The sequence below is a fragment of the Canis aureus genome, chromosome 26 (assembly GCF_053574225.1).
Source record: "Canis aureus isolate CA01 chromosome 26, VMU_Caureus_v.1.0, whole genome shotgun sequence".
NCBI classification, from domain to species: Eukaryota; Metazoa; Chordata; class Mammalia; order Carnivora; family Canidae; genus Canis; species Canis aureus.
The window spans coordinates 49221811-49290140 of NC_135636.1; the positions used below are offsets into that span (position 1 = coordinate 49221811).

At 50.3% G+C, this 68330-nt stretch overlaps 5 protein-coding genes across 10 annotated transcripts in view; 2 read left to right on the forward strand and 3 right to left on the reverse strand.

The window, feature by feature from the left end:
• Nucleotides 1–17124: 17124 nt before the first annotated feature.
• On the forward strand, nt 17125–29731 carry NELFCD (negative elongation factor complex member C/D). Of its 4 annotated transcripts, none has more exons than XR_013365561.1 (15): nt 17125–17267; nt 20762–20877; nt 21121–21230; nt 22290–22399; nt 23477–23584; nt 24529–24681; nt 24906–25036; nt 25715–25880; nt 26179–26313; nt 26728–26867; nt 27980–28094; nt 28421–28516; nt 28595–28646; nt 29068–29197; nt 29296–29731. XR_013365561.1 is itself a non-coding variant. In XM_077873755.1 (15 exons), the coding sequence occupies exons 1-15, from the start codon at nt 17148–17150 to the stop codon at nt 29328–29330; spliced, it is 1806 nt and encodes a 601-aa protein (XP_077729881.1). In that variant the 5' UTR covers nt 17125–17147; the 3' UTR covers nt 29331–29731. The 4 variants fall into 4 exon arrangements, 3 of the variants coding, with proteins under 3 accessions (XP_077729881.1, XP_077729883.1, XP_077729882.1); XM_077873755.1 differs by having other exon boundaries at nt 28595–28735; XM_077873757.1 differs by having other exon boundaries at nt 24909–25036; nt 28595–28735.
• A 63-nt stretch (nt 29732–29794) lies between these two features.
• CTSZ (cathepsin Z) lies at nt 29795–37317 on the reverse strand. Its single transcript, XM_077873758.1, has 6 exons — nt 37171–37317; nt 36500–36663; nt 33468–33647; nt 31702–31852; nt 31222–31384; nt 29795–30400 (listed from the first exon to the last, which is right to left on the reverse strand). Exons 1-6 carry the CDS (start codon nt 37305–37307, stop codon nt 30290–30292), a joined length of 906 nt encoding a protein of 301 aa, XP_077729884.1. The 5' UTR covers nt 37308–37317; the 3' UTR covers nt 29795–30289.
• An 8331-nt stretch (nt 37318–45648) lies between these two features.
• Nucleotides 45649–55030, forward strand: TUBB1 (tubulin beta 1 class VI). Of its 3 annotated transcripts, none has more exons than XM_077873759.1 (5): nt 45649–46443; nt 47759–47880; nt 51389–51497; nt 51997–52107; nt 52203–55030. In XM_077873759.1, exons 1-5 carry the CDS (start codon nt 46080–46082, stop codon nt 53300–53302), a joined length of 1806 nt encoding a protein of 601 aa, XP_077729885.1. In that variant the 5' UTR covers nt 45649–46079; the 3' UTR covers nt 53303–55030. The 3 variants fall into 3 exon arrangements, with proteins under 3 accessions (XP_077729885.1, XP_077729886.1, XP_077729888.1); XM_077873760.1 differs by having other exon boundaries at nt 45650–46443; nt 47185–47880; XM_077873762.1 differs by lacking the exon at nt 45649–46443 and having other exon boundaries at nt 46898–47880.
• Nucleotides 55031–56929: 1899 nt separating this feature from the next.
• On the reverse strand, nt 56930–60406 carry ATP5F1E (ATP synthase F1 subunit epsilon). Its single transcript, XM_077873763.1, has 3 exons — nt 60247–60406; nt 58569–58695; nt 56930–57087 (listed from the first exon to the last, which is right to left on the reverse strand). The coding sequence occupies exons 1-2, from the start codon at nt 60276–60278 to the stop codon at nt 58572–58574; spliced, it is 156 nt and encodes a 51-aa protein (XP_077729889.1). The 5' UTR covers nt 60279–60406; the 3' UTR covers nt 56930–57087; nt 58569–58571.
• Nucleotides 60407–61068: 662 nt separating this feature from the next.
• The window catches only part of PRELID3B (PRELI domain containing 3B), a 9944-nt gene continuing 2682 nt past the window's right edge, over nt 61069–68330 (reverse strand). Inside the window, exons 2-6 of the mRNA XM_077873764.1 lie at nt 66502–66670; nt 65202–65291; nt 64683–64753; nt 64465–64567; nt 61069–62846 (exon numbers count right to left, since the gene is read on the reverse strand). Of these exons, the coding sequence (XP_077729890.1) occupies nt 62727–62846; nt 64465–64567; nt 64683–64753; nt 65202–65291; nt 66502–66670 (553 nt within the window). The 3' untranslated portion in view covers nt 61069–62726. The remainder of the gene's footprint in view (nt 62847–64464; nt 64568–64682; nt 64754–65201; nt 65292–66501; nt 66671–68330) is intronic.

Below are 68330 nucleotides of genomic sequence, written 5' to 3' on the forward strand. Positions count from 1 at the left end.
GAGTGGGATGAAATAGTGTTTAAAGAAAATGCCCCACCAATCCAGAATTCTGTATTCTGAGCAATTATCCTTTAAAAGTGAAAAAGAAATGAAGGCTTTCTCAAAAAAAAAGAAAAGGGAATTTGTTGCCAGTGGACCTGCCTTACAAGAAATGTTAAAAGAAGTTCTTTAGAGAGGGTGCACCTGGCTGGCTCAGTTGATGGAGCATGTGACCCTTAATCTCAGGGTTGTGATTTTGAGCCCCATGCTGGGTGTAGAGATTACTTAAAAATTTTAAAATCGTTCTTCAGAGAGAAGGAAAATAATACAGGTCAGAAACTCAAATCTGCATATAGAAAGGAAGAGCACTGGAGAATACATAAAGTGAAGGTAAAATCTCAAACTTATTTTCCTTATTCTTTTTTTTAATTTATTTTTTAATTTTTTTAATTTTCCTTATTCTTAACTGATCTAACAGATATGAGTTTGTTCAAAATAGAATCAACAATGGATTCAATTATGTATTGATACATGTATGTATCTTATGTGTGCTTATATATAGTAAAATGACAGCAATGACACAAGAGACAGGAGGGAGGGATGAGTTATAGCTTCTTATTGTAAAAACCAAAACTATACTCATAAACCAGTATAGTGTTATTTGAAAGTGGATTTGGATTAGTGGTAAATGTATGGCAAACTCTAGGGTAACTCCCAAAAAAAAGTACAAAAAAAAAATATATATAACCTACATGCTAAGACAGGAGAGAAGATGGATTCATATAAAAAGTTCAATTCAATTGACAAAGGCCAGAAAGAATGGAAGATGAAAAATAGGAACAAAGAATAAAGGCATCAAATAGAAAACAAAAACAAATATGATAGATATTAATCCAGTAATATCAAAGATCACTTTAAATAGAACTGGTCTAAGTGCACCAATTAAAAGACAGAAATTGTCACTGTGGATAAAAAAAAAGACTCATCCATATGTTGTCTACAAGAAACCCATTTTAAACTTAAAGACACATATAGATTAAAAGTAAATGGATAGAGGAAGATAAACAATACTAACACTAGATTTTAAAAATGAGAATAGCCCTATCGATTTCAGATAGAGCAGACTTGAGAGCAAAGAAAATTATCAGGGATAAAACTCACATAATGAGAGAGGGGTCAGTTCTCCACGAAGCCCTAACAATCCTTAATGGGTAAGCACCTAACAACAGGGTAAGTGCTTGAGACGAACACGGGTGGAACAGTGAGAAGAAACCGATGAACGCTGGGGGCCTCACAACCCCTTTCTCACTAATGGGTAGATTCAGCAGACAGAAAATCAGTAAGGACACAGTCAAATTAACAATACCAAAAAACAAAACAAAACAAAACAAAACCAATACCATCGATCAACTGGACATAACTGACACCCATAGAATACTTCATTCAACAAGCGCAGACTCTTCTCAAGCTCACATGGAACATTTTCCAAATTAGACCACATTCTGGGCCATAAAGCAGAATATAAAAGATAAAATCTTACAATGTCTTCTGTCAAACCACAATGGAATAAAAGCAGAAATCAGGGGCAGCCTGGGTGGCTCAGCGGTTTAGTGCCACCTTCGGCCCAGGGCGTGAGCCTGGAGACCTGGGATCGAGTCCCACGTCGGGCTCCCTGCGTGGAGCCTGCTTCTCCCTCTGCCTCCCTCTCTCTCTGTGTGTGTGTCTCTCATGAATAAATAAATAAAAATCTTAAAAAAAAAATAAAGCAGAAATCATTAACAGAAAGACAGCCGGAAAACTCGAGGTACGTGGAGATTAAATAACACACTTATAAATAACATGTGGGTCAAAGAAGAAATCACAAGAGAAATTTTAAAATAATTTGAACTGCATGAAAATACAACTTTTGGGGCACCTGGGTGGCTCAGCAATTAAGTTTCTAACTTCAGCTCAGGTCATGATCTCGGGGTCCAGCAGGGAGTCTGCTTCTCGCTCTCCCTCTGCTCCTCGCCCCTGCTTGTGCTCTCTCTCTCTCTCTCACAAATTAGTAAATAAAATATTTTTTTAAATAAAATACAACTTTTCAAAATTTGTGCGATGCAATGAAAGCAGAGCTTACAGGGAAATTTATAGCCCTGGATACATATATTTGAAGAGAAGAAAAACCTAAACTCAATCATCCAAGCTTCCACTTTAGGAACTAGGAAAAAAAAAAAGAGCAAGTTAAATTCAAAGTAAGAAGAAGAAATAGAATAAAAATTGGCACAAAAATCAATGGAATCAAAATCAGGGAATCAATGGAGAACATCAACAAAACCAAAAGTTGATTCTTTGCAAAGACAGTAAAATCAAGAAGCCTCTAGCTTATAGGCTAGCTAAGAAAAAAAGGGAAGACACAACTTACTACTAATATCAGAAAACAAAGAGAGGACATCACTACAAATCCCATGGATATTGAAATTATAATCAGGGGGCACCTGGCTGGCTCAGAGCATGAGACTCTTGATCTCGGGGTCATGGGTTCAAGCCCCACATTGGATGTAAGGATCACTTAAAAATAAAATCTTTAGGGGATCCCTGGATGGCTCAGCGGTTTAAGCATCTGCCTTTGGCCCAGGGCGTGACTCTGGAAACCCAGGATCAAGTCCCTTGTTGGGCTCTCTGCATGGAGCCTGCTTCTCCCTCTGCCTCTCTTTCTCTCTTTCTCTCTCTCTCTCTCTCCCCCTGTGTGTTTTGCATGAATAAATAAATAAAAAATAAAAAATAAAAATAAAAAATCTAAAAAAAAGATAAAATAAAATCTTTACATAAATAAATAAAAAATAAAATATAATCAGGGAATCTTATCAACAGCCTGCCCACAAATTTGGGAACCTAGAAGAAATGGATGGATCACTTCCTTGAAAGACAAAATCAGGGACCCCTGTGTGGCTCAGCGGTTTAGTGCCACCTTCAGCCTAGGGCGTCATCCTGGAGTCCTGGGATCAAGTCCCATGTCGGGCTCCTTGCTTGGAGCCTGCTTCTCCCTCTGCTTGTGTCTCTGCCCCCACCCCCACCCCTGTGTCTCTTATGAATAAATAAATAAAATCTTTGGGGAAAAAAAAAGACAAAATCAGTCAAAACTCACCATGAAGAAACAGACAACTAAATGGGCCTAAATCTATTAAAGAAATTGAATCGATAATTAATAAACTTCCAAAACAGAAAGCAACAGGCTCAGGTTGGTTAACTGATGAATTCTACTAAACTTTTAAGGAAGATGTTATACCAGTTCTTTATTATCTCTTTCAGAGAAGAGAAGCAGAGGGCATGCTTCTGCACTCATGCTTATGAGGCCAGGATTATTACCCTAATACCAAAACTAGGCAAAGACATTACAAGAAAAGAAGTGTACAGACCTACATCTCCCATGAACATAAATGCAAATACATATGCAACATATATTATTATATTAATATTATATATATTAGCACATTAAATTTAATAGTATGAAGAGAATTATATATCATGACTAAGTGAGATTTATCCCAGGTATGCAAAGCTGGTTCAACATTCAGAAATCAATTAAATGAATGAGGGGCACCTGGGTGGCTCAGTGGTTGAGCGTCTGCCTTTGGCTCAGGGCGTGATCCCAGGGTCCTGGGATCCAGTTGCCATCGGGCTCCCCTGCTTCTCCCTCTGCCTGTGTCTCTGCCTCTCTCTCTGGGTCTCTCATGAGTAAAAAGGGCTCGAAGGGAGCCCAACATGGGACTCGATCTGGGGTCTCCAGGATCACGCCCTGGGCTGAAGGCAGGTGCTAAACCACTGAGCCACCTGTGCTGCCCAAATAGTCTTTAAAAGAAAAATCAATTAATGTGATCCATTGTATCAATAGGCTAAGAAAGAAAGAAAGAAAGAAAGACCACATGCATATTACTAAGTATAAGAAGCTATATATTGTGTGATTCCAAATATATGACATTGTGGGAAAAGCAAAACTATGACACAGTAAAAAGAGCAGTGGTTGCCAAGAGTTAGGTTGATAAACGGAGAAGCAGAGCAGGGATGATCTTCTGGGCAGTAACACCATTCTGGATGATACTTGGATGATACTGTAAAGATGGATATGTAATTTTAAATTTGTTCAGAGGTATAAAATATATAACACCAAGAGTCAACCCTAAGGTAAACTATGGACTTTGGGTGATGTGTCAGTGTAGGATCATGAATTTTAATAAATGTACCACTTTACTGGGGGCTGTTGTATTCGGGGGCTCTGTGCATGAATAGAGGCAGGAGGTATATGAAGAATCTCTGTACCTCCCATTCAATTTTTCTGGGAACCAAAATAATTAATTTATTTAAAAACAAGAGAAAATGGTTAAAAGAAAGAAAGAGGGCACGTCGGGCTCCCTGCATGGAGCCTCCTTCTCCCTCTGCCTGTGTCTCTACTTCTCTGTCTGTTTCTCATGAATAAATAAATAAAATCTTAAAAATAAAAAAAAAGGAAAGAAAAAGCTAGTGACCGGGCCATGAAAAGCCTTGTAAACAGTTAAGGAGACTGGATCTTATCCCAAGAGCATTAGGGATGGGATGGCTGTTTTATTAGTTTCCTATGGCTTCGTAACAAATGATCACAAATTGGGGATTTAAAACAAGAGGAATTTATCCTCTTATGGTTCTGGAGGCCAAAAGTTCAAAATAATGGTGCTGGAGGTTGCATGCTTCTCTTGAAGACTTTTTATTTTATTTTATTTTATTTTATTTTATTTTATTTTATTTTACACATGGAGAGAAAGAGCACAAGCAGAAGGAGCAGTAGGCAGAGGGAGAAAGAGAAGCAGGCTTCCCTCTGAGCACAGACCCCGATGCAGGGCTTAATCCCAGGACCCTGGGATCATGACCTGGGCTGAAGGCAGATGCTTCATTGAGTCACCCAGGCACGCCTCTCTTGAAGACTTTAAAGGAATCCTCCTTTCTTCTTGTTTTTAGGGGTTTTTTTTTGTTTTTTGCCTCTTCCGTGTTCACCTGGCTCCGATATTCCTTGGCTGTGTCCACCAAAGAATCAGCCTAATATCTGCCTCTATCCCCACAGGGCCTTCTCCTCTGTGTCTCTTATAAAGACACTTATCATTGGATTTAGGGCTCACCCAGATAATCCAGGATGATCTCATTTTGAGATCCTTAACTTAGTTATAATTGCAAAGACCCCTTCTCCAAATAAGGTCACATTCACAGATTCTGGGGATTAGGACATGGACATATCTCTTGGGGGACCACCCTTCAACCTGCTCTGATGTTAAGCTACTTACCACACATCTACTGGGTTGCTGCATTGGTTAAGCCTCTTTAGGTGACATTCGAAACCTACTCTGGCTAACCCAAGACAAAAAGGTGGGGGTGGGGGTAAATGGTGGTTACTGGTTATTACTGGAAAGGTGACGAAATTGAAGGAAAAGTGAACCAGCTGGCCTTACAAAGGTCCAGGGCAGCCTCAGCAGCGAGAAGTCATGAATTATTGCTTTAGATCAAGGTTTGGCAAATATTTTCTGTAAACGACCAGACTGTAAATATTTTCAGCTTTGCAGGACATACAGTCTCTGTTGCAACCACTCTGCTGTTGTACATCAAAGCGGCCACAGACAGATGTAAAGGAATGAGCATGGCTCACTTCCAATATTTATTCCCTGTTTCTTCATGAAATTTTCCATCTTTGCTCTCAAAAACAGGAGGGGGTCTAGTTAGTGTCCTGTGGTCATCTGCCCACCTCATGGGGGTTAGGGTAGAGGTGAGGCACCGCAATAGATGGGCCCACCAAAAACAAGTGAAATGCTGAAGAATTTGTTGCCCACAGGAAAATCAAGATGCTCTTACAAAAAAAAGGACAGGAATAGATACTGCCAGTAACCTCAGATCTAGACCGTGAATGAATGCAGGGAAGTGCCAGGCTTGGAGGACCCTGTATGAACAAGCACCATCACAACTGCGGCTCTCATGAAGCTCACAGCCAAGCTGAGACAGACACCAAAGAAGCACCCATGAATGTGCAGTAACAGACGGAGACACGCACTCCAGGGGAGAGGAACATAGGGCAACCACAGGGTGTTTCAGTCTCAGCACTGTGGGTACGAGGATGGATAATTTTCTCTCATTGCAGGGTCTGTCCTGTGCATTGGAGGATGTCCAGTAGCACACTCGGCCCTGATCCACTAGATGCCAGTATCAAACCCCACCCTACCCTTCTGTTGTGACAACTAAAATGGTCTCCAGACACTGCCCCAAATGTCCCCTGGGGGGCGAAAGTACCGGCTCCCCCCCACCGGGTAGTGAACCAACTGGTCTATAGCAAAATATAGTGGGGGACCCTGCCCTCTTCTGGGGAGTCAGGAAGGCTGCCTTGGGGAAACGATGGATGAGTTGAGGTCTGAAGGATGAGGAAAAGTCACCTAGACCAAGGAAAAGATGGAATCTCAAGCCAAATTGAGAGAACACAGGTGAATGCAAAGCCTGTGAAGCCTGTGAAGCCACTGAGAAATCTTAGCAGACCAGGGACAGTAAGAGAACTAAGACAGAGAAAGTAGCCTCAAGAACAAAATTCCCAGGGGTACCTGGGTCAGTGGTTGAGCATCTGCCTTTGGCTCAGATCGGATCCCAGGGCATATGTAATATTAGGCCTATGTCTCTGCCTCTCTCTGTGTCTCTCATGAATAAATAAATAAAACCTTAGAAGAAAAAAAAAAAAGAGAAGAGTAAAAGGATTCAAGGTCAGAGGTATTAGGTGATGTGTTGAAAATGGGGTAAAAGGGACAAGTTGCAGGCAGGACTTTTAGGTTTTGTACTTGGCCAGAAGTGGTGGGACCATTCACCAGGATAGATGAATTAATTCATCTTTAGACATTAAAGCAACCCTGCATCCCTGGAATAAATCCCACTCGCTCGTAGTCTACAGTCCTTTTCACATGCTGCTGGATTTGGTTTAGTTTGTTCTTTTTCTAATTTCTTGAAGAGGGAGAGACTAGGTTAGTGATTTGAGACCTTCCCTCTTTTCCAAGATGGGCATTCACAGCTATAAATTTCACCATCAATACTGCTTCAGTTCCAGCCCGTGCCCTTTCTTATGTTGTGTGTGTTTTGTTTTTTTTTTTTATGTTGTGTTTTTCTTTTCATTCTCCTCAGAGTTCATTTTCTTTTTTTACTTCTCCTGTGATTTCTTCTTTGATCCATAAGTTATTTAGAAATGTTGCTTAGGGACACCCGGGTGGCTCAGTGGTTGAGCATCTGCCTTTGGCTCAGGTCGTGATCCCAGGGTCCTGGGATGGAGTCTTACATCAAGGTCCCTGCAGGGAGCCTGCTTCTCCCTCTGCCTATGTCTCTGCCTCTCTGTGTGTCTCTCATGAATAAATAAATAAATAAAATCTTTTTAAAAAAAAGTTTAACTTTGAAAAATTTTATGTTTTCCTAGGTATCTTTCAGTTGTGGGTCTCCAGTGACCAGAGAAGTCACTTCATAAGATTTTAATTTTTAAAAATTTGAGTCTTGTTTTGTGGTCCAGCTGATGGTCTATCCTGGAGAACATTCCATGTGCTCTTGAAAAGAATATTTTTTTTAAAGATATATTTATTTACTTGAGAAAGAGAGAGAGAGACTGTGTGTGCTGGAGGAAGGGCAGAGGGAGAGAGAGAGAGAGAGAGAGAGAGAGAGAGAGAGACTCCTCATGAGTGCAGAGGCTCACTTGGGGCTTGATCCCGTGACCCATGAGACCACCAGCTGAGCTGTTAAAACCAAGAGCCAGACACTCAATCGACTGAGCCACCCAGGCACCCCAAGAATGCATTCTTAAGCCTTTGGATGTTTTCTATAAATGTCACGTCAAGTTGGTTGATAGTGTTTTTCAAGTCGTCCATATCTCTGTTGACTTCTTAAAATTGTGATAACAGCACATAACATAAAATTTGCCATCTTAACCATTTTTGAGTGTGCAGTTTAATAATGTTACATATATTCATTCGGTCTGTATTGTTGAGATACAGATCTCCAGAACTTTATCAACTTTGCGAAACTGAAACCATACTCACTAAAAACAACTCCTCTTAGCCCCTCGTAACCACCATTTTACTTCTTGTTTCTATGAATTTGGTTATTCCAGATACCTCATATAAGTGGACTCATACAGTATCTACCTGTTTGCGACTGGCTCATTTCATTTAACATAATGTCCACAGGTTCATGGTCGTAGCATGTGATGGCATTTCCTTCCCGTTAAAGACTGAATACTATTCCGGTGTATGTGTATACCACATTTTGTTTATTCGGTCATCCTCCAGTGGACATTTGGGTTACTTCCATCTCTTGGATTGTGAATAATGCTGCTGTGAGCATGAGCATGCAAATATCTCTTTGAGACCCTGCTTTCAGTTCTTTTGGAAATATACTCAGAAACAGAGTTTCTTGGACAGCCCGGCTGGCTCAGCGGTTTAGCGCCGCCTTCAGCCCAGGGCATGATCCTGGGGTGCCGGGATCGAGTCCCATGTCGGGCTCCCTGCATGGAGCCTGCTTCTCCCTCTGCCTGTGTCTCTGCCTCTTTCTCTCTCTCTCTCATGAATAAATAAATGAAATCTTTTAAAAAATTTAAAAAGAGAAATAGAATTTCTGGGGGGTACCTGGGTGGCTCAGTGGGTTAAGCGTCTGCCTTTGGCTCAGATCATGATCCCAGAGTCCTCGGATCAAGTCCCATGTCAGGCTCCCTACTAGTGGGGAGACTGCTTCTCCTGCTCCCCCTGCTTGTGTGCTCTCTTGCTCTCTCTCCCTCTCTCTCAAATAAATAAATAATATCTTTAAAAAAAAGAAATGGAATTGTTGGGTCACGTGGTAATACTGTTTTTAATTTTTCAAGGGACTGCCATATTGTTTTCCATAGCTGTTGTACCATTTTACAATCTTACCCTAGCTGATTTTTTTGTTCCATTGTTTATTAATGATCAAGAGTGAGGTATTGAAGTCTTCAACTATTAGTATTGGATTGTCTATTTTTCCTTTCGGTTAAGTCAACCTTTCATTCTCTTCTTTGGGTTAATCAAGAGAGGTTGATAATGTCCACATACATTTATAACTGTGACATTTAACTCATATATTGACTATCATTATGATCGTCTTAAAGTCTATTTGTCTGATAATCTTTAAAGATTTTGTTTAGAGAGTGAGCGAGCACAAGCAGGGGAGAGGGGCAGGGAGGGAGGGAGGGAGAAGAAGAAGAGGGAGAGGGAGAAGCAGGATCCCCACTGAGCAGGGAGCCAGGGTGGGGCTGGATCCCAGGACCTGAATCAAAGACAGACACTTAAGCGACTGAGCTACCCAAGTGCCCCTATTTGTTCGATATTAATATAGAAACTCCAGCTTTCTTATGGTTACTGTTTGCTTGGTATATCTTTTTTTCTTCTATCTCTCTGCTTTCAATTCATTTGTGTCTTTGAATCTATGGTGTATAGATCGCTTACAGCTAGGTCTTGCTTTTTCACCCATTCTATTTTTTTTTAAAGTTTTTTTTTTTTTAATTTATTCATTCATGAGAGACACACAGAGAGAGAGGCAGAGACAAAGGCAGAGGGAGAGAGGTAGGCTCCATGCAGGGAGCCCGATGTGGGACTCGATCCCAGGACTCCAGGATGACGCCTTGGGCGGAAGGCAGGAGCTAAACCGCTGAGCCACCCGGGCATCCCCACCATTCCGACAATCTCTGTCTTTTGAACTATTTAGTCTATTCACATTTAAGGACATTGCTGATATGATTAGATTTATGCCTGTCGTTTTACTCTTTGTTTTCTTTTTTTTTTTTTTAATTTTTATTTATTTATGATAGTCACACAGAGAGAGAGAGAGAGGCAGAGACATAGGCAGAGGGAGAAGCAGGCTCCATGCACCGGGAGCCCGACGTGGGATTCGATCCCGGGTCTCCAGGATCACGCCCCGGGCCAAAAGCAGGTGCTAAACCGCTGCGCCACCCAGGGATCCCTACTCTTTGTTTTCTATTTGTCATATGTCTCTCTTTTGTTCTCCTTTGCTGTCTTATTTATGTTAAAGATATTTTCATGAATCACTTTGATATGTCGGTTAATTTTTTCTACTATTTTTTTGAGTTATTCTATTAGTGGTTCCTCTAAGGATTACAACATGCATTTTAATTTAGCACAATCTGCTTCAGAATACTAAATTTCAGTAACATACAGGAACTTTCTCCAAGCATGCCTCATTTTCCTTCTCATCCTTTGTGCCATTATAAACCCAACGACACAGTGTTAGAATGATTGCTTTGCCCAATCTTATATTTTTTAAAAGGCAAGAGAAGAGATGAAATCTATTTATAGAATATTTTATGTTTACCATTTCTGCTATTCTTCATATCTTCTCATGAGTTCAAGTTATTGTCTAGTGTTAATTTCGACTTGAAGAACTCCCTTTAGTATTTCTTGGAAGGCAGGTCCACTAGCAACAAATTCTCTCAGTTTTTGTTTACCAGCAAATGTACTTATTTCACATTTATTTATTTATTTATTTATTTATTTATATTTGCTACTATAGAATTATTGCTTGACTGTTTTATTTCAACATTTGGGGTATGTCATTCTACTGCTTTTGGTCTCCATTATTTCTGATGAGACGTCAGTCGTCAGTTGTATTTCTCTCATTGCTTTCTTCTGATGTCCATTCCATGGTAAATGCTTCTCCATCCCCTTGCTTTCCATCTGCAGGTGTCTTTAGGTTTAAAATGAGTCTCTTGGGCAGCCCGGGTGGCTCAGGGGTTTAGCGCCGCCTTCAGCTCAGGGTGTGATGCTGGAAACCCAGGATCAAATCCCGCATTGGGTTCCCTGCATGGAGCCTGATTCTCCCTCTGCCTCTCTCTCTGTCTCTCATGAATAAATAAGTAAAATCTTAAAAAATAATAAAATAAAATTAGTCTCTTGTAGGCAGCACATAGATTTGTCTTTTTTTAAAGATTTTATTTATTTATTCATGAGAGACACAGACGGGCAAAGACATAGGCAGAGGGAGAAGCAGGCTTTCTGTGGGGAGCCCGATGTGGGACTTGATCCCAGGACCCCAGGACCACACCCTGAGCCAAAGACAGATGCTCAAACAGTGAGCCACCCAGGCATCCCTTGTCTTTTTTTTTTTTTTAATCCATTCTGACACCCTAAGTCTTTTGATGGGAACATTTAGTCCATTTACATTCAGAGTAATTATTGATAGATTGTATTTAGTATTCTTTTATCACTTCTTTTGTCATCGTTTCTGGAGATTTTCTCTGTTCCTTTCTTGTCGTTGTCACTTTTGGTCTTTCCCTTGTTGCTTTCCAGAGTAAGAGCATCCTGGGGCACCTGGCTGGCTCAGCCGGTGGAGCATGCGACTCTTGATCTCAGGCTTGTGAATTCGAGCCTCACATTGGATGTAGAGATTACTTAAAAATAAAAATCTTAAAAAAAAAAAAAGAAGGGCATCCACAGGCAAAAATGTCACTGATTTCACACTGTTCTTAACTGAAGCTTAGTAATTTTCATTAATAAGCCTTCTCAGTTTGTTGTATGCCTAAACCAATTTCTAATTATGATGGCATTTTTGACAGTTTTGTTTAGCTTTTTAAGGGTAGAATTGGTTGACCTCACTCTGTCATCACACCAGGTATGAGAGAATGTTTTTGTTGTTATTGCTGTTGTTTTTTCAAGTGAAACAGGAAGCCACTGAGAGGTATCACACAGAGGAGGGATATAATGTAGTTTATATTTTAAAAAACACTCTGGGTACTTATATTAGTTAAGTATTGCTCATAAGAAACTACACCAAATTTATTGGCTTAACACTTATTTATTTATTTATTAAAGATTGTATTTATTTATTCATGAGGCACAGAGAGAGAGGCAGAGACTCAGGCAGAGGGAAAAGTAGGCTTCCTGTGGGGAGCCCGATGCAGGACTCGATCCCAGGACCCCGGGATCACGACCTGAACCAAAGGCAGATGCTCAACCACTGAGCCACCCAGGTGCCCCCAGCACATATTTATTATCTCATAGTTTCTGTAGGGCAGAAATTTAGAAGCGATATAGCTTCGTGCTTCTGATTCAAGTTCTCTTGTGAGGTTGCAGTCAAGTTGTCACCTGGGACTGCGGGTCAAGATTCACTTCCAAGTTCACATCCTTGACTGTTGTAGGAGGTCTACATTCCTCACCATCTGGATCTCTCTGGAGGATTGCCCCTGAGCTGGCATCTGTCTTCCTCCAAAGCAAATAATGCAAGAGACAGTGTGACCAAGATGGAAGTCACAGTGTCTATGACCTGGCCCTCCAAGCCTCCCAGTGCCCCTGCTCCACTGAATTCATTAGAAGGGAACAGCTAAGTTCAGCCCACACTCAGGGGGATGCAAAAGCACCACTTCTTGAAGAAAGGAGTACTAGAAAACTTTGTGATGGCAAATGAGTCACTTGGGAGAAGCAGAAGGAAATTAAGGAGTGGAAACTGTACCGTCTAAGTCATTACAAGCACAGCTGCCAGATTAGTCTCATCATATGAAGGTTTGTCCATGGGATTTTCCTGCTCAAAAACCTTTATAGTTTTCCACTGCCTGTACCCTCTAGGTGGAGGGCTAGAATCTTCCAGGATCTCACGCTACTTTCCAGCTGTGCCACCCAAATGCCCCTTTTGCTTTCCCATGGATCAACCAGGAGCCATTCTTCTTCCCCATGCCTTTCCTTCTCATTCCTTCTCCCTAAAATGCTCTTGCCTCCGATCTCAGCATATCCAAATCCTTCAAGTATCATGGGACCATGAAACAGTCCCATCCCAGCCAGAGATAATAAGAGCTTCCTCTTCTGAATTCTGAGAGCTCATCAACACTTGTCTCCCAGCACGCCACCTTCACCCTCACATTAAAGCATCTTTATGGCATACTCCCCTGGGCCACCTTTGTCCTCCACCTTGGCACTTAACCTGGCATCCAGAAGTTTGGTGAGTATATGTCTGTTTTATTAGCATCATAAGGACACAAACTATAGCAAAAAAAATAGAGCGAGCTTTGCAGTCTTTGGATTTTTTTTCTTTATCATAAAGTGATTTAGCAAAACTTAAAAAGAAAAAGCTTTATGGGTGTTTGGAGAATGAACTGTAATGGAGTAAGGACAGGTGCAGTCAGGTTTGTTCAAGGCTATTGCAGATGTCTGAGTGAGGGCTGGCGTAGACGGAAGTGGATAGATTTGATGTATGCTTTTAGGGTGGACCTGACAGAATTTGACTTAGCATTGTGGTGGGCGGGGAGGGGGCACCACAGAATTAAGGACGACTTCCAGGTGTTTGCTACTGCTAACTGTGGGGCTGATGGTCCCACTTCCAGCGAGAAGAAGACTATAGAAACAGCACATTTGGGGGGTCATGCAGATGTGGAGATGCCCATAGGGAAACCTAGTGGTAAGGTCAAGGAACAGTAAGGTCAGTTCGGTCACAGAAGACACAGGGGCTGGAGATGCAAATTTGAGAGTCCTCAGCATATAGATGGTTCAAAGATGCGTGATGAGTGAGATTCCCCCAGGACGAGGGTGGAAGCAGAGGAGGATGCAAGCCCAGGCCCTGAGGACCTGCAGGATCTAGCGAGCAAGCAGAGGAACAAGAGGGGGGAGAAGTCTGAGAAGGAAGAGCTGAGGAGGCAGGGGGACAACTGGGTGTGCTGCCTTGGATGCAGGGAAAGGCTAGTATTTCTAGAAGGTTGGAGCTATTTACCAGTTACTCTTGCACCAACAACCACCGGCCAGCCGCCAGCTCTGGCACATGTGTCACTTCGTCCGCAAGCCTGCCTCCCGGGTCCTCAGCCACCGTCCCGTCCTGCCCCTGCCGCCAGCATCCCAGCTCCAGTCCAGACCTCTCCTTTGCTCCTTCCCTTCCTTCCTCCCCGGCAGCCAGAATGACCCCCGGGAAACCCTCCATCGGATCCCATCACTCGTGTTTCAAAGCTCTCCCTGGTCACCCGTCACGTGGGGATACAGTCCACACCGCTTGTGAGTTTCCAGGCCAGCTGGCCCCTGCCTCCCTGACCCCCACTTTGCATGTCTGACCTCCGGTCCTGTTTCCTGCTGTCCCCCTCTGTCTCTGTCCTCGGGTTCCAGCCTGAAGTATTGGCCTAAACATAACCTCCCCAGAAAGGCCTTCCTTGACCTCTCCTTGAACCCCCTCCCCTCCACACGATCATCCCAAGAGGCTTTTCTTTTCTTTTCTTTTCTTTTTTCTTTTTCTTTTTCTTTTCCTGCCATTAGCACTGGAGAGGCTGTGTCTGTGGTTTATAACCACGTGGCAGCACAGAACACCAAGTAGGCCCTCACTAAATACTTCTTGAATGCATTAAGCAAAACCAACTTCTCCTTTCCAAGGAAATTCTCCACCAGAATTTCTCTTAAATCAGAAAATATCTTTTTTTTTTTTTTTTTTAAGATTTTACTGATTTATTCATGAGAGACACGGACTGAGAGGCAAAGTCATAGGCAAAGGGAGAAGCAGGCTCCTCGAAGGAACACGATGTGGGATTCGATCCCCGGACTCTGGGATCACACCCTGAGCCAAAGGCAGACACTCAACCGCTGAGCCACCCAGGCGTCCCTACACGGGAAAATATCTTCAATGACTTTATTTACTTTAAGTAATGCAAGCTAATTTGGACGTTTTAGATAAGGCTTTTCAAAAAACAACAGGCCAACAATATCTCGGGAGGCAAGACCTACAGACTCAATTATTCTAAATCATTGCGACTTATAGACTGAACGTGATGCTTTCATTAACGGTTGTTTGTTAATCCACTTAATAATGAGTAACCTATTGAGGTTGAACGAGAGGTGAGTTAAATAATCCCTGATTCTGTAGGAGTAATTAGTTATACATATATTAATTTGCCTGCTTTCAAGTCAGGCACTATTTAAAAAAAAAAAAATCCAAGAGGGGAGGTAGCAGGAGTGTAACAGCCATCCATTCTTTGCAACATTTTCAGAAAGCAAATGAAAATGAACCTGAAACAAGCCAACAGCAGGGGCACTCATTAACTTAATACACTTTAATCTTGTGAATAGAAGCTACAGCTTGATTCATGGAATCCAGAGCTGCACACTTCCACCTCCAGCCACCTGACAGACACCTCCTCATGGGTGTTCTGGTCGCACCTCCAGTTCCGCACATCCCAATTTGAACTTATTGTGCAATGAGTATGGTCCTCGTCCTGGGCTCCCTGTCTCCATGGTGTGCCACCCCATATGCACAGGCTAGTAGCCTCAGCACCATCACCCCGGGCCCGCTCCTCGGCCCCCCAAAAGTGTCAAGCTGCCACATCCTGGGGACAGTTTCATAGCAGCCACCCTGATCCCTTCTCAGTCTCTGGGATAACTCCCACTGAGGTCTCTTAACTTGCTTTGCCACCTCCATGCTCCTCTCCATGAAGCCTCCAGTCCTAGGTATGGGACTCAGCTTCGAAAACCGAGATACAGTCATCCAGCCTCAAAGCAAGCAAACCAAAAGACCCCCAAACATTTCATCCTCATCATAGTAACTAATACTGAGGACTAATTGTGTGTGAGCTCCATACTCCGTGCTCTGCACACGTTACTGCACAAAATCCTCCCACTCAGCCCTCAGTCCAAAACCAAACAGCCCACCAACATCTGGCCCTCCCTGCCTTGCCCACTTCATCCAGGCTTCTCCCTGGCTTTGCCAGGTGCCGTGTCAACGGTCTTTGTGTTCCCAGGACACATGGCAAGCACTGGCTGTTAAAATGCTTTCTCCTTGGCCCAAGTTTGCTTGACTCCTTTTGGTCATATGATTCTCAGCTCAAATATAAGTTTCACAAAGAAGCCTTGTGTGATGGTCCAATGCTGGCATCTCTCCTAGTATCACAGAACACTAGCACTTGTCACCCCTCTGTCATGACTTTTGTTTCCTGGTCAACTCCCTCGGTAGAATGTAGGCTCCTCCAGGACAAAGATCATGTTCAATTTGCTCACCAGTGAGCTGCAGGAGTAGCACAGGGCCACATGATGGGAGGCACTCCATAAACAGGAGATGCATGGTTGAGAGAAGGAATGAATGAAATCACAGTTCCTGGTAAACACTCTGGAAATGGTTGCTATCACCAATATCCTAGAGCTCCTGTCTCTAATGTTTATCCTTCCCGGTGACCGGCTGTCTCCAAGCATCCGGGTCTGATGGTGTTAGCATCCCTGCTCAAATTTTCCCCCGAGGATCATCAATCCATCACTTTTCTGCCTCCTACTACGCACAGGGAGCCATGCAGCGGGCTTAAAAAGCATCATCTCGGGTACCCTTAACAGCTACCCCCACGAGGTAGGCCCTCTTCTCCAGGGCTGCATGATGACCCTGGAGAGCACGTTTGCCTTCGTGGGCCCTTCTTCCATAAAGAGATATTTAAAATCATATATTACACAGCATCAGTTGTTTATACCAATTAGATTTGTACAAATATACCCCAGGCTGGTGTCATTATTATAATACTCATTGATATTCTGATTGATAAAGAAATGAAAACTTTTTCGTGGGCCCTAGACACTTTTCCCCCTAAGTCAGCCCTGCTCTTGTGCCCAGTTGTCAGTTGAGAAAACTGATGCTCCAACGGGGAAGAAAGAGCGGGGCGGAGACCCGAACCCGGGTAAAGAGGGAGTCTGAGTTTAAACTCTTTTTTTTTTTTTTTAAGATTTTTATTTATTTATTCATGATAGACATAGAGAGAGAGGCAGAGACACAGGAGGAGGGAGAAGCAGGCTCCATGCAGGGAGCCCGACGTGGGACTCGATCCCAGGACTCCAGGATCACGCTCTGGGCTAAAGGCTAAAGCGCTGAGCCACCCAGGGATCCCCCCAAGTTTAAACTTATCCCAAGCTGAGACCCCTGGGACCCCCCCAGGCGGGGGTGGGGTCCTCCCGGGGGCGGGGAGCCAGGAGCGCGCCGCTACCCTCTGAGCCCCGCCCCCCGCAGGGCCCCGCCCCCGCCCAGGCCCCGCCCCTCGCCCAGGCCCCGCCCCCGCCGGTTCCCGCCGGGCCCCGGGCGCCTGGAGCCACGACTGAGCTGTGCCCCGCCCCTTCCCCGGCCCCAGGCGCGCGGCCGCGGAGGGGGCGGGGCCGCGGGACCGCGCGTGCGCTCGCCCGCCCCCCGCCGTGCGCATGCGCCCTGCTCGCGCGCGCTCACGGGAAAGGATGGCGGGGGCCGCGCCGGGCGCCATCATGGACGAGGACTACTTCGGGAGCGCGGCCGAATGGGGCGACGAGGCGGACGGTGGCCAGGTGAGGGGGGGCGCCGGGCGCCCCCGACGAGGACTGTTGGTCTCCGTCGCCGGCGGGCCGGCCCCGCCCCCGCCCCCGCCCCCGCCCCCGCCGCGCCCGGCCCCGCGGTCGCCGTGTGTCGAAGCACAGCGTGCCCCGCCCCCTCCCGCCCCCTCCCGCCCCGGAGCGCGCCCCCCGCGCCCCCGGGGCCCCCCTGCACACCCGGCCGGGCGGGGGCCGGGCGGGGGCCGGGCCGGGCGGCTCCTCCCTGGGGTCTGGGCCGCGCAGGTGCCGGCCGCCCTGGGGACCCGAGCGGCCCCGCCGACCCCTCCCCGGGGGTCACCCCGCGCCCCGCCCCGGCCCTTCCGGGGCCCCGACGCGGGGCCGGTGCAGACGCGGAGGAGGACCGAGCTCAGAGCCCCAAGTGTGAACCACCCAAGTCCTTAAGAAGTCCCAAGCCAGCAGCATCATTGAGGCGGAAAGTGGAACTCGGGGCTTTCCTGCATGTTTGCACACCGTACTTTTCTTTTCAGCGCTTGGGGCCGACCCGGGCCAACCTGGGGCTCCCCTCCGTGGCCTTGAGGGGCCGGTGTGGAGGCTGGGCGGGGGCGTCCCTGGCGGGAAAAGCAGACCTGGGGACCCCCGCCCCGCCGCTGTGGCCTGGAAGCTCAACCTGAAGCGGGTGTTCAGGATGCGGCTTCCCAGGTCCCCGCCCCCAGACCCCAGCGGCGGGCCTGGAGGGGGGCTTGCCCGTTAACGAGCACCCCTGTCCGGTGGGGGAAATGCAGAACCCACGTTCCGCTGGGGGCTGTGTTCCTGGAGCCCTAAAGAGCCCTGTGGCGGGCCGCTGGGTGGGCGCAGCGCCATGAGGCCTTGGAGGGAACAAGCTCCGAAGGCCCGTGATGGCTGCTGACAAGCCTGACTTGTTGAAGAGTTTGGGGCAGGTTGCAGTAGCACTAGGACTTGGGTGTTTGGAGGCTCCGAGAGCCTGTGCTGCCTCGGTGCCTCCCCCCACCCCTCGTTACCTCCTTCCACTCGTGAGACTTTTGGGTGTTAATCTCATTTTGTAAATGAGGAAAGTGCAGCAAAAAGAGCCAGTGACCTGCTCAAGGTTGCAGAACTGGCCAAGGAAAGAATGAGGTGTTCCAGCCCAGGTCGTTTTGTCTCCACTCAAGCTGCTGGACGCCCGACGTGTTCCCCACGCGAGCTTTGTGACGGCTTCGAGCATCTTGTTCCCGACGCCCTAGTGCTGGTCACATTGAGCCTTCAAGTCACAGAGTGTTACAACTGAGGCACATGGCAGGGCCCTCGAGAGCAGTGCCCTCGTTTCATAACCTGATAGTCCGGCTTAAGGCCCTGTCTTACGCAGCGAGGAATGGCAGGGGGCTACGGAGTTGAGACTGGAGATGAAAGTCTCGACTTTAATCATGATCCAAATTCACCCCACTGACCTGATAGGCTCTCAGCAATGAGAAGGGTGGACCAGATGTTCACTTCTTAGAGGAGGAAGTCAAGATAGGTGACTGAAGGGGCGACGTGAGCTGGATTTTGAAAGACAGTGGCAGGGCAACTTGGGAGACGCATTCTGTTCACTTGATGCCATGTTACTGGATTTGAGAGGCAGGAAGTTGTGTAAAGAGGCTACAGTGATATTAAATCCAGATGGTAGAGGCTAAGAGCCACATTGAAAGGCAAGTAGTTTAGTCTGGCTTCAGCTTGTCAATGGGGACTGGCAAGAGGGGAGACTGGCCAGGTGAACGAGTGAAAGGTTGAGTCGTGCTGGAGCTGGGAGATCTCTGACGGAGACTGGAAACTTTAAGCAAGAGAGAGATATCAGGTTTGTGGTTTACGAAGACCATTGTGGCATCCGTTGTGGAAGACACTTGAAAAGAAGGAATGAAACTGAGCCGTTAGGGACGTATTGCTACTGCAGGCAATTCACAAAATAAGGAATGGTGAAGATGGAAAGAAGGGCCAGATTGGATGTCTATGTGGGAGACAGAATTGGTGGGTCTTTGTGATGGAGTGTGGGGGTGGGGTGAGGGAGCAGAACCTGAGGATGACTCCTGGCTTTGTGGGTTTGGGGTAACAGGTAGATGATGGAATTCTTTACTAAAATATAGGTTGCAGGAAGATCTGTTTAGAGGTCAGTTTTGGACCTAATGAGTTTGGAGAACTAGTGGACATCCGGATGGAAATGAGAGTAGACTGCTGACACTCCGAGCCTGGAGCCCAAGAGAGCGATCCAGGCTAAATTCTAGATTTATGAACAGGGAGGTGGCATTACCCAAGAGAAGATGTAGAAGAGAACAGGGCCCAGGGCAGAAGCCCGAGAATACAGACACAAGGATGAGTCTCAGGGTAAAGGCCAGCCTTCCCTCACAGCCTTGCTTAAGGCTCGCCACACAAGTAAGGTCTGAGAGAAGGATGCCCCAGGCTCCAGAGAAGGAATCCGTGTCCAGAGCACTGCCTGCAGAATGTTAGTCTAGACCAGGAGTAGGCAGGCTTTTCTGGAAAGGGCCAGATAGTAAACATGTTAGGCCCTGCAGGTCCCTGTCACAACTGCTTCACTCTCCCATTACAGGGGGAAGGCAGCCAGAGACCATACGTACAATTGAAAAAAAAAAAAATTAATGGGTATGGCTGGGCTCCAATAAAACTTTATTTACAAAAACAGAAGGACTGGATTTGGCCCTGAGCCATGGTTTGCTGGTTCCTGGTTCAGGTCTTACCCCATCATGTTAGTCGCATGGAGGTTGGTGTCCTAGTTTGTGAAGTCCTTCGGCAGAAAAAGCCATTATCTTGTCATATGCCCTAGGTTTCCTGGTGACAAGTACAGGGCTCAGTTAGAGTAAGCACTTAAAGCATCTGCTTGTTAGCTGGGATGACAGCATTCACGCTGGACAGACGTTAATGTCATCACATCATCATCCTGCTGTGTTCTTGGATTCAGTGACTTGCCCAAGGTCGTTTCCACCCAGCACAGGGACTAGTATCTAGCCAGGCCTGCTGATTTAAGACAAGTCCGTGATCGTCACTTGTTAACAGCATATTGATAGCTTGTGCTTTCAGGAGTCACTGCATCAGTCTATGTTGGAGGAAAGCATTAAATGGCACATATGAAATAGTAGTTATGAAAACAATAATAACTAGTATCTATTGAACTCTTATTAACTGACAGGTACTCTGCTTGGTTCTTCCAGAAATTAGATTACAGAGTCCTTACAACAGACAGATGGAGCAGTCACTATTGTTATCTTTACTAGAGGAGGCAATGGCCACGCTGAGAGCCTAGTGTGCCACAGTGGAGGCACGATACAAGCCCACTTGCTAGGTGCTGGATTCCATTTTCTTAGCCACCCATTACTTGCCCAGCCCACTTCATGAGACTTATGAAAGTCAAGGAAACAATGTGTGGGGGACACTTTGGGAAAGGACAGGGTCATACAGATTTAAGGTAAGATTACAGGATACTTCTATTAATGAAAAAATAGCGTGGCTCTTTTTATCCCCAGCAGGAGGATGATTATGGAGAGGGAGAAGATGACGCAGAGGTCCAGCAAGAATGCCTACATAAGTTTTCTACCCGGGATTATATAATGGAGCCCTCCATCTTTAACACTCTGAAGAGGTGTGTGAGAAAAGTCATTTGTATTTGGAGGAGGCTGGGGGTAACTTAGAGGTAGTTTGTAATGGATCCAGAGGATGGTCTGCAAAAGTGAGAATAATGTGGTTTTGGAATGGGAGGCTTCTAGTGCCCCGCTTCCCTTTAAAAACCTTAATATCCTAGCTATCCTGTCATTGATGGATAGGCATTGATGGATGCCTGTCTATATTCATTTGTGTGCCATAGCTTTTCTGTTACTTTTTCTAGGTATTTTCAGGCAGGTGGTTCTCCGGAGAATGTTATCCAGCTCTTATCTGAAAACTACACTGCCGTGGCCCAGACTGTCAACCTGCTGGCTGAGTGGCTCATTCAGACAGGTGCTTTGTGGGTGGCTTGTCACTCCCCCTCCTCCCACCTTTTTAATAGACCTTTGGATCTTTATAATTCTGATAAATTGGAAAGGTCTTGTTTGTTTTTCCTGGTTTTTAAGACTTCTCTAAGTAGGAACTAAACTTCTTACCCATCTTCATCTGCTTGATTCTTATCTTTGATTCAATAATTGAGGTTTACAGATAGCCTGCAAATGTGATTCTTATTGAGCTGTTTGCCCTAACCTGTTGTAGAATTATAGGATTATATAGTATATGTTCAATGTGACATTTTTAAGAGATCTCTTATAGCAAGAAGTAATTGATGGATAATTTAGGACTGGGCATGATTATGGCTTTTAGCTAACATGATCAAAGTAGAGCCTGTAAGTCCACTGAGCTGGGTATGGATGACATGATGGAGCGGGCGCTGCCCAGAAGGCAGCAGAGCAGGTTCATTGCTACCACAGCACTTAGAGACAGTGTGCCTCTCGTCACTGGCATCTGCTCTCTTCCACCCAGTCAGTATGTTTTTCCATCTTCCTGCCTGTTCATGGTGGCAGTTTCTCCTTGTCCTAACTGGGCCTTCCGAGATGCCACTGTCCTTTGCAAGTAGGCAGACATCCTTGTGCGTTCTGCCCTGAGCTCCATTTAGAGTCTTACCCCTGAATATAAATGGTAATAAATATCGGGATCCCTGGGTGGCGCAGCGGTTTGGCGCCTGCCTTTGGCCCAGGGCGCAATCCTGGAGACCCGGGATCGAATCCCACATTGGGCTCCCGGTGCCTGGAGCCTGCTTCTCCCTCTGCCTATGGCTCTGCCTCTCTGTGTGTGTGTGACTATCATAAATAAAAATTTAAAAAAAAATTCCTTTAAAAAATAAAATTAAATAAATGGAAATAAATAAATGGAAATAAATGGTAATTTTTATGAGAAGTCCCAAATTCCAAGCGGTCAGAAGCAATTCTGTGGTCTCTGGTTCACATGTGGACTCTGACCCTGTCTGCATTTCCTACAACTTGTTGAGGGTTCGCTTGTTCCCATCTGCCTGTTTTCATTTTCTTTCAGGTGTTGAGCCAGTACAGGTTCAGGAAACTGTGGAAAATCATTTGAAGAGTTTACTGATCAAACATTTCGATCCTCGCAAAGCAGATTCTATTTTTACTGAAGAAGGAGAGGTGAGATGTCTGTCTTCTGTCTCTAATACCGGGTCCTAGGATCTTTTGTTCCCTCCACATGAATAGTGGGAATGTGGGGTGTTGTGCGAGTGATGTAAAGAGTTGGGTCCTAAAATGAGGATGTGGGACGAGTTGCATCAAGTCAGAACTGCCCTTTAAATGTTCCGTGTGGTGTAGTCAGCTCTTGCGTGCCGAGAGGTGCACAGCTGGGAAGAGGAATAGCAGGCTCACACCTCCCGTTTCCTGCTGACTCTGGAGCGCAGGCTCTGTGAGTGGAGTGCTCTAGTCATCTGGGCGCCCTAGGAAGCAGATGCCAAGATGGGATTCTCTGTGCGGGAGAGGATGGCGGACATGCCTGTGAGAAGACCGGCAGGGCCCAGAGAGTCGTGATGCACATGTAGCCCCTAAGGCAGGACGGAGGCAAGGAAGGTTGGAGATGAAGAGCCCTAGGTGATAGTGCAGTTTTCAGAAAGTTTCTGCAGAGTCGAGGCATCTTCAAGCCACAGTTGCCTGTCACTGAGCCCCATGTCTCCTGGGGCAGGCCTGCCTGAGGAGCCCTGCCGCCCTCATTTGGTGGCTGGGAGTATCCAGTGGGAAGCCTGGCCTTGGCACAAATGGGAGGTAGACTCAGAGTCGGCCCTTGGGTCTATCAGTCAACAGGAGGGGAGCCACCCCCCATGGTGATGGACTAAACCACTGTGCTGTCCAATGGTCTTTTTCTCCTGCTGAGGGCACGCAGCTGATGAATGGGCATTACTTGTGTGTGTGCCACAGCCCCACTCCACGTGCTTGCCTAGATTCTCGCGTGTCTCCCAGAAGCGCCTTCCAATATGCTCTTGTGTGTGGTTGAGTCTTCCAGAAGCTCTGAGTGGGCCTTCAGGGCTTTGGCACTGCCACTCAGCCACCCGTGTGGCACCACCAACTCCGGGTCAGCTTCCTCTGCTGGGACTCAGGGCTGGAGTTAGATGCTCTCCGGGACTCTTCCAGCTGGAATATCCAGTGATTGTTTATACAATATCATCTTCACTTAAGCTCGAGCTAGGCCTTTTATCTTGCCGTCTGTTTGTTTATTGGCAGACCCCAGCTTGGCTTGAACAAATGATTGCACACACCACGTGGAGAGATCTTTTTTATAAACTGGCTGAAGCCCATCCAGACTGTTTGATGCTTAACTTCACTGTTAAGGTAGGAAGAGTATTAGAGTCACAGAAAAGATAAAAGTGTTGATGAGCAAGAGTTATTTTGGGTTGGTTGAGAGGTGGTCTTTCTTCTGCAAGGTCATATTTGCTTTTTGGTAAAGGTCTCCATCGCTTCACTAAGTCTGAACAATAGGAAAGAAAAGCATAGAATATGTATCTGTGGGGCTTTTTTTTATGATTTTATTTTAGGGGTGCCTGGGTGGCCCATTCGGTGAAGCATCTGCCTTTGGCTCAGGTCATGATCCCAGGGTCCTGGGATCAAGCCCCATGTCAGGCACCCCGCTCAGTGGGGAGACTGCTTCTCTTTCTCCCTACTGTTCTCCTTGCTCATGCTCTTTCTCTCTCTGTCAAATAAACAAAATCGTCAAAACATTTTTTTAAATTTTAAAAGATTTTATTTTTAAGTAATCTCCACACCCAGTGTGGGGCTCGAACTTATAACCCCAAGATCAAGAGTCACATGCTCCACTGACTGAGCCAGTCAGGCGCCCCCATATCTGTGTTTTTGGATCAACATGAACTATGTTTTAGAATTTGGCAAGAACATATTTATAGAATTTGTTGTGTGCTGAGAGGAATCTTTAAGATTCCTGGTTTGGGGCGCCTGGCTGGCTCAGTTGGAGCATGCGACTCTTGATCTCGGGGTCATGAGTTCAAGCCCCACGTTGGGCACAGAGGTTACTTTAAAAAAAAAAAGAATGTCTGGTTTGTCTCTTTCATGTGACACATGAAGAAACCAAGATGGGATGGTTAGCCTGGGCCACAGACCTAGTTAGTGGCAAGGCAGGGATCAGAATAAAGGTTTGAGACCTGAGACCAGTGTTTGCTTGTCCCACCTTACCACAAACACTGATGACAAGCCAACTTTCTATGAAATGTGTGGTTACCACCTGTTGACACTTGGTCTGGTTTCTTGTGTTTGTATTGTAGCTTATTTCTGATGCAGGGTACCAAGGGGAGATTACCAGCGTGTCCACAGCCTGCCAGCAGTTGGAAGTGTTTTCTAGAGTACTCCGTACCTCTTTAGCTACGATTTTGGATGGAGGAGAGGAAAACCTGGAAAAAAATCTCCCTGAGTTTGCTGTAAGTTCTTTATTTTGAATGTCTCAGATTAGAAGGAAGCTGCTTTAGGTTGTGCATATTCAAACTTGAAATGCTTCTTCCATGTAGATAATATCCAGGTCAGAAGGCCTGTTCCAGCATAATAACTTGCATGCAGAAAAGAGTGAGGGTCTGGCTCTTTTTGTCAACACTTGTCATTGCTGCCATCTTGAAACCCCAAACTCTCTCCCCGTGCAATTTTTCAGAAGATGGTGTGCCACGGGGAGCACACGTACCTGTTTGCCCAGGCCATGATGTCTGTGCTGGCCCAAGAAGAGCAAGGCGGCTCTGCCGTGCGCAGGATTGCTCAGGAAGTGCAGCGCTTTGCCCAGGAGAAGTGAGAGGCGGTTTTTTTTTTGTGTGTTTTTTTTTTTTTTTTTACTTGCCCTAGTCCTAATGAGGTTCTCTCTGCGAAATTCTCTCCCCACTTCCTTGGCCCTTTCTCCACAACCAGAGACTCTAGGTCCTCCCGTTTTGGCAGATAACTTCCTTTTACCTAGTAGAGCTGGGAAAAAAGTCAGGGTAATTTTAAATTAGAGAGCTTGCTTTCTGAAGTTTGGCTTTGATGAGTATTTTGTAAAGTAATTAATTATTGTTCAAGTATTTGTGAACCTATATTTTCATGTATTAGGACTCGTCAATAGCAAATAATAGTAGTTCTCAAACAGTACCCCATAGTCTAGTTGTTGTGTCATCGTCCATATCATACAGAACAAAATGAGCCCTTGTGAGCATTCTTCTCCACTAATGGAATCTTAATAATACATTAAAAGTGTGTGGCTCCTTTTGGAAAGTCTGCAAGCCGCATCCAGTCACTCTTTCCCAGTTAGCTATACATGCTGTTTTCATGGATCTGTCAGGGTCCCAGCAAATGACAGTAATATGAAAAACAAAGGGACCCAGATAGTCCCAAGTGTTAGGTTTGAAAAAGGAAGGAGAGAGACAGAGGAGGAAGGAGAGGACAGGGCAGAGTGCCACCTTCTTAACAATGGGAAATATGCTTTTTTTCATCAAGGGGTCATGATGCCAGTCAGATCACATTAGCCCTGGGCACCGCTGCCTCCTACCCCAGGGCTTGTCAGGCCCTTGGGGCTATGCTGTCCAAAGGAGCCCTGAATCCGGCCGACATCACAGTCCTGTTCAAGATGTTCACAAGCATGGACCCACCTCCTGTTGAACTCGTAAGTTGCTTTCGTTTTGCTAATAAGGCAGGACACCCTCCATGCTGATGAGAAGGGTTATTTTCAAAAGACTGTGTTTCTCTGAAGTCACTGAGTACAGATCTGTGTTGCAATGTTTCTGGCCTTCTCCTCTTTCTCATCCTGTCCTCAGCCCTCACACACACTGGGACATCTGCCGGGCTGAGCGCTGGAGGGCGGATGTGAGTGGGCATGCCCTCGCTCCTGCCCTAAGAGTATGTGGGCCTTCCTGACATCCCTTCTGTGCATTCCTTTCCCATGATGCTCTGCGTCTCCTCAGATCCGGGTGCCGGCCTTCCTGGACCTGTTCATGCAGTCGCTCTTTAAACCGGGGGCCAGAATCAACCAGGACCACAAGCACAAATACATTCATATCTTGGCCTACGCAGCAAGCGTGGTTGAAACCTGGAAGAAGGTACTCCCCGTTCTGAGAATTCGTGGGCTTTTAGGCAGACAGGGAACCTCCTCTTTCTGGTAGTATTTGGGAATTTTAGCTGCAAGAAGTCATGAGCCCAACTAGTGCCAAAAATACCTTTTCTAGTGTTCATGCATGCTAAATCTCTCAAGGAAATGTGCATGGGGGTCTGTGTATACTTCTTCAAACTGGAATTGAAAGTGCAGCTAGAGAAACCAAACAGGTCTCTCTCAGCACCAGGCCCAGTCTCACTGGCTGGTTTCTGCAAGCTGTCTGACTGGGGGTGGTGCTAGCTGAGTCCCAGGGATGGGGAGGGTTTGCAGGGAGGGGTGGCCGGTAGCAGATCACCCCCACCCTGCAAGGCCGCACACGCTGTCGGGATTCACAGACGTGTGTGTATATGTATGTGCTCAGAACAAGCGTGTGGGCATCAACAAGGACGAACTGAAGTCAACGTCAAAAGCCGTGGAGACCGTGCACAACTTGTGCTGTAACGAGAACAAAGGGGCCTCTGAACTAGTGGCAGAGCTGAGCACACTTTATCAGTGTATCAGGTGAGCCAAAGAAAGCTACTTAATCTTTCTGAGTTATTTTATTAAAAGCCAAAAAACAAACAAAAAAAATAGGGTCACCTAGGTGGCTCAGTTGGTTAGATGTCTGCCTTCGGCTCAGCTCATGATCCCAGAGTCTGGGACCAGCCCCGCATCAGGCTCTCTACTCAGCGGGGAGCCTGCTTTTCCCTCTCCCTCTGCCCCTTGCCCATGCTTATGCTCTCGCTCACTCTCAAATAAATAGAATGTTTAAGGGAAAAAAAGGTAAAAAAATACATAACAAAAGCTTCAGAGATACTGAGTTTATGTTTTCTTTCTAAAATGTATATAGAGGGATGCCTGGGTGGTTGAGCGTCTGCCCTGGGCTCAGGGCATGATCCTGTGACCCCGGGATCGAGTCCCACATCAGGCTCCCCGCAGGGAGCCTACTTCTCCCTCTGCCCATGTCTCTGCCTCTCTCTGTCTGTGTCTCTCATGAGTAAACAAAACGAAACACCCACATCTAAAATGTATTTAGAGAACTTTAAACTTTCAGCAGCATGAGTAATTTGCAGGCGCTTACCTGCCAGAAATCTGTTCATAAATAAGCCCAAGAAAAAGGAAGAGCAACCAGAATTTCAAAAGCTGCTTTGAAGGAAAGGGTCTCTTTCCAGTACACGTCAGGCTGACAGGGTATTGCTTAGATGGAAATGACTTGTGACCATAGCTGTGGTATGAACACACACGTCCGTTAAGAAAGCTTACAGGCAGGCGATCTTGGGCGTTCCAGTCTCTCCCCTGTTAATTTGCACTCAGGACAAGGAAGGGGCTTGCTAAATAGGACGTCAGCCAGTCTAGGCTCCCTGAGTGTTCTGCATCGTGATCTTGTCCTTCTAAACCAACGAAGTAGTTTCAGGTAGGCCAGCCACGGAGTCTGGGTTCTTGTACAACACGTGGAACGGATGCTGGCCTCCTCAGACTGTCTCACAGGCAAGCATCTCCCTGGCAGAGCATGTTGGGAGTGACTTGCTGGGATAGGTGGAGCAGCGGTGGCTTTTTAAACCTTCCGAACCGTTTAGTGCGGTGTTTTGTTAGCTTCATGTAAAGGAAGCACTGCGCCTTACTCTTACGTGCAGGTTTCCAGTGGTGGCAATGGGTGTGCTGAAGTGGGTGGACTGGACTGTGTCGGAGCCGAGGTACTTCCAGCTGCAGACCGACCACACCCCCGTGCACCTGGCCTTGCTGGACGAGGTAGGAGGGCCTCGGGGCACGGATGGCGCTGCTCATCTGTCCTGCCAGGACAGCCGTCACCCGCGGCAGGAGCTTCTCTGTACAGGGCTGGTTACTTTCTATCCTCAGTGAGGATGTTCCTTTTAAGAACTAGTTTTGTTGGCTCCATAGACTTCCAACTTTTAGCAAGTGTTTTTCAAAGGCTGAGGAATGGCACAGAAGCTGATGGGCTGAGTGCTGAGGACTGCCATCGTCGGCGACCTGTGACCGTGATGGCGGTCCTCCGCACCGCGGTGAGCCCAGAGATCCAGCTGTGCTCAGTGCGGCTCCCTCTGGCATGTTTGTAGATCAGCACCTGCCACCAGCTCCTGCACCCCCAGGTCCTGCAGCTGCTGGTTAAGCTTTTTGAGACTGAGCACTCCCAGCTGGACGTGATGGAGCAGGTGAGCAGGTGGCCCATGGGGTTGTGGAGGCTGGTGGGGAGGACCCGCTGTAACAGGTCTGCTCCCCCCCCCCCACAGCTCGAGTTGAAGAAGACCCTGTTGGACAGGATGGTTCACCTGCTGAGTCGAGGTTATGTACTTCCTGTTGTCAGTTACATCCGAAAGTGTCTGGAGAAGCTGGACACTGACATTTCACTCATTCGCTATTTTGTAACCGAGGTCAGCAATACACCATTTGTTTCATGTTTCATACTCTTAACACTAGTGGTGCCTTTTGGCTTAAGTTTAGTTCAGTTTGTACCTAACCCTGAGAACTGTGCTTTCTGATAATCGCGGTGACGGCAATGATTAGTTTCCCAAGCACCTCCCTGCTGCAGGAGCCATATTCTGTGTTTTACCTACATAACCACCTGGGTGTCTTAGTGTTGGAGACGCGTGTGGTCACGGGGAGGGGGAGGGAGGGTTCTCCAAACTGATTGCCATCTCGTCACATGTTGGTGGGATGCCGCCCGCAGGCTGTGCGGGGAGTGACCTGGTCTTCTCTCCCCCAGGTACTAGATGTCATTGCTCCTCCGTACACGTCTGATTTTGTGCAGCTTTTCCTCCCCATCTTGGAAAATGACAGCATCGCTGGCACCATTAAAACAGAAGGAGAACATGACCCTGTGACGGAATTTATAGGTAGGATTGATGCACATGCCCCTCCCTCTGCTACAACCTTAAGCGTCATCAGTCACCTCCTGTTTCTAACCCGCGGCCGATTTTCCTTGTTGTAAAAGCTCACTGCAAGTCCAACTTCATCCTGGTGAACTGAGAGCATCCGTCAGAGCTGACACAGAACATTCCAGAGACCAGCTGTGGGAAAGCCCTCCCAGAAGCTCCTGCTTGAAGAGGCCCCGTCAGCGTCCTGGGACTTGGGCTCTGGTGGGAGGAGGGGCTGTGGGTAGCGCCGCTAGTGCAGCTACCATGTGTCCATCTCCTCGGAGTCCGGGCTGCCCTGCACCCTGTGGCCATGTCCTCCCCCCCTCCTCCATCCCCCAGCACAGGATCTGGGTTCTTCCCCCCCACACACACACAGAGGCGGGGAGCTCAGAACCTGAGACTTGTAGGTGAACCACCTTCCAAGGTGACTTTTCTTACAAGAGCCCGGTTGGTGATATTTTATTGTCATTGTTTTAATTTTCCAAGAATAAATTTAAAAACCTTTCTGCTGGATTGGCAGGTGTTGATGCTGGTGGTGGTTTTCTCGTGTGTAAATGAGGCACACCCAGACTCTACTCCTGTGGGGAGTCACGTGTTTTATTCATCACTCGGGCAATCTCAAATGGCCATCCTCTCCCTCCGCCCCCACCACTGATTCCAAGGTGACAGAGGAACTGGTGATAAGTCTGCCCTTTTTTACCACATTAGACACCACACCTGCCAAATAGAAAACACCAAATCATGCACCGAAGAGACCGGAGGTCACATCATTAATGCCTTACAGATTGCACCTCTGCCAGGCAAACGGTTTGCCGCAGTCATGGTGGCAGGGGAGCTGCTGGCACCCGGGTCTCAGCCATCCCGTTTCAGACTCTCCCTCAGGAGCGCCCTTCCAGCCAGCGCCACAGCGGTCTGCGTGGTGACAGGTGTGCGGTGCCGTGACCAGCCGGATGCCAACCCCTCGTCCCTTCAGACCGTGGCGGGACCAAACCAGTGCCCGTAGCGATGGGACCCCCTCTGACTGTGATTCACGATATCATTTCCTAAAATGTTCTTCTGGGGGCCTGGGCCTTAGACGATGGGGTCCCCAAACGTACAGTACTCCTCGACGGCAAGGTTGTAACTGGCACCCTTCCCGTCTTTATAGGTGCTGGTCACTATCCTCATCCAGCCGCGCTCACCCTGTGGGCAGGGGGACCACATGTTAGCCTCCATGGGTCCCATAGACCCACAGCTCCGCGAGCACGCCACCCTCTGCCCCCTCGCCACAGTCCAGGCGCCACGCCTGCTCCACCGCCCCTGCCCTTGCACGGGACCCCTCCTCAGAAATACCTGCCGTGAAATATTTCTACTTGATTAATGTTTAACGAGTGGGGTGCGTGGCCCTGTGAGCCAAAAGCAAATGAATGCAACTAGAATGTTGACTCTTCGGGCTCGATGACTTAACTACTTATTAATATCCCCGGTTTCTAGTCCTTTCATCAAAAATATTGACATTTCATCACTTCAACATTAATCACTCTCCTGCACTTCAGAGTAATGAATTTCTGTGTCTTACACTGTTAATGGTTAATACTGAGTCTTAGAAATGGAAATTTTGGCAGTTAATTTATCTCCCTTGGATTTTTGACCCAACCCAAAAGTATTTTTGAAAAAACTGTAATATCACTTAGAAGAGTGGAAACTACGGCAGCAGAAAGGACAAGATGGTTGTAAAGCAACAATGGAGCTGTACTGAAAGTTCCAGAACAGTGCTTCACAACCTGGGCGGGGCCCCCAGGAGACACCTGGCAATGTCTGGAGACACCGGTAGGGCCGCACGGGGGGTCAGGGAGGGGCCAGCGATGCCACTAAACCCGCTACAATGTATGGGACAGTGACAGCCGCCATCCCCGCTGGGAGGGCCCGACCCCTGCCGGAAGCCCCCCCTGCTCGGGGCCGCAGTTGGCAGCCAGGAGCCAGGACAGACCTGGGGGCGAGGGGGCTACGTGCAAACATCTTACCCACGGTTCTCCCCACGAATTCCGGACGATCCAGTACTCGGTGCCGTCGCTGACACCCCAGCCCACCACAGAGATGACGTGGTTTATGTAGGCCTGCTCCTGGTACTCCGCGTGGATGCCTCCCGTGTAGTTGACCATCTTCTCCGTCGCCATGATTCCGCAGCTGCGCGCAAGCCGTGGAAGGATTAGCACCTCGGCGGGAAGGACTCACCACGGGCCCCACGGGCCCGAGGAGCCGACTCAGATCGTGCGGGGAGGGCTCTGCCGGAGCCTCTGTCGTCCTTCACTGCGCGCGTGTGCGTGTGTGTGCGCGTGTGCGTGTGTGCACATGTGCGTGTGGTGTGCGTGCGCACGCCCTTCACCCTCACTAGCGTCCTGAGTGCCAGCTCTACGGAGGACAACGCTCGCGCAGCCCTGACGGTGAAGCCGGCCCGGGACGGGGCCACAGGGCCCGGGCTGGCAGCGGCCCCGGCTGCTCACCTGATGGGGCCGTTGGCGTAGATCTCGGCCATCATCTTCTCCCTGCCGGAGAGGGAGCCATAGTCGCCGACTCTCCAGAGCGTGTAGTTCTGGATGGCGTGGCACTCCTTGAACTCGGTACACGTTCCGCACTGGTTGAACTTGTTGCACTCTGGGGGCGGCAGGCAAGGTCAGCGTGAGGCCGCCTCCCTAACCCGCGGACAGAGCAGCCCGTCCACACCCGCCGTCCGCTCCGCCAGCGTGGCCGATGCGCAGGCCCTCGGAGGTTAGCCTCCTCTCTTCCTCCGGAGGCCAAGGACAGGGTCTTTTCACAAAACTCCGTAGCGGAAGAGTGTAATTGAATTACTAGCTTTTAGTAAGATAATTGTATTGCTAGTGAGCAGGTCGGTAGGTTAGGAAAAAAATAAGCATTTTCTTTCTTTTTTTTTTTTTGTCTTAGGGAGGTATTGAGAATTAGGCCACAAAAGAGGAGGCTCTTAGCTCTGTAAGACCACACGGGCCCCTGCATCCTTCCCAGGCCCTGGCCATCTCCCGCCCTGCCTCTTGACCACTCTCGTGTTACCCACTTGTTCTAATTTCCCATCTGTCCAGATTCCCCCCAGGACATCAGACTCCTTGAGGACTGAGTGGCTGGTTTCATTTGTCCCCAACACGCCAAATGCCCCGTGCCCAATACAGCTGGACAGGGACGGTCTGCGGCCACACTGGCTACCTCGGAGACAAGACTGTAGGGCAAACAGTCGGGTTGGCTCAGCTGTGCTGGGCCCTGCCGCCCTTGGGGGGTTCGGGGACCTGGCCGAGGCCAGGGCGACCAGTGCAGGGCGAGGCGCGGCCCCAGGGACCACCGACCCCAATCTCCAGAGCCTTCTCAGCCTCGCCAGCCCTCTCCCTGGTTCTCTGCCCCCCGCTGTGTTTGCCCAACAGGACTCACCCAACCAGTCTGGGGGAATTTTCTGGCTGTGCAGCGTGGCTCTGGAGGCCAGGCGGGGGCACCCCGTGGGTGTGCGACGGTGCCCAGAGCATGCTCGGGCACCGAGGGCACAGGGGCTGCTGCAGCTCACCCTTTATGAGGGAGAGGGTGTGGGCGGAAGAGCAGCCACAGTGGCTCCCCACTCCTGCGGCCTGTCTCCGATGGCCCCGGGTGCACCCTGGCTCCCCGCTCTGGCCACGAGGGACTCAGACGCGAACAGGTGACCTAACACTGCCAATTACAGGTTTGGGGTTTGCACTTCCATGCCTTTGGTTCCCCAGGGGAGCAGCCCAGAGGGACGGTGCCAACCCCCGGGTCGGACGGCAGACTGGCTCTGCTGGTGGCCGCAGGCCCCTCCGCTCCGGCTGCGCCCACACGCACAGGTCCAGGCGGGGGGAGCAGGCCATGCTCCAGCCGGGCCCGTGCGCGTCCGTTGAGGACTGCGACCCACCTGCCGGCCTGCTCCCCTCACCACTCGGGAGCATCTAGGCCTGCCTCGGCAAGGCCCCACCTTCCAGAGGCCCCGGGAAACCACCCAAAGGCCAACAGGCCAGAACCCAAACCAGGCCAGTCCTGGCCCTGGGGCACGAGGCTGGAGATGGCCCCCATCTTTTGTGTAGGTCTTCCCCACGACCACCTGCCTGCTCCCCAAGCCTCACCAGCTTCAGGGGTGGGGGGCTCCCACCTCCGTGCCCCCTGTACACCCCGGCCTCAGCGCGGGAGAAGTGGGGGGTCACCCGGGCTCCGGGTGGCTCCGTCCCCGGGAGGAGGGCGCTGGGGGCGGGCAGCGGCCTACCCTGGTCCTTAGCCTGGTAGTTGTTGCAGGTCTCGTCCGGGATGCCGTGCTCGTGGGCGTAGCTCCACACCGGCAGGTCATTGCCGCCCTCACAGGAGCCCGCGTTGGCGCAGTCGAGGACATGCTGCACGGACAGCAGGGTGGAGGGCCAGGCCCCCTTCCTCTTGATGTTGATCCTGTCTGCAAGGGCAGCACCCACACCTGGTCAGCACGCACCCCCCGCTCCCCCCACTGCCCGGCCCCTCCAGGCACGGACCATCTGTCCACACCGCCAGGCTGCGGGGGCTCTGGAAGCACCTGCTGGAGGGCTGGCAGGACAAGAACTGGGGCCGGCCCCAAGGACCAAGCCTGGAACGGGACAGTCGTGCCCCCCGGGGCGCCCCCCCCATGTCCCCGGTGTCATCACCCAGGCCCGTGTGCTCCCTGCTGCTCCACTTGCACTCCTCTGGCCAGCCTGGGCCTTCTGGAGCTCACCGCCAATCACGGGCAATGGCCCCCCCAGCCCGCCACCCCTTCCTCATTGTTCCCCGGGGCCTGGCCACTCCTGCCCCTTGGCTGGCTGCAGGTGGCTGCCCTGCCCTGTCCTCAGGCCCCTGGCCTGTCCACACACTCCAGGGCACCTGCTCACCACTCCCCGGGGCTCCCCGGGCCGTAGCCCCTGCGCCCAAACGCCGTGGGGGACACACAGGAGGTGCTCACGATCAGCCGCCTGAGCGCGTGGGCCGCCGTCCCTAACTGCAGCCTGGCCCTGGCCGCTGAGCCCCGGGAGGTCACTTCCCCGACGCAGGTTCTCCATCCTCACGCTTCCTACATCGCTTCGCCTCCATGGGTCCGGGTGTCCTTAGGCGCCGCGGCTGTGCAGGGATCCCCACTCCGGAGAGACGCCTGCTGTCGCGGGACCCGAGGCCCCACTGCCCGCTCGCTCCCGGCCCGCGGGGACCCCGTCACCAGGGCCCCAGCCCCGCCTGCCTCTCCCAAACTTCACTGGGAAACTCAAAGGCAGCTCCCTCACCTCTGTGCGCCCCAACCCACCTCCTGGGACAATAGGGGCGTGACCCCGCCCCCTCCCCAAGGCCGCGTGGACCTGCCTTTCGTGAAGCAGCAGCAAGGAGCGCCAGGGCCGCGCCCCCACGGAAAGGCGGCCGGGGCTGCGCAGTGCGGCTCCCCTCGCCCCCGGTTCCGCTCCCGCCCGTGGCCCCTTTCTGCCTTCGGCCCAGCGCAGCCTCGCTCGCGTGCCCTCCCGTCCCCTCTGGCGAAGCTGCCAACGCGGCCGCCTGCTTCCCCAGCCTCGGCCCCTCCGTGGAGGCAGCGGGCGGCCTGGCCGCTCCACGGTGGAGGCGCCTCCTGCCCTGGGCCCGGGGCGCCCCCCCCCCCCCCCCGCCCCGCAGCCACCGCCCGGTGCTGCCCCCAGGCCCGAAGCCCGCGCACGGGCGTGAGCAGCCTCCAGGCAGAGGCCCGGGGCCGGCGGGGGGGCAGATGAAGGCGAAGCCGGGACCCGATGCTCGGAGGCTCCGCTGGGGGGACGAGGGGCTGGAAAGCAGATGGCGGGCCCGGGCCCAGGCAGCCCGGAGCGTGGGGGCGGGGTGGGACAGCCCCCTGAGGGCAGATGGCCCCGCGGGCACGGGCTCTCGCGGCGCCGGAGGTGGCAGGGCTCGGGGCTCCTGCTCGGGGCTCCTGCCAGCGCGCACCTGCCCGGGGGCGGGGCCCAGGGACAGGAAGGGGGGCCAGGAGCGCGGGTTGGTGGCCGCGGGGCCACGGAAGTCCCCTCGGTGCTTCTACTTTCTCCGTGAAAGAGGAAGCCTGGCTCTGCCGCCGGGGAGAACGTTAGCGGTTGGAGGAGAAGAGGAGCCGCAGTCGTCTGCCCAGGAGAGGGGCCACCCCGGAAGCGTGCAGGGGTGACCACCTGCCCATGGAACCCCGGCCGGGGCCCAAGGACGGACGCGTCCCTCCCCCCCCCCACGAGGCCCTCTTTGGGCTCCGCAGGGGCCCTCGCCTCCGCCCTGACCCTGGGCGTCGAGGCCCACTCGGCCGGGGCCTCCCCAAGGGCGCTCCTCTCACACCTCAACACGGGGCCTCAGCCTATCTGCCCCTTCCCCCTCTTCCCCTAAGGGTCCGGAGTTACGCTCCGGCCCCAGGGTCTCCTCGCTCATCCCCAGAAGGGAGCCAGGGCAGGGCCACCAGGGAGGCCCCAGCACACGCCCCAGCTACAGCTGCCAGCCCTGGCGTCCAGGCCCCACCCTCCACCCCTCATCCTAGAGACAGCCCAGCAGAGGTCCCGGCCCCAGGTCCAGCCCCCTGGGTGGCCCTCCCGCGGCTGAGTCTCCTGACCTCCTTGCCCTGGACCTCAGTTCCCACATCTGCAAAATGGGAACAGTCACGGGGCAGCTCGGAGGCCTCGATGGAGCCACCCTGCTCTTAATCCACTTACTATGAGGCCACAGACCATACCAGGCCTGCCCCGGGAGCTACCCACCAGGGAGGGGGCGGTGGTCCTCTGCCCTCCCGGGGCCAGACTCCCACCCGGAGAGTCCCGTCTGCCGTGGAATTCGGGTGCCCTGCAGGCGGCTGGACCCCTGGGCGGCCACTGGGGCTGGCCGAGCCCCTCCCACGCCCTGCCAGGAGGCCAAGGCAGGGCGACATCTCCCCACCCCCGCCCCTCAGCCCTCCCCTTGCCGTGGCCAGAGGGGAAAACCAGCCGGTCTCAATGTCCCAGGCCCGGGACCGGCCTGCAGCTCAAACATTAACTGCGGCTGAAAAGCAGTTTCACTTCCCTGTCCCCAGCCCTGGCAGGGGGTTGGGCGAGTTGGCCCTTCTGGTTTGACCCCAAGTGGCTGGGGCCACAGGCTTCGGGCCCCGGGCAGGCCCTCCCGGGTCGGTGAGGAGCGGCAGCGGGCACGCGTCCGCCGCCCCCCGCCGGCGAGGCCCAGACGCCTCCCACTGCGCGCCGGGCCGGGCACAGGGTCACGGGCCGCCCGGGGGCCGTCGGTCAGGCCTCGGTGGCCGCGTCAGGGGGGCCGTGGGCGGCGGCCTACCCGCCATGGCGCTGGTGCTGCCGTGGGCCCAGCAGGAGCCGCAGTACTGGGGGATGTGCTGGTTCCTGGTGGCGCTGGCGTAGTTGACTCCGTTCACGTTGCGCCAGTCCCAGCTCTTGGGCAGGTCCGATGGGGACAAGTACTCATGAGGCCGGGGGTACGTCCTGGAAGAGACCGGCCGACAGGGTCAGTGCCCGCTGCCCTCCCCCAAGTGAGAGCGGGTGGTGAGCCCCTCGGTCACCAGGGGACCCCTCCGTCAGCAGGGGAGCCCCTCCATCACCAGGGGACCCCTCCATCACCAGGGGACCCCTCTGTCATCGGGGAGCCCCTCCATCACCAGGGGACCCCTCCATCACCAGGGGACCCCTCTGTCATCGGGGAGCCCCTCCATCACCAGGGGACCCCTCCATCACCAGGGGACCCCTCCGTCACCAGGGGAGCCCCTCCATCACCAGGGGACCCCTCTGCCAGCAGGGGAGCCCACCCCCAGGATGAGAGGGACGCAGGAAGCAGCAGGCCCCAGGCCGCCCCGCAACGCCCCCGAGGCCCCAGGCGAGGCCCGGCCGGCAGGTCGCAGGGAGCGGCCAAGCGCATTGCGGGCTTTGCCCCGGGAGGTCAGGGAGGCCGGCCCGGCCCTGGGCCCCGCGGTCCGAGCCCCGAGAGCCGCCCACCTGCGCCCCAGCCCCGACAGCTGGTCCGCCCGCAGGGGCCGCCGGCAGCCCCGGGCCCGCAGGAGGGAGGCCGCGGCCGGCGCGCCCGCCAGCAGCCCGAGCAGCAGCAGCCGCAGCAGCGGCCCGGACGGCGCCATGGCTCCGGCCTCGCCCGCCCGCCCCGCCCCGCCGGGCCTTAAGGTGGCCGCGCCCTGACCCACCCCGGGGCGGGCCGCACCCCCGCCCCGCCCCGCCCCGCCGCCCGCCCGGCCCGGCCCGGCCCGGCCCCGGGCGAGCACCTGCCGCCGCCCCCAGCGGGGCTGCCCCCGGAGCGGGAGGGGCCGGGCTAGCTTCGGCCCGGGGGGAACTTCTCTGGCTCGGGAGCCTAACTACAGCCCGACTCGCCCAGAAGCTGGGAAGGCGCCCCGCGGCCCCGACGGCTCGGGCAGAGAGGGGAAGCCGAAGCAGAAGTGGGTCCCCCGGCCTGGGTTTAGGACTGACTTAAGTGTGTCCCCCTCCTGCCCCTCGTGAGTGGCAGCCACCTGCGAGGCCACCAGGCCGGGCTGTGCTCCAGGGGCCTCCGGAGCTCGCGGCGCTCTCCTGCCCAGGAATGGGCCTCCCCCGAGGCCCGCGCCCAGCTGGCAATCCCCAAGGAAGATGCCCGTGGGCTTCCTGCAATTCCCGCGAGCCCCCTGGGGGGCCCTGCGGTGGCCCTGCGGTCCCAGCCGCGCCGGGAGGCCTGCCCAGAGGTGCCGTCGGGGCCCGGGCCCTGTTCACCAGTCCAGAAGCTGAGCCCCGTGAAGCATGGCCGGGGCCACGAGCAGACCCGCGCTTTACCCACGATGTGTCTTTTATCTTCCCGAACAGCGGCTCCTGTAACCCTCAGTCCCAGACAGTTCATCGTGGGGGTGGGCTGGGCGCCGCCCGATCCTGCAGGGCAGCACTCACGCTGGAGCGAGGGTGGGGGCCCTCCAGCTTTGCCCCAGCGGGTGCCCGGGGCCTGGCCTCAGAGCCCTCTGCCCCGCTCTGGGTGTGAAGCCCCTGGGCCAGACTTCCCGTTCCACCTCAGGTCAGCTACATGACTCAGGTCACCCACGTGGGGACCGGGTGTGTGTGTGGGGGTGTCTTCCTAAAAGGTGGACTTCTGGTACCCACTAAGGAAAAAGCTAAGAGCTCATCATCGCTTGGGAACAGCCAGAGAGGTCACACAACATCGTGAGTGACACATACTGTTGGGGGGCCTCGTGCACCCACAGACTGTCAGGGCCCAGAAGGTGCAAAGGCCAACCACAGGTTTCCCAACAAGGGACGAGGAGGGCTCACTCAGGCTTCCCCTCGATGGCTGGGCCGTGAGGTCCGGGGCCTCATCCCTAATATTGGGTGAAAATGTGCTGACTTACAAGCTTTTCTACTGTAGGGGCCGAGGGCAGGTCACCCCGAGATGGCCACTTGGCATGAAGGTGACTCGGAGCTGCAGGCTCCAGAGAAACTCCGGCCCCTCCCGCACCTCCACACAAGCACCTAAACTGGGAGCCTTTCCCAGGACGGGGGTTACTCGCAGAGACAGACTTGATCCGAGCGGCCCCTCCGTGGGGGACAGACGTCTAGTTACGGAGCCCCGCTCTCCGTGGCGCCCTGTGAACTGCGTTCCTCCGCTCTCGGGCCCAGACCCCGTCCCCGACGCTGTCCCTGTCATTTGGGATGTCCCAGTCACCTCATTTTCACCGACCGTCTTGGGAATTTCTGTGTGGATTCCCCATCTGTAGGAAATTAAGTTTGATCCTCTCCTGTTACTCTGCGTCAGGTCATTCTATTCTCACTCCAGCCGGGACAGTCTTAGAGGGGGGACAGGAGTCCCTGCTCCTCGACACCACATACAGCCACTGGGAGAACGGGCTGCTCTGAAGACGCCCTGGGTATAGACCCTGTACTCAGATCCCCAAGCCAGTGTGGATGGGGACCTGCACGTGGCCTTCATTTTCATTTTACTCCAAGCCCTGCAAATTCTTTGCGGGGCTTGACTGATCAAGAGGCCTCTCTGGGCCAGGGTCAGACAGAGGGGTTATCTCTAAAGGTCCCTTGACCCACTCCCAGCATGAGATTTGGGTCCCATCCCCTCGCCCCAAGCACCCAGCGGGTGTCTGAGAATTGCACTCAGTCCTGACATCGCCTGGCAGCAGCTGGCACAAGGTAAGGGCTCGGCCCTACGAGGCTGCCCCCCCATCAGAGGCCAGTCGTGAGCTCCAGGCTGTAACTTGTGCTTCTGACCCATCGACTCCAGATGGGAGGTTCTGAAGGCCCCTTCCTTACCCTCAATTAGTTTGCAGAGCGTCGCACAGAACTCAGGAAACACATTTACCAGCCTATTACAGGATAAGAATCAAGAGCCAGATGAAGAGATAGAGCAAGGAATGTGGAAGGGTGTGGAGTTTGAGGCTCTCTCTCCAGGTGCCTCCCTCCCCTCTCAGGGGAGGTCTGGAGAAGGGACTAGAAATTGCAACCAACTAGTCACAAGATGGACCTGGGGGCTACCAGCCCCTGCCTTGGGGTGGGGTCCACGGTGGCCTCTTTAACATAACAAGACACCTAGGGGCGCCTGGGGGGTCTCAGCCGGCTGAGTGTCTGATCTCAGCTCAGGTCTCCATCTCCAGGTCTCGAGTTCAAGCTTCGCCTTGGGCTCCATGCTGGGCATGGAGCCTTCTTTTAAAAAAAATAAAAACATTAAAAAATATAAATAAATAAATAAATAAATAAATAAATAAATAAATACCCACCTTTATCGCCCTTTACCGCTTTCAAAATTCCAAAGGTTTAGGGACTTGTGAGCCAGAAACTGCAGACAAAGACCAGATACTGCGTTCATCGGCCCCACCAAGTGCATCTCTCCCATAAATCCCAGCACTGCGCGCAGGAGGTCAGAAGCAGGTGCCGGGAGGGCCGGGGATGTTCAGGTCCCCGGGCTGCGACAGAGCTGACCCTGCGCTCACCGGGATCCTCCTGACTGGGAAGCAACTCGCACTCAGACGAGGATGGAAAGCGCAGCCAGGGGGAGGGGAGGGAGTTGGACATTTATTTTTTTTTAAGGTTTTTATTTATTTATCCATGAGAGACCCAGAGAGAGGGGCAGAGACAGAGGCAGAGGGAGAAGCAGGCTCCCTACGGGGAGCCTGACGCGGGACTCGATCCCGGGACCCCAGGGTCACACCCTGGGCCGAAGGCAGATGCCCAACTGCCGTGCCACCCAGGTGCCCATTTAACACCATACATTTCAAGGCGCCGAGGAGGAAGTGAGGTCTCCCCCGCCTGCGGGCCCGGGCTCTCTCTCCCTGCCGCCGGGGCCGGGGCCGTGGTCTCGGAGTGGAGCAGGCCGGCCTCGGGGCTCCGGGCTCCGCTGAGGGCCCAGCGCCAGCAGCCCTGGAAGTTTCCCCAGGGCCCAGTGGGAGGACATGCCTGGCGGGGCCACCCTCCCATCCCTCCCCCCCCCCCCCCCCCCCCCGCCACGTTTGGAGGAAAAGCACTGGTTTCTGTGTGTGGCCTGGGCTCGGGCGGCTCCGATTGGGCCCCCAGACCACAGCCTGGGCCCGCCCCTGCCCCCCAGCTCCTCGGCCGCGGGCAGAGTCTGGAGCCGCATCTAACAGACGTTGGGGGGCTCAGGGCTCTCCAGAGTCCACCACGGGGTTCTGACCCCGGGACCGACCTTGCGCCTGAGGCCCCCCTTCTGGATGTAACTAACGGAGTCATACCTGCGCCCTGGTGCTTCAAGGCAGAGGCGATGGCGTTCTAGAAGGCTCTCCACTCCGGGAGGCGTCTGCTCTCTCATCTGGTTCTGGGCACAAGCCTGAGCGGCCGAGTCAGGTGCTCTCACCCCCTTTACAGGTGGGGAGACCGGCTGCAGGGAGGTGGAGAGACCTTGGGTCAACAGGCAGGAGGCCCGGGGGCGCAGGTGTCACCCTCCCTCACGGTTCAGCCCCTGAAGTGCCCGGGCACGCTCGCGGCCCACCCCCGCCCCGGCCCCAACCCAGAAGCCTACTCATTCCTGAAGGTAAGAGCGATTTCTCCCCTCGTGGGGACACGGACACGCGTGCTTCGCAGTGGGGCCGGCGGCCCGCTCGCTACCTGAAGAGCGCACGGGACGAGTTTTGGTTTACTGTGCGGTTGCCTCAAGACCCTTTCTCTCCTTCGTGCCATGCGTCTGGCTCCCACGCAAGCTGTGGACACTCTGCCTCTTGTTCTGCCTTCCTGAGTTTGGCCACATCCTGGATACGGCGTTTGTTTTGGGGGCCTCCGCCGGCGCTCCGTGGGCAAGCCCGGCTTTGCGGGGTGCCGTGGCTGCCTTGCCGGCCACACGCCTGTCACTTTGCAGACGCCTCTGCAGCGAACCCCCGGCGGACTACAGAGGGGGGCACACAGGCCATCCCGCCGCTGTCCCCAGTGCCATCCTCCCCTCTCTCGGCTGCGCGTGAACGCCTGGGGGGAAACGTGGCTTCCTGGGGTCACATTTGTGGGGCTGACCCGCTAGCATCACCTTCAGGACACGTGGGTCACCGCTGGGCATGTGACATGGAGCCCGCTCAGGAGCTGGCCCGTGACCGGAAGGGTCTTGCTCGCTCACCTGATCGAATCTGCTCTGTCTCTATAGTCAGGTGGTCGGCAAGTATTTGTTGGGCACCTGGTTTGTGCCAGACCACTGTCCCCGCCCTGGGGACACAGCAGTGATGAGTCCCACGGGGCCTGCGAGAGACAGGGCGCCCTCCAGGGCCTAGAGCTCCAGGTCTAGGACGGTCCTCACAGCTCTCCAAGGGGTTGGGATTGAATGATGAGGACATAGCCATGGAAAGTGCTGAACTTTTAAAACAGAAGGAAGAATGGGTGCAAAGGCCTTGAAATACATACACAGGGACGCCTGGGTGGCTCACTGGTGGAGTGTCTGCCTTCGGCTCAGGGTGTGATCCCAGTTGAGGGATCGAGTCCCGCATCGGGCTCCCCTTAGGGAGCTCCTCCCTCTGCCTGCGTCTCTGCGTCTCTCCATGTGTCTCTCAGGAATAACTAAATAAAATCTTAAAAAAAAAAAAAAAAAAAAAAAAGGAATACATACACATTGGTAGGCCTGACCAGCCGGAAGAAGCGATGGGGAGCATGGCAGCAGGGATGGCTGGCCAGGAGGTAGGCAGGGGTGAAGTCACCCGGGAGCAAACAGGACCCTCAACGCCCCTTCCCGACCTCCCAGCTGCAGGGCCCACGGCCTGGAGCACTGCAGCCCAGCCCAGCCCACACCTCCCACACGGCCTGACCTTTCTGCCCACCTCCCCGTCCCTCCTTCCCCAGGGGAGGCCTACACCTCACCCCCTCTGTGCCCTGACAGGTGTCTTCCCATCAGAGATCTGAACCCAACACATCAGCAGTGGCAAGAGGGCTGAGGGGTTGACTGTACCCTGCTTGCAGCTAGTTTCCCAGAAGGTAGGGGACGACGTCTGACTGGGACGACGTCTGATTTTCACTTCATAAGATCTCTCTTGTGACCACTGGGAGGATGAAATGGAAGGAGGCAAGAGCAGGGGGCAGGTAGGGGCTGCCGTGGTCCCGGAGGGGAGAGTTGCTGATGACCAGGCAGGGATGCTCCCAGAGAGGCGGTGACAGTGGATGCGTGGGGTTATGGGCCCGGGAGGTGAGGGCCGCTAGGCCAACCCCCTTATAGGCCAGAGGTGACGAGGAAGGCGAGCTGAGCGGTCCGGAGGCCACTGGCCAGCCTGCTTCCTGACTCCTCATAGCGTACCCTGGATGTCAGTGTCCGAAGACCCGTGAGCCTTGTCCCTTCGCTGGAGGACAGGCCCGAGGACACCATGCATTTGAAGCCGCAGAGAACTTGGCCAAGGCCAGCGGGCAGGGCTTGGTGCTGTCCCGTCTCTGCAAACCTCCCACTCCTCCCAGGTCCCCGGAGCCCCTAAATCGGACTCAGCCAATATTGGTTGGGTAAACGAATGGATTTCTGAGACTTTACAACAGAGGGTTCTTGGACAAACATGGGGCTTGAAAAAGTCTACATTTTTGTTTGATTTCAGCTCCAGGTATTGAACCGTCCCCTGCTTATCTCTGTTCCTGCCCCGGCACGTTGCTTATCAGGAACTGCACACCTTGGGAGAGGCGAGAGATGCGCTTGAGAAGGTTGTGTCCAGACACCTCGGAATCACAGCAGTTGGGGGGCCAGCGTGCGCCTGTGTGCTTCCTCCTGGAAACCAGAGACGCCACAGTCCAGGATGCGGACTCCCCGCGTCCCTGGAGAGGTGGCACCGCGGTCACATTGTGTGGCCCCGAGGCTGGAAGGGAGCCCGGGTCGCCCAGCAGGTTGCAGCGCTGGAGGGGGCCGAGGTCTGGCCTCCCCAGGTGGCCGGGCAGCCCTGCTTGGTGAAAACCAGCAGCGTCAACCTGGTCCTTCTCTCCTCTGCTTACTTATTCATCCTCCCAGAACTTTCTTGTACAGTAAGAGAGCACACAGCGAGGCAGAGTACAAGAAAGTAGAACTCGGTTCATCTGATGATCTGCCCACACCCGCTGACTCACTCATAATGGCCCCTCAGATGTCAGTTTCTTGCTAAGACATTTGGAAAAATTTTCTCCTTCTGAATCACAAGCAAACACTATAATTCAACAATCTTCTTGGAGTTATTCAAGGAACTTCAACGTGCTCAGAAGTGGAAGGATCAGGGGCGGAGGAAATCAATGAAATCTCTGAGTCTTCTGTTTTTCTCCTAATTACATTTCATTTGCCCAGCGGATGGGGGGGGGCCTCCATCTGACCGCCGAGGGACACCTCCTGGGGGAAGTCTGGAAGCAGCCGATTGGGGGTTTCTGGGTGACACTTGGTTTTTCTTATCATCTTAGTTCTGTGCCCATAATAGAGCCAAGTGTCATGCAGGAAAAGGCTTGCCATCGCCGCATCTTCTGGTGGACTGATGGCTACGGCCACCAGGGGACAGAGGGTGCTTCAGCTAAGGGCCGGCCTGGGGGTATTTGATCGTCCCTGGGCCTCATCATGGGCATGGTGCACGCTCAGGGGGGCCCCGCTCCAGCCTTCTGCCCTCTTGGGCCATGCTCACTAACGCTCGGCCCTGAGCCGTCACTGCCCTTCCTTGTGGGGAGAGGAGGGGCCCATCACTCATCACCGACGGCCACTTCCAATCCCTTGGGCCTGGCGGGAGGACGGAACATGGGGGACGCCCTCCAGGGACACTGCTCACCTGCATCCCAGGAAGGGCCGTTTCTATTGGTCGGAGAGAGGCTCGCACATCCACCAGTCCCCTGGCTTTTGCTAAGCTGGTGGTCAGAGGGGAGCTCCTTCCCCGGGGGGGCTGGCTTGGCAAACACGGGGGCAACGGCGTGGAGACGGAGCGGAGACGGGGCGGACTGCCCATCACAGCGACCGCCTTCCCCTGCTCCATCCACACAGCTCAGCCCCCCGTGCACAGTCCCTGGGGCCCCGACACCCAGTCGGCACCCAGCTCCCAGGTGCTGTGCACACATCTGCTTCCGTCCCACCGAGCCCATGTGAGAAACCGCACCCGCGAAGGGGTGCTGGGGGTCGGCCCCTGCGTCTCTGTCTTCCCGCAAGCCTGGGTCTCAGGACCATCGTCCCATTTTACAGCTGGGGAAGTTGAGGTTTCGGGAGGAGGGGCCTGGTGCCACCAAGCCTCCCGCCCGACGGCCCCGCCCCTCGTGGTGGCCAAAGCTCAGCAGAGCCGCCCAGACTGAGTCAACACCGCCCGGAGCCGGGAATCAAAGCAAACAGGGTCCCCCCTTCTTTTTTGCCAACCGCCCCATTAACAGAAAAACCTTTTAAGCGCCCATCTGGAGAGCTGGTCTTTCCCCTCCCTGAGCAAACAGAGATGACCAAGAGGAATGTGCTCCCGGGCGAGGTTCGGGAGGGCCCCGACGAATGAACACAGGCGGGTCACAGCTGCGCCTCGGCCCGGCCAACGCGGCCCCTTTCAGCGCCGCCAGCCACGGCTTCCCGGAATAGCGCGTGCGGTCGCTCATCGACAGCCCCTTCCTGACATCCAGCCTTCTTGGAACAGTCTAGACTTTCAGCCTAGACCACCGCTCAGGGGCCCGGGACGCGAGGCCTCAGGCGCCGTGCCCCCACCTCACCATCGGGACAGCCTCGTGAATAAGTACATTATTGGCTTTAGGAAAAGTTGCCGCCCTCAGCAAGGCTGCTCGGAGAGCCCGGCCCGGGCGCCTCCACAAACGCTCACTGAGGCCCTCCCCGTGTCAGGCCCTCGGGACGGGGAGATGCAGCAGAGGATAAGCTGCAAACCCGCTGAAAACCAGGGGGCTGGGGCCCGCGGGGGGCTCCCACCGGGCTGCTGCGGGACCGGGGGTGGGGGTGGGGGGGTCTGCCTTGGAGTTCTGAGGTCCCGCGAGCAGGGGAGGGTGGGGAGGGCAGGTGAGGGGTCAGAGGGAAGAGCGCAGGAGGGAAGGTAGGCAACTTCTAGGGGAGCTGAAGGGTTGATTCTGTGTATGTATTTTTTTTAACGTGTGAAAAAATGCTAAGTACATGCAAATTTCCTCCTCTCGAAATTGCACTTTCTTCTCTTTACCTTCGGGGGTGGCAAGGTTTGGACCAGAAGCATCTGCAATCATGTGGTCATTCAGCTGGGAGTAGAAAAACATTCCAACCTTAGAGATGTTGCAAGAGTATTAATCTTGTACTTAGTTTGCAAAGATTCACCAATTGTTAACATTTTGCCACATTTGTTTAACCTGTCTCTCGACATTTATCACATTGTTACCGTGGTTGCCCAACTGTTTGCCAGTAAGCTGGGGGCAAGGTGACTCCTGACCCTGAACGTTTAGTAGTATCTCGCGAAAACAAGAATTTCCACTTGTGTAACCGTTAGGCCAGGATCGAATTCAGGAAATACACGGTGGATACAATGTGGTTACTCGGTCTACATGGTCTGTATTCAGGTTTCTTAGCTGTCCTGCTAGTGTCCCTTACTGCAGCTTCTCGGCGGGGCCGGGATCTGACCGAGGGTCACCCGGAGCTCTCGGTCCGCACATGGCACATGGCCCGTGAGGTCACTAGACAGTGCAGGACAAGCAGGCCTGTGCTGGCACCCACGGGGCAAAGTCCTTCTCCACGTCTGATTTCTCCTGAGGGATTCCAGCTCCTCCTACATTGTGGCTCAGCTCCTTTGGGAGAAGTAGAGGCTGTTTTGCAGCCCAAAGTCCCCTCCTACAAAGCAGTTAGTGACTTTCCTGTCCTTACCACTGACCTCCCACCTTGGGCCTCGCCAGGTTTGTGCACAGTACGCAGAGTTTAGGAGCTGCGGGTCTGGGTGGGGCTCGGGCCCAGGCAGGACCAACCCTTCCGCCAAGGTCACCTGCTGGTGGGAGGCAGGGGAGAGAGTGTCCAGGGAGGGTCTGATACCTTCCGTCCTGCCTTTGAATCCGGGTCCAGGGGCCAGTGTCCGCCACCGAGAGCTCCTCCATCGGCTCAGGGCCCCCGCACGGGTCTCCTTCATTTCCACCTCCCCGGCTCCTGCTGCGAGCCCAGCACACAGCAGGTCCCTGTGTGTAGCTGTTCCGAGAGCGGGGACCTTGGGAGCTCGGCCAACACTGGAGAGGGGGTCTGAGGATGCAGGTGCCCCCCGGTGTGGTTGTCCGCTGCTGCCCCAGGGGCTTCGGCATGCAGGGCAGGGGAAGAGCCACGCCGGTGTGAACGTGCGTGGCAGGGGAGGGCAGGTGGCCACGAGCCTGGTGGCCCAGTGTGGCGGCATCGTGAGCCCTGACAGGGCCGCTTTCTGAGGACCAAAGCCCGGGAGAGGGGCTGGAGAGGAAGCGTGGGGTCACGCTGGGAAAGGCCTCGATGGTGAGCCTGGAATCTGGAATTGAGATTGTGCCTCTTGACAGCGCTTCCCCAAACTCTGAAGATCACTTGTTGCCTTTACAATTCTCGCCAAGTTCAAAGGAAACTTTCTCTCATTAGCCTTTTCCTATTATAAATACTAATTAATTTTTTTCTTCTGTTATCATTAGACAATGTAAAATAAAAATGTCCACCCATGTCTCCCTGAAGGGCAGCTCAGTGGCTGTCTGACCACTCCTGAGGAAAGACAGCTGGAGACCCTGGGAGCCATGGCCGGTTCTGAAGGCCAGGGAGGGGCATGTCTCGCTGGCTGCGGGACTACGGTGAAGTCACTTCATGTTCTGGATACGGTGGCCTCCCCTGTCAAGTGATGGGTTGAGACAAAGGATTCCTCATGATACTGCTGGCTTGGTCAGGGAAAGCTCTCTGGAGATGGTCTGGTCACCCCATGAGCTGGGAGCTGTGGCTCCCTTGTCATGTCATGAGCCCCCCCAGCAGGGAGCCCACAGGCCAGTGTCCACCACGGCAAGGCCCACATCTCGTGCTAGGCCTCCAGGCACTGTGAACAAAGGCAGCCTTTGGTCTTGAACTCTAGGAAGTGACTGGGCGATATTCTGTTTTGGGAGAGGAAGAAACACCCCCTCCACCAGGATGACAGGCAGAGAGCAGAAGAGTAGCAGTCGGGCCTCTTGGTCAGCTGGTTCCATCAGTGTGGTGACCAGAGCCGTGTTGGGTGCTCACCAGTGCAGGGCGGCTCTCCCAGAGACCCAGGATTCCGTGAAGACCCTACACTTGGACACAAAGCCAGGATGCGTGAAATCGTACATATTCAGATTGGCCAGTGTGGCAACCAGATTGGAGCCAAGGTAAGAGCTTGATTCCCGGGACTAGCTTTCCCTGCAGGCCCCGGGTGTGGCCCACAAACGAAGTATCCCAGGTCAGCAGGCAAGGCAGCAAGTCCAGCAGATGGCCTGCACTTGCTGAATACTTGGCTTAATTAAACAAAGCCCATGGTGAAGGGGACACAGCTGATGGCACAGGCTGCAAGGGTTAACTGAATTCATGTTATCTCGCCGCCACTTGCAGGTACACCATGTTTACTTTTATGACCTGTGACCTACGACTTTTGTATCTAAAGACAGTAATTTGTCTCAAAACAGTTGCCTAAAGTTTGTTGGGCAACTTTTTACACCATATCACGAAGATGCCTTTGCCTCTCTTCTCTTGTTTATGTTACAAAGTTTAAAAAGATCCACATCTGTTCCATTTAGTAAGCAAAAGAAGACTAATGAGGTAAACCTAAATGTTTTAGTAGCAGAAATAATTAAAATACACTCCCAGGAATATAAATGAGTGTGTCCTCACCTAAACTTTTGTACAAAGTGCCTGAGTCGGTGGCTAACTAAGAGATGACACAGCCCAACAGGCCTCCAACCTAAATTTTAACCCCAATTTTACACAGTTGTACTGTGTTAACAACCATCTCATTGTTTCCTTTGCCATTTTGAAATTAGTCTCACTAGTATGAACTGCGTTACAAATTAAATTGCATTGGGGCACCTGGGTGGCTCAGTCGGTTAAGGGTCCCACTCTTGGTTTTGGCTCAGGTTGTGATCTCAGGGGTCGTAGGATGGAGCCTGTGTGGGCTCTGTACCCAGCAGGGAATATGCTTGGAAGCTTCTCTTCCTCTGCCAACCCATGCCTCTCTCTCTCTCTAAAATAAATAAATAAAAATAAACAAATCTTAAGAAAATTAATTGCATTAGAAGTTAAAACAATTGTGGTAAAACATACACAGTATAATATTTACCATTTTTTGAAGATTTTATTTATTTACTCATGAGAGACACTGAGAGGGAGGCAGAGACACAGGCAGAGGGAGAAGCAGGCTCCCTGCAGGGAGCCCGATGTGGGACTCGATCATGACCTGAACTGAAGGCAGATGCTCAACCCCTGAGCCACCCAGGCATCCCTAAAATTTACCATCTTAATCATTTAAAGAATATATTTTATTTATCAGAGAGACTGAGAGCACAAGCAGGAGGAGTGGCAGAGGGAGAGGGAGAAGCAGACTCCCCACTGAAAAAGGAGCCTGACAATGTGGAGCTCGATCCCAGGAACCCTGGATCATGACCAGACGCTTAACTGACTGAGCCACAGGCGACCCACCATCTTAATCATTTTTAAGTGTACAGTTCACTAGTGTTAAGCATATTCACGGTGTTGTGCTTCCAATCTCCAAATTGCTTTTCCTTTTGCAAAACTGAAACTCTGTTCCCATTATATACTAACTCCCCATTTCCCCTCCCCCAGCCCTAGGCACCCATCCTTCTACTAGCTAAGAATTTGAACTTTTTAAAAAAATTCATATTTATTTAGAGAATGTGTGTGAGCAGGGTGGGGGCACAGAGGGAGAGGGAGTCTCTGGCAGTCTCCACGCCCAGTATGGAGCCCAATGCAGGGCTCGATCCTGCCACCCTGAGATCATGACCAGAACCCAAATCAAGAGTCGAAGGTCCAGGGACGCCTGGGTGGCTCAGTGGTGAAGCATCTGCCTTTGGCTCAGGGCATGATCCCGGGGTCCTGGGACTGAGTCCCACATCAGGCTCCCTGTGAGGAGCCTGCTTCTCCCTCTGCCTGTGTCTCTGCCTCTCTCTCTGTGTCTCATGAATAAATAAATAAAATCTTAAAAAAAAAAAAAAAAGGTCGAACGTGCAAACAACTCTGCCATCCGGGTGCCCCAGAATTTGAACTTATTTAGGAACCTCATAAAAGTGACATCATACAGTATCTGCCATTCTGTGTCTGGCTTATCTCACGGAGTATTATGTCCTCAAGGCTCAACCACGTTGCAGCCTGTGTCCAAATCTTCCTTTTTTATGGCTAAATAATAGTTCCTTGTGTGGATACACCACATTTTATCTACTCATCTGTCCATGGACACATAGGCTGTTTCCACCTTTTAGTGATTGTGAATAATGCAGCTAGGAAGAACTAGTCTTCTAATGCAGCTGTTTATTTTTTATTTATTTATTTTTTAGATTTTATTTATTTATTCATGAGAGACACAGAGAGACAGAGGCAGAGGGAGAAGCAGGCTCCATGCAGGGAGCTGGATGTGGGACTCGATCCGTGGACTTCAGGATCACGACCTGGGCCAAAGGCAGACGCTCAACCGCTGAGCCACCCAGGCGTCCCTAATGCAGCTATTTAAAAGCTGGGGCAAAGAATATCACTGCCGGAGACGAAGTTGCCATCTTTCCACACCACGCTGATGAGACTTTCCTAAGTCAAACACAGAGAAGTGGGAGGCCCCAGCCCTGCCCTCTGAAGTGGGTAGATAATCTGGAGCCAGGCTCAGAGAGGAAGTGCAGGGTCGAGATAGGGCCTCCGCTCTTAACGCACCATCATGTCTTCTGGTGTAACGTTAGAGCCCTAGTGACTACTTATTATTTGGGGCCATACTTAGTTGGTGGTGTCATAGAACTTAAATTTATTTATTCCTTCAGCCCCTGAACAGTGCTGGTAAATTACTATAAAATAGAGTCTGGTTAATGAGACCCCGGCCAGGGCACAGCCATCACTTATAAGATAGGGCTAGGAAAACACCCTTGGGGATTTTAACATAAATGAATATATTTTCATTGCACTTGAATATGTCCTTCTCTAGGGCAATGAAAGGGGCTATCTCAGTAACTGTTTCCATATTAAGAGCTCTGCACACAGCTATATTAATAAATACTGTATGTGTGATTGAAAGTGTCATGTGTTTCAAATAGTTGCAGGAGTTGTGCATAATCTTGAATTGTGTGCACACCTGATCATGAAAAATGCACACTGCTAAAAGCCGTGCCTGGATGTCCTAGTTATGGGCTTTTTGGAAAACTGCATGAAAATAAATCCCCAAGTGAAGGAGGAATTATTGTAAAATCAGATAAGAATTCAGTCCATTTTCATTTAATGGGATCTATACTTTACTAGCTCGAAGCACTGTAAGGTGAAATTACAGATACCCTGTCTGATGTGAAATTGTAAAACGACAGGTTTAATGTATATGACGGCCTCCATTTAATAGGAGCAAAATCCAATTTAATATTTTATGTGTTGGCATTTTATTTAAGGCATTCAGGTGGGTATAAAACACAGTCTTCATATTCATGTTTAGTAGAGGCAAGAGCAAATTACACTGTGCAGTGGGCATTGACAAAATGGGCCTAAAAGAACGTCTGGGAAAGGAGAGGCCAGACAGACGGCTCCAGGCAGGCCCAGGAGCACCCTCTTCCTGTCTCTCTGGTCAACCTGCTGGCTCCCAGGTGCCTACCTGCCCTTTACTGGGGGTCCCTCTGTACTGACTTCCCCTCCTGCTGCTTTCAGTTCTGGGAGGTGATTGGCGATGAGCACGGGATCGACTCAGTGGGCGGCTACTGCGGGGACTGTGCTTTGCAGCTGGAGAGGATCAGCGTGTACTACAACGAGGCCCACGGTAGGACCCTGTGCTCTGGTAGCAATGGTCACCTGCCCCAGGGACGCGGTCAGACGAGGGCCTGGGGAACAGAGCGTCAGAGTGATGTCTAGGCAGAGCCATGAAATCCCCGGTGCAGCGGATCCCCAAGTCCCATCCACGGCAAGGAAGGACCCCCGATGAAGTCACGGGGTGGGGTGGGGGTGCATGTGTCTTAACGCCTGCTGCCAAGCACCAACTTTCCTGTTTAGTTTTTAAATGAAAACCCGGAGACACTTCCAGCAGGGGCATAATCTCCATCATGGGCACGACGACAAAACAAAACAGAACATGACGGACAAAGTATTTTGAAGGTATTTTATAGACTTGAGCACTCGTTGTTGGGGTCAAGGATATCACTCTGAATGTCTGTCTTCTAGGATAGCTTTTTCCTGACTGGTATCACAAGGTTCTATTTTGATGAAACATTAACTATTAGAAAAACAACAGTTTGCTGACTTCTTCTTATTTTTCTACACAGGTAAGAAATATGTGCCTCGGGCGCTGCTGGTGGACCTGGAGCCTGGGACGATGGATAGCATCCGATCCAGCAAACTGGGAGCGCTCTTTCATCCAGACAGCTTCATCTACAGTAGGTTTTCCTGCAAGGGTCCCCCAGTATCTGCCCCCCACCCCCCCCCAACCCCGACACCCAGGCAGCCTGGTTACAGGCCTCTCCCTGCGCAGGTAATTCTGGGGCTGGCAACAATTGGGCCAAGGGCCACTACACGGAGGGCGCCGAGCTGGCCGAGAGCGTGCTGGATGCCGTGCGCAGCGCCAGCGAGGCCTGCGACTGCCTGCAGGGCTTCCAGCTGGTGCACTCACTGGGCGGCGGCACGGGCGCGGGCATGGGCACGCTGCTGCTGAGCAGGATTCGTGAGGACTTCCCCGACCGCATCCTGAACGCCTTCAGCGTCCTGCCGTCGCCCAAGGTGTCGGACACGGTGGTGGAGCCATACAACGCCGTGCTGTCCCTGCAGCAGCTGGCGCAGCACGCCGACGCCTGCTTCTGCATCGACAATGAGGCGCTCTACGACATCTGCGTCCGCACGCTCAAGCTGGCGGCGCCCAGCTACAGCGACCTCAACCACCTGGTGTCCCTGACCATGAGCGGCATCACCACGTCCCTGCGCTTCCCGGGCCAGCTCAACGCCGACCTGCGCAAGCTGGCCGTGAACATGGTGCCCTTCCCACGCCTGCACTTCTTCACGCCCGGCTTCGCGCCGCTCACTAGCCGCGGCGGCCAGCAGTACCGCGCACTCACGGTGGCCGAGCTCACGCAGCAGGTGTTCGACGCGCGCAACGCCATGGCTGCCTGCGACCCGCGCCGCGGCCGCTACCTGACCGTGGCCTGCATCTTCCGGGGCCGCATGTCCACCAGGGAGGTGGACGAGCAGATGCTGACCGTGCAGACCCGGCACAGCAGCTGCTTCGTGGACTGGATCCCCAACAATGTCAAGGTGGCCGTCTGCGACATCCCGCCGCCGGGTCTGAGCATGGCCGCCACCTTCATGGGCAACAGCACGGCAGTGCAGGAGCTCTTCAGCCGCGTGGCTGAGCACTTCTCGGCCATGTTCCGCAGGAGGGCGTTTGTGCACTGGTACACCAGCGAGGGCATGGACGTGGGCGAGTTTGCCGAGGCCGAGAGCAACATCCATGACCTGGTGTCCGAGTATCAGCAGCTCCAGGACGCCAAAGCCGCTGAGGAGGAGGAGGACGCAGAGGCCGTGGGGGAGGCAGAAATGGAGCCGGAAGACGGGCCCCAGGTACCTGGTGAGGCCGTGTGAGGCCTAAGCAGGGTCCCTGCAGGGTTCCTGTCCGCCCCAATGATCACATGCGCATCCCGGAGACAGGGCCCAGGTGGGAGCTGGGGGCACTGGGGCCTCCCGCTGGCATTCGCTAACCTTTGAGACTTCCATACTCCTGTGCAAACTCTATTAACTGGTTTTTAATAGCAAAGTGAATTTGTTGCAAAGCACTGCCTTTGTTTAACAATGTTGATTGGGTAGTCACTGCACGCACAGCTCCCTACCAGACACCAAGACTCCGGGTGTGCGGCATGTGCTCTCCACCCTTTCATGGTGCTGACAAGCACCCTGCCACCCTTGCTTGGCACCCTTGCTAAGAGTCTTACCCTAGGTTCTGTCATGTGTGCTGCCCAGCATCCTACCTCCTGGTACTTGCTGGCCTCCAGAAGAGCCAGGTGACTAATTGGTACGTGGGGAGCTGTGCAGCCAAGGCAAGTGAGTCAGCATCCACTAGTGAATTGTGTAGACCCTGTGTGCACGTCAGCGTACTAACTGGAAAGGGAAAATGGGAGGAAAAAAAAAGTGGCAATGCTTTTCATCAAAATACCTGGCCAACCTCCCTCCCCCAAACAACAGGCAAAACTCACCAACTCCAATCCTCTGATCTTTATTTCTGAATAGCTAGCTTTTAATGTGTGTGTTGAGATAGTTTCTTATGAGTGTTGGATTCTGGGAATTCATTAATCACCATCTTCAGTTTTCCTTGTAAAGGCTATTTCAAAATGCCCTTTTCACTTTCATTCAGTAAACACTTTCTGAAAGCGCTCTGTAGCCTCTGCTCTTTCAGAAAGGGCACCCGGTGTGCTGGGCAACCATTCAAATGCAGGAATTCAGCAGCCGCCCGCTGCAGTGTCCTTCCTCCTTGTGGAGGACGTGGGCTCATTAGGGAACTTTTACAGTTCAAATTAATTTGCAGAAGTTGCCATAAATGTTTGCATGATGACACAGCTTTAGCCATTACCAGAGTTTAATCTGCTCACATTACAACAGGACCAAATACACAGGAGTGTAATCAAATCATCCATAACTTTTTAATTACAGTTTACCTATTTCTGACATACAGCACAGCCATCCCTTCCAGGGCCATAAGGGTCTTAATGGCCTTCTAGAATTACCACTGAGCTATCCTATTTGATCCATGGGTAGTCAGCAATGGAAGAGGCTCTGACCCTCCCTGCAGGAAATATTTACTTGCAACCAACTAGGCTCTGGTTTCCCGATTCGTGTTGGTAATCTGCAATAAGGTTAGCAGGTGGCTGCACAACACTGGCTGCTCATGCTGAGAAACATCACTCCTCATGTATGCATTGTGATATAACTACACCAAATCTGTATGGGGAGAAAATGAGGTTCTGCTAATCAGCTTCACAAGCCTTTTACCTACAACACTTAAAAAAAAAAGTTTTAAACACTTTCTACTTGTGGTTCAAGCACTAAAACCAAAAGCATATTTATTAGGAAACTGTACCTATGCTGTTTGAAGTTCATAACTTCTTAGAAACAAAAAGACTTATGACCTTTGAAGTTATAAGAATTTATATATGCTTCCTCTAGCACTTTCCTTCTCCAATCTAAAAAGGCAATCAAATAGATACAAGGAAGAATACAGATCTAAATTAAAAAAGAAAAAAAAAAACCTGCTGATTTATATTACTGTCAAGATTTTTGTTTGCTCAATAGTAATCATTAAAGTACAAGGAAATTCAATTTTAAATGGCTAAATTGCTTTATTTCAGACTAAATAAATTCCTTTTCTTGGAGCCTAACCGCCCAGACTGATTAATTTGAGTAGTTAAAAATATTTCAAAATGTATCTCACCATCCTACTCTTTTGTATGGTAGAAATAGATTAAAACGCGCGCGCGCGCACACACACACACACAAACAAAAAAACCCACTAGAAACCAAAAGAAATCTGTCCCCTCAGATTTTGAGCCTATTTCTTTAGTGGTATGGTTGCCATGGCGACACTGGTCTCAGAGGCAGAGACACGGGATCAGAATTTCAGACCTTGTCCGGTTCCTTCACTTTACCCACAAGAACCCTGCATGAGCAGAGATTAAGGACTCCCTCGAAAATCACTCAACTAGTTAGTGAAATATCCACAGGTCTAATCAGGGTCCCCTGGTTGTCTGGACACAGTAGTCCTGCCAGCTGGCCTGGATACAGGAGTTTACTTTATCCCAGTATCAGTTCAGGATTTTTAATCACAGAGAAAGAGGCTTGAAGAATCTTCGTTGGGTAGTAAACTTGTCTTTTATTCAGTTACTTTACCCAGTTCCCTATCACCAGCCCCCATCCCTAAGTCTCACCTTAATTACCCCATCTGCCACTCTCCCCGAGATGACTTCTCTCTAGTTACTCAGCTGGAAAGAATTCAGCCCTTTGCCCATCAGCTTTGTTCGTCTATGAAAAAGGCCTGACAGCCTTGGGATCCATTTATTTCTATCCTGTAATGAAAGATGCTTCCTAGGACCTTGATCTTGGGAACCGAAGTGCTGGCAACTGAGGTGCCCTGACCTCAGGACAGCAGATCAGCCCAGGCAAAGAGTTCACGGGACCCTCAAGTGGCTACCGCCCAGTGGCCCAGCTCTCACACTCATCCAGAAGCTCCTCCTTGCATGTCCTGGGCCAAGAATTAAATAAAACCTACAGGTCAAGTGTCCCGGGGCAGGAAATCGCCTGCAGAAGGCAGAACAAAAGCATTTTCTTGGGCTCCTCCTCAGCGCTGCTCAGTGGCCCCCACATCTTATTGTTAGCTTAAGTACCATGGTGAGAACTGGTCCTGGCATAGAAGCTGAACAGTGTTTCAAAATTTCCTGTTCAAATTTATTTCTCCATTCTCCAAAACAGTTAAAAATCAAGCAGTTAACTTTGCAGTGGGTGTTTTACTCAGCTGAGTGCTTCCAAGTTTCAAAGGAAGATAAAAACAAAACACTTGCAACAAGTCTTCACGCCTGAGTATTTAATGAAGAAGCTAGTCACTGTGCAAACACCACAGAGCAGTTGCCTTCCTCATGCCCGAGACCTGCAGGCAAGTTTTAAAGATTTAACTACAGCTCGGCCATCAACTTGATGAGCAATGTACTGAATGGCTCTGCTTCATCTCCCAAGAGGAGCACTCCCAGGACAGAGATTCATTTACAAAACAACGTGAAGCACATTTCTTGCTTAAATCCCGACAGGAGCAGTTCTCCACAGGTTTTAAGTGTATGATAAAAAGTGAAGACCACAATTTAGTACTTTTCCCCTCTAATCTATGCTTTTAGTAATTATTGTCATTTAGACTACTGGCTAAGGAAGCTGCACAGGAGAATGAGGCCAGTGGATAAAAACCCGTCCACCACTCTGCCGTGCCTTCTGCAATTCAAAGATAAGGGACAGTGAGAGCCTCAACAAGAGGCTAATTTTGTCAACTGATACCATGAAAAAGAGAACTTTCTATCCTGAGACATTTAAAACATCTTTTCTGTTTCCCTCTGCTCATGAGATACTAAATCTGCCTCCCCCCACCATAAGAAACTCTGGTTTGCAAGGTCCTAATCCTGCAGCAGTACATGGTTCCTATGAATAAAAAAAAGTCCAAAGGAAAACAAAAACCAACAGTGAGAGTGAACCATACTTTAATTTATTGGCATTGTCAACCTAGGACAAGACAGGGATTTTTTTTTTTTCCATGAAGGGAGATCGTTTTCAATCTGCCATAACATGTACCCACACATCTTCACCTCGGAAAATGTAGCATTTCAAGCTTTAGTCAGGGTCTAGGAGGAAAGAAGAAAATGCACCAGTTGCTAGTCTTTTGTGTTTTCTTAAAAATGCAACATGAACATGGGCAAGGACTTCCTTGTCACGAACTGTATAACTCTGGCGTCACTTTGCATGGCTGATGCTGATTCTTGGCTCTTGGCTGTTAGAAGTGCTGGTTCACCTGCATGGCCCTGACTGAATGGGGGACTCTTCCCTCCTAAGCAGGACCAAGTACACTCCTGGCAATAAAGAAACTACTCTGCCTTTAAAAAGACACTAAAAGCCCCCTGTGCTCCTGGGCTGGGAGCATCCCCTGCAGGGCATATGGAGAGCAGTTTTGTTGTTCTGTTTTGTTTACTGTAGCTGGACACCATTTCCTGATCCCAAGGACATCACAAGGTCAAGGTAGCTTGATGCAGAGTTTGGCTCGGCTCTGCTGCAGGGTCTCAGTGATTTTCTCAGCTAGCTCATTGTTAAAACAAAACAATGCAAGATAAAACCAGGTCTCATTACTTAGAATTATGAGATGAGACAGAGAGCCCCTAGAAAAAGGGCTACATTCAAAACACCGCATCTCCAGACTCATAATAAAATATTTACTAATTCAAAATGGAAATGAAAAGTGCTTAGGGGAGACAGCTCCAATAAGTAAAATTGCTCATAACCACAAGCTGCCAAAGGATTCATATTGATCACATTTCCTTGCTACTGCAGGTCTGATGCCTTTTTTAAAGCCAAACAAGAAAATTAAATCTGAAAAACATCTCTCTGGTTATTTGCCTTGCTTATCTTTGAAATAACAACGTCAAGAAGAAGTTTGGAGATCAAATCACTTCGGTAGTTGGGAACGAAGAGTCAGAATTTATCAACTGTACAAAACTGTTATTGCACAGAATTCACTCTACATGTCCCGTATCTCTGGAGAAGAAAGATGAACCAAGGCCTTCGAAAGAATCAGAAGTTTAGCAAAAACAGTTGTCACTGCAGGGTCTTGCAGATGTTACTGCTTGATAAAATCACAGGACCCTTGCCTGTGCTTGTAGCCGTCATGTTCAGGAAGCGGTCATTTGTGAGAACATTAGCAGATGTGGGGGAATAAAGACGCAAAGAACCGCAATTTGTCATGCCCCTGAACTGTTATGTAACTCCGACAGCAATTACAAAAAGTGGGGAGTTTATCCTCCAAATTATTTGATGTTGTGCAGACAAATGAAACAGGTTTAATTAAAATAAGATGGCTCTCTACCTAAGCACTGCTAAATGAGCTGAAAATCAATGTGCCAATTATTTCTGCTTGTCAGGGCCCGAAACAAGATTCTTTTATGATGCCACAGGAATCCTATCACCTGTATGCTTTAAATTATTACCCTGCTAAATAACATCTGAATGTACTGATTGACCAAAAAAACGGTCAGAATTCAAAACTAAAATTACTTTGTTTTGAAGGTACTCTAAAAACAAGATGCAAGTCTTCTCTAACAAATCAGTAACTTACAGATTACTCCTTTTTCACTTTCACAATTTTTACGGTGCTGCCGGAAGTCTTCTCGGCATTTGCTTTGAATTCTGTCTTCAGTGCCTCTCTCACTGCTTTTGCACAGATCTGGGAGTATCGGATGTAGCTGGAAGTAAAAGATAACATAAAATTAATGTTCAATGATCCGACCAAATTGGTATTACTTTTTTTTTTCTTCCCATACTTAATTTTGGTTAGATTGTACATTATTGTAGAACTGGATTGAAAAATGATCCGTGCCAGAAGCAATCTACACAGAGAAAAAGACCAGAAAGAAATGTACCTAAGTCTTAATTGACATTAGGATGGGTAATCTTTGGTTTTTCTTCCTTGTACCATCTTCCCTCTTTAGTACATGTTAAAGTAAAAGATACATAATGATTTTAAAAAAGAAAAATCCGGGATCCCTGGGTGGTGCAGTGGTTTGGCGCCTGCCTTTGGCCCAGGGCGCGATCCTGGAGACCCGGGATCGAATCCCACGTCGGGCTCCCGGTGCATGGAGCCTGCTTCTCCCTCTGCCTGTGTCTCTGCATCTCTCTCTCTCTGTGTGACTATCGTAAATAAATAAAAAAAAAAAAAAGAAAAATCCCACAGTACAGGAAGTAGAGCAAAATGTTATGAGAGGCTATAAGTATTTCCCCCCACCTTTTTTTTTTTACTTAAGTTTTTTTTCTTTATGCTATTCTTACAAGATAAAGTATATGTAATTAAGAGGAAGAAAACTATTTTGAATTCAATAGTTCTTCCTCTGATTACTTCAAGGTTTTCTTGAGAGAATATTGGATTTTGTTCTACAAGTCTGCCACTGATGACACTTCCCAATTAAGGTTTCTAAATGAAACTGAAAAGTCCTTACAGAACATCCTCAATTCTAACAAAACATCTAACAGCCTGCTTCCTGTTTGGTAGATGGACTCCCATCAACATCTTATTTTCCAAAAAATGTCAGCTCACTTTTTACACTTTTTGAAAACAGGAAAGGGGGGAGGGGGGAAGGAGTGCTGCTGTCTATTTTCTTAGGTTTCAGATTTGTTTTTTTGGGCCAGAGGCAGGCATTTCAATGCCTCCTCAGGCTCTGACTAATTGGGCTGACCTTCAGGCTGCTCCATCCTTCCGGAGAGCTTATGCACCTGTAGACGCGAGAGAATCAACCAGGAGGATAACGATGCGAGCCCCGCTGGGGCGGGGGGGGGGAGGGGGAAGGGGGGGCACCGCACCTGTCAGAGCAGGTGCTCAGTAACCCGCCCCGCGCCTGGGGCCTGGGTCTCCCTCGGCGCCCGCCGTCATCGTCCCCGGGGCCGGGCCTCCGGCTGCTCCGCGTCGCGCACGTGCCCGCGGTGCCACCCGGTCAGCTCACACGGCAGCGGGTGCACGAAGCCACAGGTGTGAAGGCGGGGACCCCCCCCCTCGGCCCCGCAGGTCGCGTGGTCGCGCGGGCCGCACGCGGGAGCTCCGGCGGCCTCCACTGCTCTCGCCGACCGGGGTCAGCGGGGTCCCCGCAGGGGCTCGAGGCTCCCCCCGCCCCCCGCCGCCATCTTGGGCCCGCGCTCCCCTCCCCCCGCCGTCGCGGCCCCGACCCCCGCCCCCCGACCCCCGCCGTGACCTCCGACCCCGGGCCGCGCCGCCGGCCCCCCGCACCCCCGAAGCGCGGGTCTACCTGAGTCCAGCCTGTCGCCAGTACGCCACCATGATGTCGCGAGCGCGGGCGCGTCGGGTCGAATCGCGAGGACGCCTCAATGTCGGCTCTGCGCGCGGCCCAGCGACAGGAAGGTCAGGCTTGGGAACCGGAAGAGGCGGGACTCCGGACCTGCCAATCTCACCGCCTCTTGCCCCGCCCGCCCTCCCAAGCAGCCCCTGCTGCCCCGCCGCGGAATCCCCCCGACGCCGGGAGCCAATGGGGGCGCGCGGCCGGGGCCTCGGGTGCCAATCCCCGGGCGGGCCGGCCGGCCGCGCCCCCCGATTGGCTCCGCGGGAGCCCCGGTGTACCCCGCGGGCTTCCGTAGTACCCCGGCGGGGCGGCGGGGGCGGCGGCGGGGGCGGGAGGGCAGCCGAGGGCGGCGCGGGCTGCCCCCCACCCCCCGCCCCGGGGCAGCGGCCCGAGCGAATCCCGGCCCTGACGGCGCGCGCGTGCGCTGCGGGGGCCGCCCCGACGTGCGCCCCCGGGGCCAGAGGGCGGGGGTGGGGCGGGGGGTGGGGCAGGGGGCGCCAGGGCCGCGGGGCACACGGGCACGCCACAGTTCCGAGGGCAGTTTTCAGGGACCAGGAAGGTTCTCGCGAAGGAACAGAACAGCTTCCGTCTTTAACGCTAGGCAGGGTGAGATGCCCCGGCCGCCCGGGCCTCCCGAATCCACGGCTCCCGCGAGCTAAACGTCAGGGAAGAGCCGCAAACTGCCGGCTACTCAACCACAGCGGAAAATGAGAACTTCTGGAGTTTTGTCATTAGATCAGAGTAAAAAAAAAAAATCAAACAGGATAAAAATTTGCTTAGAAATCTTTTTATCATTAGGGCGTTACACCTTTTTTTAGAACAAGTATAATTTTACAGAAATTATACAAGGAAACTTTTTATCAAAGATCAATATTTTGCAATGTTTTGTTTAATTGAAACGTTATTTCATTTGTAAAAACCATCTCCGGTTACAAAAAATAATCAAAAACCTCATTGAAGTTGCTTTTACAAATGTCCTAAGAAGTTTTAAGCTAAACAACATTTTAAGTAGAAACACTAATTTTTAAATAGTTTGGTATATTATTTCTATGGTTTATGTACATATACTAACTGGTTTCTTTTACAGGAAACCCAGTGAGTTTATTACATGAAGCACTGTAAAATAAAGGCAAGAGCTAATCACCTTTTAACAAAAATACTCCGTATGCAACAACTGCAAATATCAAAGATATTATTTCCTGGTTGGTAACTGCCTGCTACAAAATATGAAATACATTTACTGGATTATTTTTCAGATTGCAGCTGCCCTTAGCATCCAAAATAACTGATTTCCCGTAAGGATAAGCTGCAAAGCACTTCACATAGTGGTTGGCTTAGGTCAATGCTGCTTCTCTCATTATTATTCTTTTTTTTCTTCCCCACCGCCCCCAACCCCCCGCAGTTGCACCGTATTATTAAAAACACTAAGTACCTGGGATTTATGCTTCAGAAAGACATCATTTGAGTAATTTCAAATGACATACAGCTCTTCATGTAAAAAAGATGTTTTGTGGTCACAATTACTTCAAAAAGTAATTATATTCAAATAACCTGACATATCATGCTTTAGCAATTCCAGAGCCATGATTCTGACACATGGCAATTTATAAGTTAGGCAAATGTGAAATGCTAAAAGATGTTAACAGCTGTTCTTCTGTTTAAGTTTAGAGTGCTGCAAAATTCCGGTAATGACTTTATTTTTTCAGTGAACATCACCAGCCCACGGTATAAGCATACTAAGTCATAAAGTACAAATCTGAGGAAGGTAGTACCTTTCCTAAGTTCCAAAATTTTGGCAAATTAATACAGTACTTTTATACATTAAAATACTTTTTTTGTGGTTGTTGGGAGTTATAGATTATTTTAGGGATAATTTTCACTCCGAAAATATAAGTACCAAAACAAAACACTGGTTTTTAATGGTGGTTTATAGCAGAGCAAGTTATTTTATACAATATGTCTTTTCAAACTATGTAATTTCTCCTTTTAGAGAGCATTCCCTTGTGCAAGCTCTTGCAGTTTATTGCAGCAGGGTAATTCTATGTATTTAGGTGGCTCTGCTTTGTTCTGAGGTTGGTCCAAAGCCAGGTAGAGTTCACAATGCATGAAAAGCTTTACCATTCTACCTTAAAGGAGATTTAATATGCCAATATGATTTTCCAAGTACTTTTCAAAAACTGTTCAATTTTCACAAAATACTGGAATCCTCAAAATCAGATGGTCATTTCAAACAATACTTCAGATGATCCCTTTTATTTAGAAATCCTATACCTCTGTGTTTTGATCAGAAGTCCTATAGCTTTTCTTCAGCTTATTAAAAAAAAAAAAACCCTCTACCTAAAATACAGTTTTATTTTTTAAATAAGAAATAAATATACTGCCGGTTTGCAGAGACCTGGGGAGTGGATGTGGAGCACCAATTTTCAGCCTCATTTCTCTACAAACGCTGCTGCTGCCATCGGCGTCCTTATGCTCCCTCTCGCCGAAGCCGCCAATTCTTCGATCTCAGCATTTAATTTATGTATCACCCATTCCATTGCTTCTCGGCCCTTAAAAAAAAAAAATCCAACACATTGATTGTTACCAAGTGAGAGCAGAGGCACATATCCAATGAATGGCACATCCGGAAATAACAAGGAGCATTTACAAGTATAACTAAACCTCATCAGGATGGATTGTTCTTGTCCTTGCTTTTTTTTTTTTTACTTTAATATTACTTACCAAATATTGAATGCCTTGGGCAACTGGATTGATCTAAAAACTCATTTTTATTTTGCATTCAGAGGATGTTTTCAAAAGATTCCACGATTCAATGATGATGATCATTTTATTTCAGGTTAGAGTGGTCCCTTTGGGGTGGGGTCAAAAGGTCACACCCATTTTTTTGGTCCATTATTTTATTTATTTACTTAAAGATTGTATTTATTTATTCATGAGACACACACACAGAAAGACAGAGACACAGGCAAAGGGAGAAGCAGGCTCCATGTAGGAAGCCCAGTGCAGGACTCAATCCTGGGACTCCAGAACCACACCTGGAGCCAAAAGCAGACGCTCAACTGCTGAGCCACCCACAGGTCTCTTTTAGTCCATTATTTTAAACCAAAATCCTGGATAAGGTGCTGAAAGACCTGGTCCCCGATTCCCTCTTCAACCAGTCTCTCCTGGTACTTTATGCAGGTTCTTGAAGAAAGGAGGAGTATTTCCTGCTTCCTCTCTCAGGGCCTTTGCACATGCAGCCCCTCCGCCACAGGCTTCCCAGCACATCCCTCACAGTCGATGTGTCCCTCATTCAGCACTCAACACTTATGAAATACTTGCATCTCTTTGTACTCTTCCTTTCCTAATGACGTGATTAACGTCGACTTCCTCTTAATTCCACGAGGGCAGGGACCATACTTGTTTTGTTACCTGCTAGTCCCTAGTCTAGCCTAGCACTAATAGAGAAGACATCTGTAAGTATCTTTGCAGTGCTGAATAATTCCATTAAACGTGTGTTAGACTAGAATGCATTAAGTATCTCTTTCTTGAAACTTATATTGTTTTATATCCTGCATTCTCCAAGGGGGCAAATATCAGAGGTGGGGAGATGTAAAAAAAATAAAAATAAAAAAAAATAAAAATAAAAATCCTCACTCTTTTAATGTACAAAGTACACCTTCACCCTTTCATTCATCTCTCCATGGTGTTAAATACTTTCATGTGCTGGTGGCCGTTAGAGAAAAAGAATGTCTAAAATGGACCTGCGGGTTGGGTTGCAGGGCAGAGAGGATAATGAAAAAGGCTGAGAACTGGCATCTTAAACAACAGTACACAGTGACATCACCAAGTACTTCTCTCAGGCTTTTCAGGTCTTCTCATTTGCGATTCATGCCCAACCTAGCAAGATGGCTGACTGATCTTCACTTCACAGACGGGGAAACACAGAAAAGTTCTGAGACACAGAAAAAGTTAACTTAATTGTCCAAGGTTGAAAGGCCGGAAGAGTTACGGCTTGCACATAAATCCAGGGGTTCCAGCCCCCAGAGCCTATGCAAGAAACTGCCTGTATGAATTCTCACTGCATCGTGGTTGAGAGTCTGTTTGCCAGGACAAACACACGCTTGGTACTAAGCTCTTCCAAGACAGGAAACCCTTGAATAAGGATCAGGGAGCAGCCTCACTTACTTTATTAGCATTTGAAGATATCGTGCTCGCCATCAGTCCTTCAAGGTAACTGCTAAGACTGACTCCTTTCACACTGATTATGGCTTCTTGAGTCAAAACAGTTCTGGAATACGATACATTCACATCGTTTCAGAATGACCTTTCATTTTTTAAGAGACATATGATAAAAAAATTAAAACACCTGGTAAAAGAAGTTTGTCAAAACATTTTTTACTCACTTTTCTGGGTCCTGAGGATGTGGTTTGTATATAAGTCTTTCATCTACTGAAACCATATTTGTAAATGAAATCTACAGAATGAAAAAAAAAAAAAAAAAACTCCAATCACTTTGGAACGAAGATGAAAAACACTTATGAAATTAATTCACAAACCAAAATCATGCTAGGTAATTATACAAATAAACCGCTTTGATATTATTGCAAAAACAGAACTTAAATTTCACTATTCACTGCTTCCTTTTTATTATAAAAATAATGAATATGACAAAAGCATTACAGTAAGAATGTGCACATGATCCCAAATTCATTTTATTGTGTGCTGTCCCCTGGAAACAATAAGGAGCCTCACTGGAGCAGTGAGGCTAAGCTGCAAACAGGAAAAGACAATACAACATATAATCATTGATTTCTTAAGCTACAGTGAAGAGTAAATATTCACCTGTACATCAACCATAAAAGAGACAAAAAAAAAAAACAGCTATTAGTTTAAAATCAAAACAAATGGGAGCCAAAACTTACATTAGTAGATTTAAGTTCCATTGTCTTCTCTACAGGATCAACTACAGAATGTTCCTGCACGTATGTTTTAGTTCTTGCCGCGCCAATAAGCTAAATAAAACGTTCACAATTAGTAATCAGAGGAGGAGGGATTTCTTAGCAAGCGTATCAATATTTTATTTGAAGGTAAAAATGTGTTAGTATCTTGAACTAAAAAATCTGTTTCATAAAAGACAGAAGGAATCAGACAAAGGTCAGAAATGAGGCCCGTCTGAGGGTAACAGGAATTCACACACCATGAATGAGATGAGACTGCCAGATACAAAAACCCTTCCCAGAGGCAATTAGCGACCAGCCCGGGGAGAACGCGTGCCGTATAAAACAGACACTGAAACCGCCAAGGTGTGACAACGGAGCACTGAGCCTGAAATATGGAAATCAGAATATTTGGGTAAACATGGCATCTGGAGAAAGGAGAGCTCGGGAATATCTGTCAATATTTTCCTAGAGCAGTCTGAGGGAGAGGGTGCTGCGGCTTCGTTGTCCAGACAGAAAAACGACGATCTCATGAGGGAGGATAATGCATCCCGTCCAGGGTCACTGCTGTGCTTGGACTTCAAGCCAGCCCCCCTGACCTTGCTTATTTCTGTGTCCCTGCTATCCAACGCAGGCATTTGTGCATACAAAGCAATTAGGACACTTCTGTTGAAAAATGTGTCCTTTAGTTTTCTGAGTGGACCTCCCTTCCCCAAGGAGAAAGAAACGGGAGTCTGCTTATTATACCAGAGTTCTCTCACATTGTAATCATCTGGCACTCCAGTGTCTTGCTGGTTAAATTGGCTCATTAAAGCCTGCTCACATGTAACTGAATAGAATTCTGTTTTTAAATGTATGGGGAGGAGACTCAAACCTCGGAACGACTGTGGCCTAGCTGAGTCTGAGAGTACACTCTCACTTAGTGTCACGACCCACCATGGACCACAGCCACTGTCAGCTAACCATCACCACCAGCCCCCAGCCTCCAGATCTCACTACTGGCCTGGAGTGGTTGGCAAAAGCAGGAAAAGCAGAACAGAACTCCTTTTAGATTACAGAGCATTAGCTGGCTTCCTTCAGAAGGTTTTATCAGGCGCCTTCATGAAGACTGTAATAATATTTCCAATTCATTATACACTAATAACTCAAGTTTATTATAATACAATTTGAACTGATGCAAAAATGACATTCAGAATCGGCTCCCACAACCTATTTGAAATTATAATGTGGTTTAGAAAACTTCTCTACAGCAGTCACATTTCCACAGGAATAAAGACACACTTACAGATTTCACAATGGAAGGCAGTCCCCACTCTGTGCTGAGAAGTCTATGGCTGTGCAACTTTCCAGAGGGATCTATATGTCTGTCCAACACATCAACTCCAACCACACTTGGGTTCATAGGGTTTGGGTATTTCTGCATTGCAGCTGTCGTAACAGTTTCCCATGGGTGGCTGCCGACATGAACCAAAAACCAAATATTTGAAAAATATGCATATAAATTATACCGTTTTTATAACCCTTCAAATCATTCTTTATAGTTGAAGCTTAATTAATTTAACTAGGGAAAATTATTTTTCTAAAACCCTGACTAAAAAATGATTTGGGGAACTCAATCTACATTTTGAACATATATAGAATTCTGTGTTTTCTCAGCATGCAGGCTTTATGGTACAACTGAGGTTTATAGAGATATAAATAGCCTATAATGCGTTAGAGTACAGTTTTTTTTTTTTTAGAGTACAGTTTCTTAAATAATCTTTCCTATTTACTCATGTTCACTTTCACATGTAAATTGTTTCTAAGAACCATGGATTCATAAAAATGTATTTTAAAAAAATATGTTTTACAAAAACAAACAGGAAAAATTGTTATTATTATACCATTTGTTGTTTTGTCTGGTCCAAGTTCCAAAAAGCTATAAAGATGTAACAAAAGTAGAACTTACAGACACCATAAATTCTTTTATTAGGGATTACAAAAAGACCCAAAGTATTATTGATTTAAATACTATAAATTAAAATATTTTTTCTGTATGTTAAGGTAATAAATAACAGTGGCCCCTCCAATCTTTATCCATGGCTTTTCCCAAAGGAGTGATTCTGATTTGTTTTGAAAAGGTCACTCAATATCATAAAGTATTTTTAAGGCGCTCTTAATATACTCTTTTCTAACATTCTCTCTTAATATTATCTTCTTGAAAAAGCCCGTGTGCTTGGATGATTCAAAATGTGATGTACATTTGTTCACAACTTGTGTGAATAAGATGCTGGTACAAAAGCCATCCTTTTCAAAAGAGCTCCTTATTAAGGACAATGCGTATTAGACGTGATTGAGCCCACCTGCAGTCTGATGCTACCCTATCTGCGCTCTTGTCTTCGTTGAAAGGAAAAAAAGATCTGGAGATAATGTTTCAAACCACATTTACCGATAAACCACACAGCATTACTTTTTATTTTTCTAAAAGCAAAATAGGTAGGCCATTAATCCAGTTCAACTTTTCAGAGAACTAAGCCTGACAACTACTTCTTGCCAATAGAAGGAAAATCTCAACACCATTCATTTCCCAGAACCTTGGACAACCAGTCCATTAAAAATAGACATTATTTTTAATGTTTTCATTTTTGCTATTATATAAATGAACCTCATTCTGTTTTTAATCTCAAGCCTTATTCAGCAATCAATGCAGCTATATAAGGGGAGCTACTTCATAAATCTAAACAGTCCCCACAAATAGAAGTGATACAGGCCGAGCACTCAGATTGTTACCGAGGCAACTATCTAAAATGAAAATCAGATGAACCCTGTCCCTGTCTCCATCTAGTCATATACCACGGTTAGCTGGCTTCCTTGCACTTATCTCTTTTCCCCATCCCCTCTAAAAAATTAATAATTGCACATGGCTTCGGAGTGGTTATGTATTACTTGTAATATAGACCTTCTCTGAGCCAACTCAAAAACACTGGTGTTGACTTAACTTGAACTAAGACTGCTTCATGAAACACAATCAGCTCAAACATTACACAGGATGCACATTAACAGTCTTCCAGCAATTAATCTGAACCCCACTAATGAAGTCATGTGAAAAGACCTGACGCTGGAAGACACTCAGAA

Excerpts from the sequence above, each read along its gene's own strand:
- TUBB1 (XM_077873759.1), top strand. The coding sequence starts at position 46,080 with ATGTGGTTACTCGGTCTACATGGTCTGTATTCAGGTTTCTTAGCTGTC. Across the intron at positions 46,444-47,758 it reads CCCACCTTGGGCCTCGCCAG|TGCAGGGCGGCTCTCCCAGA; the intron begins GTTTGTGCACAG and ends GGTGCTCACCAG. Across the intron at positions 51,498-51,996 it reads GTACTACAACGAGGCCCACG|GTAAGAAATATGTGCCTCGG; the intron begins GTAGGACCCTGT and ends TTTTCTACACAG.
- CTSZ (XM_077873758.1), bottom strand. The coding sequence starts at position 37,307 with ATGGCGCCGTCCGGGCCGCTGCTGCGGCTGCTGCTGCTCGGGCTGCTG. Across the intron at positions 31,853-33,467 it reads CTACCAGGCTAAGGACCAGG|AGTGCAACAAGTTCAACCAG; the intron begins GTAGGCCGCTGC and ends TGCCGCCCCCAG. Across the intron at positions 30,401-31,221 it reads ATTCGTGGGGAGAACCGTGG|GGTGAGCGCGGCTGGATGAG; the intron begins GTAAGATGTTTG and ends CCCTGCCCACAG.
- NELFCD (XM_077873755.1), top strand. The coding sequence starts at position 17,148 with ATGCGCCCTGCTCGCGCGCGCTCACGGGAAAGGATGGCGGGGGCCGCG. Across the intron at positions 20,878-21,120 it reads ATCTTTAACACTCTGAAGAG|GTATTTTCAGGCAGGTGGTT; the intron begins GTGTGTGAGAAA and ends TACTTTTTCTAG. Across the intron at positions 25,037-25,714 it reads CAGCGCTTTGCCCAGGAGAA|GGGTCATGATGCCAGTCAGA; the intron begins GTGAGAGGCGGT and ends TTTTTCATCAAG.
- ATP5F1E (XM_077873763.1), bottom strand. The coding sequence starts at position 60,278 with ATGGTGGCGTACTGGCGACAGGCTGGACTCAG. Across the intron at positions 58,696-60,246 it reads TGGCGACAGGCTGGACTCAG|CTACATCCGATACTCCCAGA; the intron begins GTAGACCCGCGC and ends TTTTACTTCCAG.